This window comes from Elephas maximus, chromosome 25 (genome assembly GCF_024166365.1).
Source record: "Elephas maximus indicus isolate mEleMax1 chromosome 25, mEleMax1 primary haplotype, whole genome shotgun sequence".
Lineage (NCBI taxonomy): Eukaryota > Metazoa > Chordata > Mammalia > Proboscidea > Elephantidae > Elephas > Elephas maximus.
In genome coordinates, this window is record NC_064843.1 from 11,654,049 (window position 1) to 11,720,168 (window position 66,120).

Genomic DNA, 66,120 nt, shown 5'->3' on the forward strand with positions numbered 1-66,120 from the left:
TTTCAGCAAGCAAAGTTGTGTCATCTGCATAACGCAGGTTTCAATGAGTCTTCCTCCAATCCTGACGCCACATTCTTCTTCACATAGTCCAGCTTCTTGAATTATTTGCTCAGCACACAGATCGAATGGGTATGGTGAAAGGATACAAGCTTGAGGCACACCTTTCCTGACTTTAAACCACGCAGTATCCCCTTGTTCTGTTTGAAGAACTGCCTCTTGGTCTGTGTACAGGGTCCACAGGAGCACAATTAAGTGTTCTGGAATTCCCATTCTTCTCAATGTTATCCATAATTTGCCATGATCCACACAGTCGAATACCTTTGCATAGTCAATAAAACACAGGTAAATATCTTTCTGGTATTCTCTGCTTTCAGCCAAGATCCATAAGACATCAGCAATGATATCCCTCATTCCACAGCTTATTCTGGATCTGGCTTGAATTTCTGGCAGTTACCTGTCAATATACTGCTGCAACCATTTTTTAATGATCTTCAGCAAAATTTTACTTCTGTAGAAAATTATTGTTCAATAATTTCTGCATTCTTTTGGATTACCTTTCTTTGGAATGGCACAGATATGGATCTCTTCCAGTCGATTGGCCAGGTAGCTGTCTTCCAAATTTCTTGACATAGATGAGTGAGCACCTCCAGCACTGCATCCGTTTGTTGAAACATCTTCAACTGGTATTCCGTCAGTTCCTGAAGCCTTGTTTTTCACCAGTGTTTTCAGCTCAGCTTGGCGTTCTTCCTTCAATATCATTGGTTCTTGATCATATGCTAACTCCTGAAATGATCGACCAATTCTTTTTGGTACAGTGACTCTGTGTATTCCTTCCATGTTCTTTTGAGGCTTCCTGGATAGTTCAATATTTCCCAGTGGAAGCCTCAACTCGAGGCTTGAATTTTTTCCTCAGTTCTTTCAGCTTGAGAAATGCTGAGTGTGTTCTTCCCTTTTGGTTTTATAACTCCAGGTTTTTGCACATTTCATTATAACACTTTGTTTCTTGAGGTGTCCTTTGAAATCTTCTGTTTAGCTCTTTTACTTCATCCTTTCTTCCATTTGTTTTAGGTACTCTTCTTTCAAGAGTAAGTTTCAGAGTCTCTTCTGACATCTGTATTGGTCTTTTCTTTCTTTCTTGTCTTTTTAATGGCCCTTTGCTTTCTTCATGTGTTATGTTTTTAGCATCATCTTACAACTCGTCTGGTCTTAGGTCATTAGTGTTCAATCTGTCAAATCTATTCTCATAATGGTCTCTAAATTCAGGTGGAATATACTCAAGGACATATTTGGGGCTCTCATGGACTTGTTTTAATTTTCTTCAGCTTCAACTTAAACCTGCATATGAGCAATTGATGGTCTTTTTCAAGTTCGCCCCTGGCCTTGTTCTGACTGATGATACTGGGGTTTTCCATCATCTCTTTCCACAGATGTAGTCGATTTGATCCCATTTGGTGAGGCCCATGTGTACAGTTGTAGTTTATGTCGTTAAAAGAAAAAAGGTATTTGCAATGAAGAAGTTGTTGGTCTTATAAAAGTCTATCATTTGGTCTCCAACGTTATTTCTATTACCAAGGCCGTATTTTCCAACTACAGATTCTTCTTTGTTTCCAACTTTTGCATTCCAATCACTAGGAATTACCAATGCATCTTGATTGCGTATTTGATCAATTTCAGACTGCAGAAGCTGGTAAAAATCTTCAGTTTCCTCATCTTTGGCATTAGTGGTTGGTGAGTAAATTTGAATAATGGTCATATTAACTGGTCTTCCTTGTAGGCGTATGAATATCATCTTATCATTGACAGCGTTGTATTTCAGGATGGATCTTGAAATGTTCTTTTCGATGATGAATGCGATGCCATTCCTCTTCAATTTCTCATTCCCGGCATAGTGGACCATAGGATATTCTGATTCAAAATGGCCAATATCAGTCCATTTCAGCTCACCAGGGCAGGGAATGCCTAGGATATCGATCTTTATGTGTTCCATTTCATTTTTGGCGACTTCCAATTTTCCTAGATTCATAGTCGTCAAAGATTACAGCCAAGGCAACTCTGTGGAGCAGTTTTACTCTGTAACAATGGGGTCGCTGTGAGTAGAAATAGAGTTGACCATAACATGTCTGGGTTTTTTTTGTTTGCTTGACCACTACATGTCTGGGTTTTTTGTTTGTTTGTTTCTAGTGCAATATGACTGGTGCCCGTATACAAAGAGAAGAGACACAGAGACAGAGACACAAAGGGAGGACAGCCATGTGACCATAGAGGCAGAGATTGGAGTGAAGCTGCCACAAGCAGGGAACACAAAGAATTGCCAGGAACCCACCTGACGCTGGAGGAGGAAGGAAGAAGCCTCCAGAGGAAGCATGGCCCTGCCCACGTTGGTTTCAGACCTCTGGCCTCCAGAACTGTGAGAGAATACATTTCTGTTGTTTTACCTGGTTTGTGGCACTTTGTTACAGTGGCCGCAGGAAGCTCATACATGCACTTTATCCCACTTCACCCTCCCAGCAGGCAGGGAGAGGCGAGGAGAGGGTGGGGCCACACTGCTGACTCACTCCCACCCCCATCCCCAACGTGTTCTCTGCAAAATGGGGAGGGGGTCGCAGGCACTTGCTGTTGGACGTCACTGGGTGGGTGTTGAGGCACTCGAGCAGGTACCCACGATCTGCTACAATGCGCAAAGCACAAGGTAAGAGTTTCCATAGCACCAGCCCCTCCTGCTCTTTCTTCCCCAGGGTCTGCCGGGCCTGGGCTCCTGGCCAAGTCTCCTTCTAGGCTGGGTTGCCTCCTGTCCCAGCTGCCCTTTAACAGGCTGGAGTCCCTCCTGGCCAAAAGTCCACACCCCCGGCTCTTCCCAGCCTCACTCCCCCCCTCCCAGGTCTCTAGCCACCTCAGATGGCACTCCTGTCTCTCCCCTTCAGAAGCCGCCCACTTACTCGGTCACTCTTGACCCCATCACCCATTTATTTCCTACTTAGCACAGTGATTAAAACAGTCAGCTGCCAACCAAAAGTTTGGCACTTCGAACCCACCAGCTGCTCTGAGGAAGAAAGATGGGCAGTCTGTTTCCATAAAGCGTACAGCCTTAGAAACCCTATGGGGCAGTTCTACTCTGTCCTATAGGGTTGCTATGAGTCGGATCGGCTCCACGGGAATGGGTTTAGTTTTGGGGTTTGGTTTTAGCATTGTTTGTAATCTTGTGTCTGTTTCCTTGTTTTCTGTCCCACCCCAGGGGTCCAGGAGCCGTACTGTTTACCACCCTGTCCCCAGCCTCTACCAAACATACAGTGGTAGGCATAGAATGAATCAGTGAATAAATAATTGGACTGAGTCAGAGAGGAAGTAGGTTCATCTAAGGAAAAAGCTCATGAGCTGGCTTTGTTGTTGTTGTTAGCTGCTATGAGTCAGCTCTGACTCACCCGACCTTTGTATAACAGCACGAAACTCTGCCCAGCCCTGCACCATCCCCACAATCGTTCTATGTCTGATCTATTATTGCTGCTATTGCGTCAGTCCATCTCATGGAGGATGTCTCTTGTTTTCTCTGATCCTCTCCTTTACCAACCACAATGTCCTTTTCTAGAAATTGGTCCTTCCTGTTGCTGTCCAAAGTAAGTAAGCCGAAGTTTTGCCCTCTCGATTCTAAGGAACATTCTTGTTGTGTCTCTTCTAAGATTGATCCCAGCTCCGTGCCACTCTGAGCCTCAGGGTGCACCTCTCATGTGGGACCACCAACAGTCTCTGACCTCAGGGTGTTGGAGGGATCGGCTGACCATATGAGTGGGAGTTCCTTCTAACTGAGGGGCCCCATGGAACCCTCAATCTGAGAACAACCTGGGCAGAGTTAACACCTGCTTCCTCCTCCAACCTGGGCACTCCAGGATCCTAGAGCATTGATTGGGATTCATTGTGGTGGGTGGAATCGACACCCAGGGTCAGAGTGGCTTAAATAAAACAGAAGACTACTTCACCCCAGGTAACAGAAGATCAGAGGGAGGAAGCCCAGGGAGGTAGTAAGACAACTTTCAGAAGTCACCAAAGACCAGATTCCTTCTACTATGTTGCTTCTCCATCTCCACGGAGCTTCCACCTCATAGCCCAAGATAGCTGCTTGTGCTCCAGCCATCATGTCCCTAGTCCAGCCATGAAGAAAGAGAAAAGGGGGCCAGGGAGGAGCTTGCTCTGTCCCTGTAAGGACACTTCCTGGAAGGCCACACATAAGACTTCCACACTCACATCTCACGGCCAGCACTTGACCACATGCACATCCCTGTGCCAGCTAAAATGTAGTGGTTTCATTACTAAGGCATATGGGGATAATGGATGGGGCAGGGCAGCCGGCAGCTCTGCCTTACTAAGCTTTCAGATGGGTCATTTTATTAGTCTTTGATTCACCCACGATGTAGCAGGCTGTGGGGAAAGAGCAGGGGACACTCTGGGGGGGGGGGGACACAAACAAACAGCAGGTAAGCACACACACAAAAGCAGGATGCTGACTGGGCTAAGTCCTGTGAAGAAAACAGTACTGTCCTGAGAAATAGCACTGAGGAGGGAGAGGACGAGCACCCACCCAGCTAGGGAGGCAGGGAGGGCCTTTCTGAGGAGGTGACATTTGACCCGAGGCTTGAGGGATGAGAAGGAGCCAATGATCATGGCAATGACCAGGGAGTGGCTTGCACACGCCAACCGTGTACCCCAGGTGCACCTGTCTGAGCTGTGGTTTCTGCACCTGTCAAAGGTGCAGAGTGGCCACTCTCACTGGGCTGCAGGGTGGGAGTCTTGCTCATGAGAACTGAGTCTTTGTGAGAAAAAGGAGGCTTAGGGAGGCTGTGAGTCTTGTCCTACACCAATTCTCAACCCGGGCCCATATGCCTCCCAGGAAATATTTGGCATTGTCTGGGGAAATTTTGGGTTGTCACAAACAGGTGGGGGACCTAGTGCCACTGGCATCTAGTGGTCAGAGGCCAGGGATGCTGCTTAACACCGTACAACACACAGGACAGCCCCCACTCCAGAGAATCACTGGTCCCAAATATCAGCAGTGCTGAGGAGACCCCTGCCCTGGCCCACCACCCAGCATCAGAAGTAAACCCAGGGTCCTTTCACCCAAAAGTGCCCCAGAATCCCACCCTAGGGCCTTTATCTTGTGTCTCCAATCTTGGATTGTAGACACCTGCATTTCCAACAAGGCTCCCCCCACCACCACCCCCCCAGGACTCAAACAGTCTCTGAAGTTTGAGGAGAAGCGAACTTGGGTGAGCACGTAGCTGCCACCCCCCCACACCAAAATCCATTACAAGTTTAAAGTACAGCTATTATTTTTACAGCATTGCTTAGAAATGGCTTGCAATCTCTAATTTGCTAAATTGATGTGTATATTGACTAAATAAATATTCGGCACAAAGCCCGAGTCCCCCTCCACACTTATTAATCCCCAGGAAATGGAAACACAAGACACGAAATGAGCTTTTGCTCAGAGCTGCAGACAGGAATACATTATGTTGTTTTTCAGACGCACCGGGACAGCTCACTGCAGCAGAGGCCGCCCAATCACCGGCCGCCGACTTTTCCATGACGCACATGTCTGGCCGGAGACGTGCCTTTGTTGCTAAGGCTCTTTCTTGAACTTGAGAAGTCTAGGAGAAGAAACTTTTGTCTCCACAGGGGGGAAATGGGGGGTCGCTGCCTTTTAGGGAGTTGATTTGAGGCCTTAATGGGTAGCACTGATATTTGTAAATAGAAATCCGGGCTACTGGCAGGACCTGCCAAGAGAGGACCCAGGGAACAGCTCCCTTCCTGCCAGGACTGGGGTCTGTTAGACGATCAGCTCCCAGGAGAGACGCCTGGGGAGGGGGTGGTGTCGGCCATCAACAGCTGACCCAGGGTGGGGTCACACAGGGGTGGAGGTCCTAGGTGGGGTGAGGTTTGCAGTGGCTTCCCACCCTGGGGGGCTGTGGCCTCTGGGATTCTAATGAGCCCCGGGGGCTGGTCTCATGCTAGGATGGAGGGGGCCCAGGTGTGTGGAAACCCAGTGGGGTGGGAGGTCTCTGAGAGGTTGACTTCTACAGGTTCCCACTAAACAGAGTATTTGCCTGTAGGGTCAGCTGATGCCTACAGAACACTACAGCCCAGAATTAGGGAAAAAGCCCATCTTTTGATAGTTGGGAAATGGGGGCATGTTCTCTAGATGAGGACAAGGCCAGAGCGTTCCTTTTGCCCACTGGGAGGGCGGGAACCCCAAAAGGGAGGCACTCCACACAGTCTAGACCGGTCTGCAGACAGCCCAGAGCTTTCCTACCAGGGGTTCAAAGACCCCTCACCAGCTCCTGACCTGGTAAGCCCCAGCTTCCTTGTCTGCAAGATGAAGTCCATGACGATACCAGCCCCAACCTGTAGAAGGCAGGGGCGACACCTCCACCTGGACATGGCTGTGACCAGAGTGGATCTCAGAAAGATGGGGTGGGGGGCCTCTATGATCCTGGCACCTCAGGGTCTCACCTGAGAGAGCCCATGAGACCCTGAGGGAGGGCAGGGGTGAGGGAAGAGGAAGCATATCCTTCTCCACACAGGGCCTCTGGTCTCTCTCACCCCACAGAGCAGCCTCGAAGGGTTCTCCTAAGCTCCATCTCTGGGGAGGCAGAAGAGTCTCAGCCCACAGCCAGGTTGAAGCTTCTGTTAGCTAGAGGCCAGACCAGAGGCCAGAGGCAGTGCCCAGGGTCTTGGGTGACCAGGGCACCTCAGCCCAGGCCCTCTTGCTGTCAGGGCTGTCCCCTCCTAACACATGTTAAGCCCCCGGTGGCAGGGTTGTAGATTGCAGATGGGAGCCTTGCCTTTTCTTCTCTCTCCCCTCCTTCCAATCTCCGAGCGTCATCTTTGCTCTGCCTGTCAGGCCCTGACACTCCCTCCATGCCCTTGCGCCCCCTAGACCACAGCCACAGGGCTCTCGGGGTTTGAAGACAGGTGACCACTCGCCCTGGTCTGTCCCACATCCCAGATGGTTGGCTGCCTTGTTGGAAGGTGAAAGGGCACAGTCTCTGCTCCCTTCAATCTGTGCAGTGGCACACTCCCAAAAGAGGGGTCCTAGCAAGCAGGTTTGGGGGTCTCAGGCCGGGGGCTTTGTTGATCCCACCGATATTGATGTGAACCTACTACGTGCTGGCTCAGTTCTAGACCCTGGGGATGTGGCCACACAAAAGACATCTGAGTCCCGGCTCTCCTGGAGTAGAGGGACAGTGAGAGGGAAAGAATATAGATTGTGACAAGGACCGTGCAGGTCCAGGTAGGGGACCACCTCAGGGAGGGTGCTTTAGATGGGGGGGGGGTCCAGAAAGGTGACATTTGGGCCTAGCCTGCAGATGAGCAGGAGCTGGCCATGCAGAAAGGTGGTGAAGAACACCCTGACACTGGAGCAGCCAGTACAAAGGTCCTGAGGTAAGACCTGGCTTACCAGGCCAGCAGGCTGCAGCAGGGTTAGCAGGAGGGATGGTGGCCTTCCATGAGGCCAGAAAGGCAGCCAGGGTCAAATCGTGAAGGACCTTGCAGCCACGAACAGGAGTATGGATTTCATACTCAGTGCAGGGGACAGCCACGGGAGGGTTTTAAGAAAGGGCATAGCTAAGCCTCAGCCCAGGAACAGGCTTCAGCCCAGTTTGGAGGGATGATCTTAGGGCTCCTAAACTCAGCCAAAAAGACGAACTGCTTTCCCATCTGCTTGTGACATGAGGGAAAAGGCTGACCCCATCCAGGGCCAGCGGAGACTTTGTAAGTTTAAAAAAAAAAAAAAAGGGGGTCTCACGGGGAAGGGCTGCTCAGTGCCCACCAGGATGGGCGTCCTGGAAATGGTAGGCCTGAGGACTTGTTGAGGAACTCTTGCCCCCTGCTGGTGAGCACAGCCACCACTTGGAATCTCTCTGGCAGATTCTCACAAAGTTAAACATACATCCCAAGCAGCTCCACCAGCAGGTATTTACCCAAGACAAAGTACATGAAAAGACCAGCAGAGGAACGCTCACAGCAGCCTTCCTCCACGCAGACAGAGCTGGATACAGCCCAGGTAGCCATTAACAGGGAAGGTCCGAACCCACAGCGCTTTATGTCGCAAGGGCAGACGGCACAGCAGAACCCAAGAGTGAACCACTACTGTGTGCAGCCACGTGGACAGAGCTCACAGACCCTGTCGTTGTTGTGGGTTGCCATGGAGTCAATTCCCACTCATAGCGACCCCGTGTGACAGAGCAGAACTGCCCCATAGGGTTTCCTAAGCTGCAATCTTTATGGGAGCAGATCCCCAGGTCTTTCACCCGAGGAACAGCTGAGGGGTTCTAACTGCAGACTTTTTGGTGAGCAGCCGAGTGCTTAACCGTTGCACCACCAGGGCTCCTTTACACAGACATTATATTGAGCTAAAAAAGCCAAACACCAGAGCATATGGTGTGTGATTGCATGTTTATCGTGGAATTCCCAGTCTACTATGGAGAAGGCAAAGTTTATCTACAGTGATAGAAAGAAGATGAGTGGTTGGCTGGGGCTGGGAGTGGGAATTAATAAGAAAGGGGCTCAAGGGAACTTTCTGGGGTGATGGAATGTTCTAGATCTTGATCCAGGTGGTGGTTTCACACAGGTGTGCACAACTTATCACCCTTCACACACAAAACCTGTGTATGTGACTGCATGTCAGTCAAGCCTCAATACCGAAGCACCCTTAAAAGGGCATCTCTGGGTGGGTTTGGGGTGCAGACCACCGTCCCTATCTTGGGCTACCCGAGTTTGCAGAGCTGGAGCAGAAGTTCTGAGCAGAGGAGGCTGCCTTGGGCCGGCGGGGGCTTCTGAGGCCGCGGCCGCCGCATCAGTCTTGTTATTGCCAGAGCTGGAGGGCTCCTGAGGCAGAATCTTGAATATTCATCTGATTTACTGCCGCTGCCGACAGCTTTATGAATCCGCCCACCAATACCTGCAGCCGGTCATCAATCTTCCCCCGAGATGGTGCCTCTGCCAGTAACTCATGAATTAAAGAGGTCCCCGGCGGCCCCCGCACCCCCCTCCGCGGCGCGTCGTGATGGAGCAGGACCTGACTAGAAGGCAGAAGGCTGTTGTCATCTTGCCGCCGCGGCGGCGGTGGCGGCTTTGGGTGACCTTGGATGACTCTGGCTGTCTGCAGTGAGAGAGAAATGTGACAGGCTTCCGAGCCCCCTGCCCAGCTCTGAGCCTCAGTTTCCCTATTTGTAGATATGGGATCTAGCACCACTTCCTTCTGCTGACCTGGGGATCTTGGGCGACGGGGGCTTGTGATCCTGTGACAGGCAGGACTGCTCCTGTAATCATTACCTGATTTGGGGGTGCTTGAAGGGAGGAGAAAGATGGTGGTGCTGGCAACAAGCCCCTCTTGGTGTTCTCATCAACGAAATAGGAATGCCCTCTGGGAGACTTCTGGTGGGATTTGAGAGGGTCTGTAAGAATGGGAGGAGCCCTTGTGGTGCAGTGGTTAAGCACTCAGGCTGCTATCCGAAAGGTCTGCAGTTTGAATCAGCTACTCCATGGAAAAGAGATGTGGCAGTCTGCTTCCGTAAAGATTACAGCCTTGGAAACCCTATGGGGCAGTTCTTCTCCATACTACAGGGTTGCCATGACTCAGGATTGACTGGACAGCGCTGGGTGGGTGAGTGAGAACAGGAAGAGACCCGGTGGTGCAGTGGTTAAGTGCTTGGGCTGCTAACCGAAAGGTTGGCAGTTCGAACCCACCAGCTGCTCTTCAGGAGAAAGAGGTGGCAGTCTGCTGCTGTAGAGATTTGCAGGACAGCTCTACTCTGTTCTGTGGGATTACTCTGAGTGGAAATGGACTCAAAGGCAAAGGGGTTTGTTTTGGTTTGGTGCTGGGCCCTGGGGAGATAAGTAAGTACAGAACAGTCCCTGCTGCTCAGTGGCTCACTTCACAGTGCTCATTAACCCCTTCAAACCATCATAAGCTCATAACTCCTGTCCCCAGGTCCTACCTGTGAGGGGGCTGTGAAGGACACACCGAGGGGAGTCCACTCCCCAGGTCCGGAAAGCTGCCAGCCCACAGAGTGCCCTTCCAGGTCTAGGAGACAGGGCATAACTGAAGGGTTCGTGGCAGGGCCCTTTTGCCCAACAGACTCCTCCAAGCAGAACTCCTGGGTACAGAGAAGACGATAGTCAGAAAGGGCCACCAAGTACCAAGTGTCTCCGACGTGCTGAGAGTTCCCTATCTTTCTGTGAGGCCTCCCAACCCTGTGAGGCAGCTCCTACTATCCACCTCTGTGCAGAACTGGGAACCGAAGCACAGAGAGTCTGGGTGACCTGCCCAAGACCACGCAGCTCTTTCACCATGCCCTCTGCAGCCAGCTCCAGCTTCTGCTCCCCACATGAAGGATGCCTGCATGTTGGTGTCAGGGTTCAAGATGAGACTCCGCTCCTTAGAAACCAACTGTCCAGCCTGGGAAGCCAGCTTACCTCTCTGAACCTCAGTCTCCTCCTCTGCAAAATGGGAAGAGTGCAACCTGCTCCTCTAGGGATGGAGAGGAACAACTGGGATGGGGCATCCTGAGCCCTGCACAGCCTGGCCGAGGGGAGTGCTGGACAAGCACCCCCCTCTCTCCCCACTTCCCGGGATTCCTGTGCAGGGATGCGGAGATCAAGGAGCAGCAACCACCTGCCCAATTCTGGGAGGTGGAAGAGGGTTAGCAAGGAGGCGAAGGGGGCTGATGGGGAGGGCAGAGACACACAGTGGGGGTGTACCAGCCTGTCCACCAGGCACCCTGGGGAGGGGAAGAGGAAGTAGGTCTAAGTTCTGTGGGGGAAAGGTCCAGGCTTCTGGGAACAGCACAGCACTGTAGGGACTCAACCTCTGTGGTGTCAGAAGGTCTCTGGCCCATGGACTTTTCACTTTGGCCCAGGCTCCCTGACCACGCTGGCAGTGTTTACCCCACAGGAAGGGAAAGAGGCCAGATATGTGCAGGCCAGGGGGTGGGGGAACTGGGGCAGGAGGTCAGAGGCCCCATAACACAACGTGGCTCCCAGAGCCCCCAGGCCCCACAGCCTGGGGTTTGGCCTCCTTCCTAGTACTTACCCATGCCCTCAGGTCCCATCCTCCCCAAGGCCTGCTCTGAGGGCTCAGCACTCTGATGGGGGTGTCCAAGCCCACTGCCCCCTCCTGTGGGGATTTGCACCCAGGGCGTAGACAAGGATTCAAGCCCAAGAGCCTACTCTTGCTAGCTGTAAGAACTCATTTCTCTGTAGTCTCATCTGTAGAATGGGGATAATAATAGCACCCAAGTCACAGTACAGAGGGGAGGAATGAAGGAGATGTGCCTGGAAAGTACTTGGCATACCGTAGGCACTCATGCATGGAAGCTACTGTTATTATGATCATAGGTGCTTGGTAAGTGTTTATTGACTGCATAGGTGGGCAGATGGATGGGTAGTTGGGTGGATGGATGGATGGATGATGGATGGATGGATGGATGGATGGATGGATGGATGGATGGATGGATGGGTGGATGGGTGGATGGGTGGATGGGTGGATGGGTGGATGGGTGGATGGGTGGATGGGTGGATGGGTGGATGGGTGGATGGGTGGATGGGTGGATGGGTGGATGGGTGGATGGGTGATGGATGGATGGATGGATGGATGGATGGATGGATGGATGGATGGATGGATGGGTGATGGATGGGTGATGGATGGATGGGTAGGTGGGTGGATGCCTAGATGGGCAGGCAAATGGAGGTGGATGGATAGATGCACTCAACTATGTGTGTGTGGGGGGGTGGGGGAAGTAGATGGAGAGCTGGACAGGTAATCACATGGATGAATGGGTGGATGAATAAACAGATGAGTGAATGGCTAGCTTGGTAAGTAGATAGATGATGAATGGATGGATTTTGTATGGACAATTAGATATACGAACACATGGACAGACAGACAGATGGACAGATATATTGCTGGATGGCTGGGACCACAAACTGAGTGCTAAGTTGCCTCTATCTGAAGGTGGAAGAGAATTACCCTGGCTCCTGCCCCATAAAAAAAAATAAAAAGTAATTTTTTTTTTTCTGCCCCATACTACATCCCTTAACCCTGCTGCAGGGGGCCAGAACAGCACAGCCTTCACAATCGCTCATTCACTGACTCACACAGCTTTTCACCTATTGGAAAGCATCAGGGTAGCAGCATGACATTTGATTCTCTTTCAGGGATGGCTTGCTTGGCCTTTCACAGAACATGGCACACTGCTGTTTGCTGGTTTGCGTCCTCCTCCAAAGGCGCATTCAAGCTCCTCGCCTGCAGTAATGGGCCCAGGGCTCAGCAGAATGTGTGCCCTAAAGAGTTGGGGGCCCCTTCCCCCTCAGTTGCCTGGCCACATTCTCTCTCTGCAGCAGTGCCACCAATCACCTTAATTATCCTTCCGATAGGGGGCTTAATTTATAACTCGGTGGCAAGCAAGTATTGGAGAAAGAGTTTCCCTGGCAACCAAGTTTTTAAGCACAAGATTCTCCGTGTTTTAAAAAGCCATTTCTCGCCTAATTTTCCCCCTTGAAAATTAGCCTGGAACTTTTCAGATGCTGAATTTTTTAGCATAACAGCAGGCAAGCACTTAAGTCTGAAGCCACAAAAGACTCAGACTTCTCTCCTGCCAGAGGGCAGACCCCAGACCCCAGGAAGTTGTTCTGCCCCGTCCCCCCTACCATCAATTTGTTCTCTGTGGATAAGCAGGGACAGAAGTGGGCAACAGGAACTAACCACAGAGGGAGACTTATTCTGAGCCCCAGTCAGGCAAACTCTGGATCCTGCTGCCAGGTTTCTAGACTTTCAGGTTGTCCAAGTTTCCTGTTGGCTGAAGTTTCGTCCATGAGTTCTTGGAGTAAGAGACCCCTGGGAGATATGGATGGATGGATGGATGGATGGATGGATGGATGGATGGATGGATGGATGGATGGATGGATGGATGGATGGATGGATGGATGGATGGATGGATGGATGGATGGATGGATGATAATATTACTTCCACCCAACAAATGTCATATTTCCTAACCCCCACTTACATTCCAGCCACAGGCTAAGGTGGAATGGAAGGCACCTTTTCCCAGCCTCCCAGGTGAAATTGTGCAGTCTGGGGCAGGGATGGGGACCAGGAGACTGACCACCAGGCAGTTCTGAATGGGGCAGAAAGCGAACCTGCAGATTCTTGCCCACAGGAAATCTTGCTCCTGACATTTTGAGGCTTGACATTTTTTAGTGACCCTGGGAAAGGACAGGGCCTCCTGTGGGACCGATTCATCAGAAGGACAGTCCTGATCAGCTTCTCTAAGCACTCGGGCCGACTCTAAGTGCCAGACAGTCAGAGGGTATTCAATAACTATTCATTGGAAAGTGACGGATTGATCTTGGAGACCAGCCATCCTTGGCTGGGTTGGCCCCTGGGAATGGCACAGGCATTTCACTCATCAGTAAAAACTCAAGCACATACCCTCTTACTCAGCAACAAGAAAGTTGACCCTGCCGTAAGCAGCCGTGGACTTGAGTTCTCCGTAACTGCACCCCACACTTGTGCAGTGACTGAACCCCACAGGTTAGAGGGACCCCAGGAATAATACCTTCTCTGCTAGAACAAATGCCCTTGGTACAAGGAGGCCAACCATCTCTGATCCATCAGGGTTCAGGACGTAATGGGCTTGAGGGTGGATCAAGACTGAGTATCAGGACAGTGTGAGTTATAGCCCAGTTCATGGGAGTCAATTTGTCCACGGAGCCAAGAGTCACGTAAACAGAGGACCGGCCCCACAGGGTTGCTGGGAGGTGTAGGTGACGCAATGCCTCTGATGCGCAAACGCGGGAAGGACAACCCTGCCCCGTCTGCCAGTTGTTGTAGAGTCAGTGCCAACTCACGGCGACCCCATGTGCGCCAGAGTAGGTTTTGCAGTGGCTGATTTTCTGGAAGTCAATCATCAGGGCTTTCTTCTGAGGCACCTCTTGATGAGCTCAAACCTCCAGCCTTTTGGTGAGCAGCCAAGCATGTTAACCATTTGCACCACTTTTGCCCATGTTCCATTGCCATCAAGCCGATTCTGACTCCTAGTGACCCCATAGGTCAGAGTAGAAATGCCCCCATAGAGTTTCCAAGCCTGTAATCTTGTAAAGATTACAAGGAGCAGCTGGTGGGTTAAAACCATCCCCGTCCAGGAAGGATAAAAACCCACTAGAATTTAATGACATACATACTCAGAGGCCAAAGGAAGGTGCAAATGCCATCCCCTTTTCCACCGAGTCCTCATCCCAAACTGTGAGTTTTATTCTGACTTGGAACAGAGTGCAGACTCTCTGTGGGTGGCTGGATGAAGGTGTGCATTGCACACCTGTTGAGGGTGCTCTTCATAGAGACCATGGAAGAACCACACTCGAGGGAGTTGCTGAAGACCTCTGGTCCCCGTGGCGTATCTCAAAGCCAAACAAAACTTTCTGACATGACTCACTGCCTCGTGTTACTGAAATCTCTCTCCTCTTCCATCAAACGTTCCCTCCCCACCAGGAACACCGCAGGGAGGGAACAAATCCACCTCTGCGTTATCTAGAAAGTGTTTAGCCAAGTGTCAGGCACACAGTAAGTGCTCGATAAATAACCGTTATTAAGGGAGGCAACGACGGAGGAAATCAGACGATCAGAATTTCATTCTGCCATGCAGATTGATTGGGCTGCTTCTGCCCGAGGAAAGAGAGGGAGAGAGAATCTCATCCTCCCATCTCGCCCTCTCCTGGGCTGACTTCACTTAGTGTCCTCTCATCCCCTTTGCCTGCAGCCGATGGAAAAAAACAAAAAGAGGATGCCAATCTGGCACGCTCGGCTAAGCCCCTGCCTCGCAGCCCACGGCTCCCTCCGACTCCTGTTTAATTTCCCTGGGTTCGAGAGGAAGCGTTCTGATGATCTGAGTTAATTCAAAATGTAAATTTCATCTCCTCAGGGCTAATGGCTCCTAGCTCCCTTTTATGTAACAGGGAGCAGCTGCCACATGAGTCAGCAGGGCTGGCTCCCTGGTCGCTGCCCTTAATGGGGGTGAAGCCCCTGCTGAGGCTCCAGACAGACACACAGACAGCTGCAGCCATCATGCCCACCAGGGCTGACCGGATTTATCCCCGAGGGCCAAGTGTTCTATTAACCAAGGGGCCATGGGGAGGGGGTCAGTGCCAACCCTGACTAGATCAGGCTGGTCTCAGTGGCCTGGGTGGCCGAGTGCCCACTCACCCAGAACCCAGAGTCTCAGTGTTGTCAGGGAATTTCATAACTGTAGGCTGACATCCCACAGGATGCAGGGCTGTCTTCACCCCGAAGGAGACTTGGACCCTGCAGGATGGTGGATGGCAGCCAAGGGCTCCCAGAGGCTGGCCTCCCTGTGGTCAAGATGGACCACAGAGTGGGTCCTCCCCTCCTCCCCAGGAGGTCTCTGGGTAGCGAGAACTATTCGGACTCGACTACTACCCTAAAGGTTAGTGGTTCAAAAGCACCAAGGAAGAAAGACCTGGAGATCTGCTTCCATTAAGATTATAGCAAGAAAACCCCCCTGGAGCAGTTCTGCTCTGTAACATGTGGGGTTGCCGTGAGTCGGATAGGACTCAATGGCAATAAGTTTGGTTTTGTTTATTTGTTTTCTCTTGAAGACAGCTAACTATTCTGTAGTCTGGGCTAACCAGCGAACTCTACTCCAAAGCTAAAAGAGCCAGCAGCAGGGTAACCCGTCCAGCCTCTCCTCTGGGGCCAGTGGGAGAACCAGGCTTTGGGCCAGGACAGAGGGTCTACGGGGACCTGGTGCCAATGACTTGGAGCCTCCCATTCCAGCATCTGTGACTGTGTTGTCAGCGGGCAGACAGGGGAGCAGGGAGGCGTCACCCCCAATGGCGGGGTTTCAGACAAGAATGAGGTGCGCGTCACTGAAGTCAGCCCCAGCAGAGGACAGGCTCTCTGCCTTGTCACCCTCCATGCCACCTGGACCTGGGCTCACTGATGCCAATTCTAAGGGTCCCACCGAAGACCCCTGTGGCTCCAGCCTCATGGCAAGGGCAAAGTAGAATACTTCATATAGATGGGGAAACCGAGGCTCAGAGAGGAAGTGACTGAACCCAGATGACACGGGGAGTTTAGTGGCTGTAGTGGATAGTTGCTATTTTATAAACCAGCCCTGGTTGCCCAATGGTTAAGTACTTGGTTAATGTTGAATCACCATGAAGGTTGGTGGTTCAAACCCACCAGTGGCTCTGTGGGAGAAAAGATCTGGCCATCTGCTCCCATAAAGATCACAGCCTAGACCACCTTACAGGGCAGTTCTATGCTGTCCCATGGGGTCACTATGAGTAGGAATCGACTCGATGGCACACAACAACAACATGCATCCAGGGAGGGGGTAGGAGGAAGCTGGACCCTCCTGCCATTGTTGGAGGCCCTGGGTCCAGCCACACCTGTTGTTGTCAGCTGCCGGGAAGTTGGCCTCTGACTCATGACACCCCAGAGCACAAAGGAACCAGGCACTGCCATGTCCTGCACCAACAGTTTTGGGTCAGACCGTTGTGATCCACAGGGTTTTCAGGGGCTCATTTTCAGAAGTAGATCGCCAGCCCTTTCTTCCTAGACCATCTCAGTCTGGAAGCTTTGCTGAAATCCACTCAGCATCACAGCAACACACAAGCCTTCACTGATAGACGGTGGCGGCTGTGCGTGTGGTGCATTGGCCGGGAATCGAACCCGGGCCTGCCTAATGCCCCGTTGTGCTGCTGCGATTGCTGTTGTGAGGTGCCGTGGGGTAGATGCTAACTCGAAGCAGGTTCACGTGACAGGGTAGAACTGCCCCGTGGGGCTTCACAGGCTGTAGTCTTTACGGGAGCAGATCGCCAGGTCTTCCTCCTGGGGAGCCGCCGGGTCAGTCTGAACTGCCAACCTTTTGGTTTGCAGCTGAGCGCTTAACCGTTGTGCCACGAGGGCTTCCACTACATGAGCTTGCTTTGGTGTCTAAGCCAGTTGGGGTGGGTTTTCTGATCCCCAGAAGGGCTCGGGTGAGGACCCTGCCCTCCTGGCTCTGGGCTTCTTCCTTCTGTTGAACGAGAGCTGGTTTGGGGCCATGGCCATGGACTCCACGCTGGTAGGTCAGCCTGGAAGTTGAGCTCCCGGAGGTCCTAGCTCTGCCACTGGCTGTCCACGTGACTTTGCCAGATCTCTACCCTGTGGCCTCAGTTTCCCCTCTTTGGTTGGTGAGACAATTTGGGAAGGCACAGGGACCTGGCATAAAATGAGAGGGACTGCACTCCGCTCCAGGAGAGCCTCGTTTTAACGTGATGAACCTAGGGCTCCCCTTGGAGCCCTTGGCAAGTGATGGGTTTCTAACTCACATTAAATAACACTGTTTGGTTTTCGTTGTATTTACTCTTTTTTTTTTTTAACTGCTTTATTGAGATTATTCACATACCATAAAATTCACCCATTTAAAGTATACAATCCAAGCATTTTTAATGCAGTCATAGTGTTGCGCAACTCTTACCACAGTTAACTTTAGGATGTTTTCATCACCCCAGAAAGAACCTCCGGGCCCGTTAGCAAGACCTCCCCTTCCCCCTGCCCAAGCCCCTGGCAGCCACTGCTTTCCGTCTCTATGATTTGTCTCCTCCGGACGTTGCGTATAAATAGAATCATATGCTATGGGTCTTTTGTGACTGGTTTCTTTCACTTAGCATTGTATTTGTTCTTTTTTATTTTTATAATTTGTTTTTGTTGTTGTTGTTGAGACCACACACAGAACATACACCAATTCAACAATTTCTACATGTGACATTGATGACATTCTTCAAGTTGTGCAACCATTCTCGCCCTCCCTTTCTGAATTGTTCCTTCCCCATTAACGTAGACTCACTGCCCCCTAAGGTTCCTGTCTAACCTTTCAAGTCACTGTTGTCAAATGAATCCCGTATAGATAGATCTTAAAAGAGCACAATGCTAAAGGCAGACATTCTCTATAAGCTAACTTATTGTTTGATTTAAAGAAGACTTTAAGGGCTATTTTTTGGGTTAAGTTTTAGGTTTAAAGATTATCTCAGGGGTTCATCCAGCCTCCATAGCTCCAGAAAGCCTGGATTCTATAATAATTTGAAATTCTGTTCTGTATTTTCCCCCTTTTGATCAGGATTCTTCCATAGAATCATAGATCGAAGCGTTCTGTAATGATACCCAGGTGCCATCCAGTTCTTTTGGTCTCATGGCAAAGGAGGCGGTTGTTCGTGGAGGAAATTAGCCACACATTTTATACCCTCCTCTTGTTCCTGACTCTCCTTCTTCCTCTGTTGCTCCAGGTGAATAGAGACCAATTGTTGTACCTTGGATGGCTGCTTGCAAGCTTTTAAGACCCCAAGCACTGTACAACGGAGGTAGAACAGAAGCGCTAAACATGATATTGGGCCAAATGGTTGGGATGTCCCATGAGACTATTATCTTAAACCTCCAAACCAAGGAACCAAATCCCACAAGGTGTTTGGTTGTACATAAGCAGGCACAGCAGCTGCTCTGTTGTTGTTGTTGTTGTTGTTGCATGGTATTTATTCTGATGGTTACCTTAGCAAGGAACACTGGTTTTTAATTTGCAGTTGTGATGCAATGCTTCTTTTCAAAACAAATTTCTTTCAATCTACTAGGATTTTTTCACTTAAGTAATCGATCACTTGCTCAAGTGGCCAGTGTCCACTGTTGTGCCAAAAAGTTGTGAAGCTGATGTGTGTGCGAGAGTGTCTGGAACACCCAAAGCTGACTCCTGTCCGAGGAGCTGGAGTCCCCATGCTGCTGGGACCTTCTCTCTCCTTCCTCTCCTGATAGCGACCCTCTCCCCAAGCTCCTTTCTTTCACCTGCTCAACTGTTCTCCAAGACAGGAGTCAGGGCAAACAAACGTCAGCCCCTCAATCCCACACACTCCGAAGGACAGCTGTGGCCTCAGCCCTGTCTCCGGTCTGTGTCCGGAAGCGGCATCTACAGCAAGTTTAATTATGCAATTAAAGTCATTTTCCCGGGCTGAACAAATATTTACAGTATATCTTGCTGCAAATTGCCTCGCCTGGAGAAGGTTCTGCACTCGGCTGGCACGACAGCATGCCTCGTACATACGCAGACATTTGCATAGCCCATTACATAGGGGCTGCTCACCCGGCCACGTGCCAAGCAGGTGGCACACATGCAAGACCTCAGGATTACACATCAGCCCAAAGACGCTGGCAAGTGTCCAAGAGGCAAATGGGCTCTCGGCTGCCACGGGCGCTCTGTGTGCCCAATTGTGGACCACATGGCATCTGCTGGTGCGCTTCAGCAGCCCCCAGTCCCAGCCCTGCGGTGTGGCGGAAACCCTGGGCCCACTGTTGAAGGATGGGCACAGATGTCAGGGAGAACATTGTGCGTGGGAGCTGTGCTGTCACCGCCAGAATTGAATGGATGGCGTGGCCCTCTCCCTGGGATCCGCACAGCCATGTCAGGGGGCCCCTTAACAAGGATCCTTGTGGTGGCCTCCCCCAGGACCCTGTGTGAGCTTCCTGTGTGAGCTGGGGTGAGGAAACTCAAGGCAAAACTTCGACAGAGCAGAAACGCTTTCTTTTTTCCCTTGGTCTGAACTTTGTCTCCATCTCAAGCCCCCATTTCACTCGTGGGAGAAACTTTACGTTAGTCCGTTGGGGTAAAGGCAGTTGACTCAGGGTTCAATACGGAAGCCCTGGGTGGTGCAAACAGTTAACTTGCTCAGCTGCTAACTGAAAAGCTGGAGGTTGAAGCCCACCCAGGGACACCTTGAAAGAAAGACCTGGAGATCTGCTTCTAGAAGGTCAGCCATTGAAAACCCCGTGGAGTTCTACTCTGATACACATAGGGTCGCCACGAGTCAGTCGACTCAGCAGCAGCTGGTTGGTTTTTCTCAGTTCAGGGAAGTCCCTTTCCCTGCCGAGGGCCCCAGTTTGCAGCAAAGTTCTGGGGGAGCTTGTGTAGCTTCGATGCATTGTGGGGTCGGGGTCGGGGATGGAGCAGGAGTGACATTCAAAATACTTAACAACTGGTGGAGACAATGATCACTCAGAGAAGATTCCAGAGACAGGTTCAGGAGCCCCTCAGCTGTGCGGGAGGACCTGTTTGCCCTGGGGGAGGGCCTGGGATAGGCGGGTAGCAGGGGGCAGTCAGAGGCTGGGCAGTGACTCTTCAGCATCCAGTGGGAGGCTTTCATCTTCTTAACTTCCAGCACCCCCCGTATGAACACCAGCCCTGAGTGTTGGTGTGGGGGGTGCCGTTTCCTGCTGAGTTCTGGTGACCATGTTCAGGTCACCACGTGCTCCCCTCGTTCTCTCTTGCTCAGTGGCTCGGCACCGCTCCTGGAAACAGCACCAATGTCTAGCTCTCTCCAACACCGCTTTGGATTCCAGGAACCTTGATGGGGTCATTGCATGCCTTCTCAGTCTAAACGCATCACACTGCAGTTTCTGCTTTTCCTGGACAGTGCTTGGCAAGGAGGAGGCTCTACAAGGCTTGATGTCGACTGGAACGGGGCCAGACTCGCCATCCCGGCTGGCAAGCCTATCTGCTTCACACAGGGCCCTCTCAAAGATGCACCTGGACACCCCACCTCCCCCTCCTCAGCTCTGGGTTTGCCACCGCTAGTCAGTCCCTAGTGGTACAGATGGTTAACATGCTCGGCTGCTAACTTTAAGGTTGGAGGTTCGAGTCCACCCAGAGGTGCCTTATAAGAAAGGCCTGGCGGTCTGCTTCTGAAATATTGTCCATTGAAAACCCTGTGGATTGCAGTTCTACTCTGACCCAGGAGTCAGGGAGACTGGATGGCAACGGGTGGTGGTACTAGATAGAGTTGAGGAGTGGAGAAGGGGTGGGGGGCTGTGTTCACCCCAGATCTAGTCCTTTCTGGCCAGGGGAACCTGTGAAGCTTGGCGTCTGGCCCAGCTTCCTCTGGTGTAAAGTAGGGGGTGACCTCACCCCCTCACGCTCTCTTAGGAGGACTACCCCGGTGTGACACACGGTAGGCGCTCAGTAAGTTATTGTTGACCTTGACGAGGGTCTGCTCTGCGCCTCTCCAAAACCCCCACCAATTGCCTGAGGCTTCAGAATAGGGCCTGGCTGGGTCACCTGCCTCACCTGGAGGCCTGGCACTGAATGGCCCCTGGGGGTATTTATAGACCCAAACAACTCCGTGACAATACTGACGATGTGGATGCACTCCCACCCGCACCCAGCACAGGTTTCATTTGCCCAGAAGGGTCCATTTCACCGACTGACAGTGGGCAGTCAGGGTGCTCACCCAGCCACAACCCATGCGGCCTCGCCACAGACATTAGGGGCGTGTCTGGTGCCTGAGCAAGGTGGCAGGGAACCATGCGACCATTACAACATGGTCACGTTTATTTTTTTTCCTCCTGCGCAACCAACATACAATCATTGTAGAAACAGTGGGAGACAGAAATAAGCCAAAAGGAGAATTTTTTAAATCACCTATAGGTGGCGCAGTGGGCAAGCTCTTGGCTGCTAACCAAAAGGTTGGCAGTTCGAACCCACCAGCCACTCCTTGAAAACCCTATGGGGCAGTTCTATTCTGTCCTATAGTGTGGCTATGAGCCGGAATCAACTTTACAGCAACAGGTTTGGTTTGGTTTTATATTCCCAGAAATCACCGTGATTACCATGTTATGATATATTTTTCCAGAATTTTTTTCTAGGCAGACTTACAAAATACTCAATACACTTTCATTACCTTCCTTTTTCACATGGCAGTAGGTGGCAAGTATTGCATGTCAATAAATTATCTCTGGTCGAGTCATTTTATAACGGCTGCCAAGTCGGCTGACTCCATTTCTTTAAGCAATTCCCTGCTGTTGAGTATTTGGCTTGGTTCCTGCGTTTGGGCCCTTATGAACAACCCCGCAATGAGAATCCTCGTAGTTAAATCTGTGAGCGCGTCCACGATTTTCCCTCAGGATAAGTTTCTTAGAGTTTGTTGTTGTTGTTCTTGTTAGTTGCTGTTGAGTCTACTTCAACTCATGGTGCCCTTATGTATAGCAGAACAAAACATTGCCCAGTCCTACGCCATCTTCACGATGGTTGGTATGAGCCAGTCCATTGTGGTCACTGTGTATTTTGAATTCCTTCCAACCTAGTGGGCTTATCTTCCAGCACTGTATCAGACAATATTCTGTTGTGATCCATAGGGTTTTCATTGGCTGATTTTGGGAAGTAGATTGCCAGGCCTTTCTTCCTAGTCTGTCTTAGTCTGGAACTCCGCTGAAACCTGTCAAGCATGGGTAACCCTGCTTCTATGTGAAATACCGGTTGCATAGCTTATAGCATCATAGTAACATGCAAGTCACCACAGTACAACAAACTGGTAGATGGATGATGGAAAGTTAGAATTACTGGGTACAAGCTAAAGAGCTTTTTTCTAAGATACTCAAGGAGGGTGAAGGGGCTGCCCCTGGGGAAGGGTCTTGCTCCTCAAGAAGAATGCTCCCAGTCTTTCTGGTTGGCTTCTTTTTCCAGTCCCACCCTTCATCTCTTTTCTTGAAATCAACAGTGGAAGCAGGAGCAGTGGGTGGACACTGCACGGAAGGCAGGCTTCTATGCCTGGGCCAAGCGGCTCATCAGTGGGCTGGCTGCCTTGGAGGGAGTGAGCTCCCTGTCCCGGATGTCATTCCAACACAGCCACACTGAAGACCTGGGGTAAAATAACGATGGTAACAGCTGCCGTGCACCAGCCTCTGTTACAAGCCATGTCCCTTTTTTGCATCATCTCACTTGATCTTTTCAACAACCCCTGGGGAAGCTACGATTATTTATCCCAATTTGCAGTTGAGGAAACTGAGGCTCAGGGTCACGCACTATTAGTAAGAGGTAACCTGTCCGAGATACAACAATTAGTCTCTACTCGCCTGTAGCAACAGAGGAAGAAGGACAGTCAGGAACAGGAGGAAATAATGGAATGTGTGAGTAATTGCCTCCATCAATAACTGCCTCCTTTGCCATGACACCAGAAGAACTGGGTGGTGTCCAGCTACCACTACCAAGCATTTTGATCAAAGATTCTATAGAAAAATCTTAATCAAAAGGGGGAAAATGCAAAACAGGACTTTAAATTCTCGTGGATTCCTGATTTTCTTGAGCCATGGAAACTGGAGGAACCCCTGAAACTATTGCCCCGAGATAATCTTTAAACTTTAAACCAAAAATATTCCCCAAAGTCTTCTTTAAACCAAACAAGTTAGCTTAATTAGTAAAGAATGTCTGCCTTGAGCATTGTGCTCTTTTGAGAAATTTCTATATGGAATCAAAATTGATAACAGCAACTCTAAAGGAACCTTAGGGGCCAGGGAGTTTAGGTGAATGGGCGAGGAATGATTTGGAAAAGGAGGGCGAGAATGGTTTCACAACTTGAGAAATGTAATCAATGTCACTGCATTGTACATGTAGAAATGGTTGAATTGGTATATGTTCTGCTGTGTATATTCTCAATGATAGCAACAAAAAGTTAAAAAAGAAAAGAAAAGAGGCAGGCTGTGACTGTAATCAGACCCTCCTGACTCCACAGTCCATGCTGAGCTGGGTTTTTCATTTCATTCTCATCGTACCCTGCAAGGGGTGTGGTTGTAGCACAGGTTAACACACGTGGCCAGAGGCAGAGGTGGGATTTGATCAAGGTTGCCAGAGTTGACTACCTACCCCCACCCCCTACCCCAGGAAAGCAGGAAGGCAGGAAGGAAGAAGCAGATGCCCAGTCCTTTCCCATAGCTGATGTCACTTGGAGCCCTGTTACTGCAATTGTCAACAATGGTGTCCAAGCAGAGGTCACTGCTCTGGCCCAGAGTCCTTTGGATGGCAGCCAGGTAAGGGGAGCTGCCAGGGCCCTACTCCGGCGTTCCAAGGCCAGCACCTTGCCTTCAGGGAGGAATATGTTGTGGGGGGCCCAGAGGGGCAAGTGAGCAGATCTGGACTCTGGAGTCAGAGTTGACCCCAACAGAGAAGAAGAGAGCTCCTGTCTCCCAAGTGTGCACCACCCACCTACCCTGCCCTTCCCCAGCCCCACCTACCTACAACACTCCCCTGGATGCCTGAGGAGGGCAGGTTTGTTGTCCTGGTTCAATGTTTGTTGTGTACCTACTGTGTTGTGGTCTTTAACCCACACTCCAACCCAACTCCGGGAACACACGGGGCGTCAGGGAGCAGTTCATTTGTTGCATTCCAATAGAAGATGTCAATCTGGTGTTGGTTTGGGTTACGTGGGGCCATGGGGAGGGCTGGCCTAGTGACAGGAGGCTTGGCTGCCATTCCAACTCTAAACCTACCTCCCAGAGTGGTGGGCCAAAAGCAAACATCCATTCTGTTTAAGTCACCTCCTCCAGGCTGCCCCCCAGGCTTCCAGAGCCTGGCAGCCACGTGGTCCTACCCAAGCAAGGCTGCTCAGGAATTTAAGGGGGCTTCCATGAGACAGCCGCACCCCCCCCCCCAAACGGGAATAGCAACCACTAAAGGCTTAGGATGGGACAGTGGGGCACAGGCCCACCTTTGAGCAATGGTGCCCAAGCTGTGTCCCAGTCGCCCTCTTGGGGGTCTGAGGATCGGCCTTGGAGGCCACCGACGACAGATGGAGACATGGCGGCCAGGTGGCTTGGGATGGGACCTGCCCCAGCCTCAGACACAGAGCCTCCTGTCTTCTCTTTCAGACATTCATCTTATGAGTCAGAGCACATTTCAAGAGAGTTCTCTACATGTCTGTGGTCTTAAAAGACTGTGAGCGGCCATCTAGGATACTCCACCGGTCTCACTCATTCGGAGGCAAGGACAAGTAAAGTAAACTAAAGATACAAGGGAAAGATTAGTCCAAAGGACTAATGGACCACATCTATCATGGCCTCCACCAGACTAAGTCCAGTACAACTAGATGGTACCCAGCTACCACCACTGACTGCTCTGATAGGAATCACAATAGAGGGTCCCAGACAGAGCTGGAGAAAAATGTAGAACAAAATTCTAACTCGAAAAGAAAGATAAGGCTCTCTGGCCTGACAGAGACTGGAGAAACCCTGAGAGTATAGCCCCTGGACACCCTTTCAGCTTAGTAATGAAGTTACTCCTCAGGTTCACCCTTCAGCCAAAGATCGAACAGACCCATGGAACAAAACAAGACTAAAGGGGCACGCCAGCCCTGGGGCAGGGACTGGAAGGCAGGAGGGATCAGGAAAGCTGGAAATAGGGAACCCAGGGTTGAGAAGGGAGAATGTCGACATGTCGTGGGGTTGTTAACCAATGTCATAGAACAATGTGTGTACTAACTGTTTGATGAGAAACTAGTTTGTTCTTTAAATCTTTATCTAAAAAAAAAAAAAAAAAGCACAGTTTAAAAAAAGAGAGAGAGAGAGTGCTCTGCAGCCAGAAGCAGTAGCACGTTTGAAAGGTGCTGATTCGAATTAATACAGCAGGGAGCATTTAATTAATTAAATGGCTTTCTCCCCATCAGTACTTTTGATGTTGGGTGCTACAGAGTGGATTTTAGCTCATGGAAACCTGATGTGACTGAGAAGAACTGCTCCATAGGGTTTCTTAGACTGTAATCTCTACAGAACCAGATCACCAGGTCTTTTCTCCCTCGGGGCTGCTGGGTGGGTTCAAATCTCCAACCCTGTGGCTAGCAGCTGAGCGCTTAACCGTTGCACACGAGGGCTTCTGGTTTTGGTGTTAGAATGAGACGCTCTGTGCCTTTAAGGGAAGAAAACTCCAGCTGCTGTTCCTCATTCCTCGGCTCCAATGGCTCTCCTGGCCTCAGTTTCCCCACCTGTCAAGTCAGGGGCTCTTGCTTCACCTTCCACGGGGAGCCATTGTAAGGGACACAGGGCTGTAGGGGAACGGGTGGTTGTGAGTTGTGAAGGTGTGGAAGCCTGAGGTTACCACAGTGGGAACAGCTTGCTTGCTCGGGCGTGGTGCAGGTCAAAGCGCAGTTAACAGCCTGCGTCCAGAAGGAAGGACCAACTGGAGGGCAGTAGCATTTATTTACAGAGTGAATGTGCAACATAAAAGTTTATGGTCTGTTTGGATTGTTCTGGAACACCCCATAAACACATGGAGCAAAGGAGACCAGGTGAGGGCTGTGCCTTCTCACAATAGCCTGCTGAGCTGGGCACCATGCTCAGTATACAGAAAGAGCTCAGTTAGTGCCTATGCAATGGTAGATACCACTGGTCTTTTCTTCTGAAAAACACTTTTCGCCCTTCTCTCCTCCCCTGTGGACGACAAAGTTTTGCTTAAAAAAAAGAGATAACTGGCAAGCCTGTGAAACTCTCCACCATGTAATTGTTGTGGATGGCAGGGCCCCCAGACCCAAATTTCCATATTAAACTCACCCCACTCCGGTTACACAAGGCCCACCATTTTGCGTACTGAACGATGTTAAAGGGGGCACTGGTGACTCAGTGGTAGAATTCTTGCCTCCGTGCAGAAGACCCAGGTTCCATTCCTGGTACAATGCTGAACAGGTTTCAGCAGAGCTTCCAGGTTAAGACAGACTAGGAAGAAAGCCCTGGCCATTTACTTCCAAAAATCAGTCAGTGAAAACCCCATGGATCAGAATGGTCCAGTCTACGACCAATTGTGGGGATGGCACAGGACCAAGCAGCGTTCCATTCCGTTGTTCATGGCGTCGCCAGAAGCCAGGGTCGGACTCAATGGCAGCTAACAAGAAAAACTCCAAATGTGTCTCTAGGGGGCCTCCGTATTCTCATTCTCTCTGCTCAGGCCTTGGCCATTCAACTCACCTCCTCTTCGAGCGTGACCCTAAACACCCCCTGTTTTTGGGGGGTTGGAATTTGGATCATAAGTTGCTTAATCAGAAAGATCTATCTTCTAGGTGGTTTGAAAAAGCAAAGGAAATCCACCTTTTCTATAAAAGTTTATTTTGTGATTTTTACAAGAAGTGGTAAGGGGAAGAAAATTTGAATTATGTAAAGGTAAGGAACAATGGTATATAAAAATAATTTAAACACATGTATTAGTCATAAGGCAACATTTCTTTCTAGCAACAACTAGTAGGTAATCTTTCCCAAGATTTGTCCAAAGATATAAAATATATTTTAGATAACAGTACTTACACACACACACACACACACGCGCGCGCATATATACAGCTCAAGTATTTTTTGTGTGTGTGCATTCCAGCTAACTGAGATAGCTAAAGTGAAAGACAAAAAAAAGCGTAAATGCCTGAGTGTCCTCAGGGTTAAACAGAATGTGCACTGGATAATGGATACTGGAGACATGCTAGGATTCTCCCTCCCAATCACACGGGTTACTAGCTGGTACTCTATGACTCCTATCTGAAAAATTAAAGTGTGCCTTTGGGATCTGCTCATCAGTGTGGTCATTATCATGTTGCTGGTGGGGTCCACTCTGGCCCACCTTCTTTTGCTTCTGTGCATCTTATGGATTGGAAAGGGGATGATTTTGAAGGCTAAGCTCTCAGGTTCTGGTTACATCAGGCTGATCCTTTGCTTCAGGGCTAGGACCTCTCTCTCGATTTCATAGGGGAGGTCGGCATTGACTTGCTCCTCCAGATACTTCTGGATGTCTTCCACCTCCTTCTCCCAGAACTCCTTGGAGATATGGAACAGCTCCTTCACGTTGATGCTGCCCAAGCCTTTCAGATTCAAGGCATCCTCCGCGGGGATGTAGCCAATGGGTGTGAGCTTGGCGCTGTCTTCCCCATTTATCCGCTTGAACATCCACTCCAGGACCCTGGAGTTCTCTCCAAAGCCAGGCCAGAGGAATCTGCCTTCCTTGTCTTTCCGGAACCAGTTGACATGGAAGATCTTGGGCAGCTTGGCTGCTGGACGCTGGGCCATGCTGAGCCAGTGGGCCAGGTATTTGCCGAAATTGTAGCCAAAGAAGGGTCTCATGGCAAAAGGGTCATGCATGATGACTTTGCCTATTAAACAGAGAGGGGGCTCCATTGGTAAATGGCACTCTCAATGGGCAAGACTGGCTACCATTTATCATTGAGATCAGCATGCTTGGTTCTCTCTCGCTTCTTCTCTCTCTCTCTCCATGTACACACACACAGAGCACTAATCACCCTCCTTTGTGTTTTTAAACCTTGACTTTGATTTACCTTTGTGCTCAGCAGCCGCTGTGGCCTCTGACCTCATGGCTGCCCCCACAAATACTCCATGCTGCCAGTTGAGAGCTTCATAGACTAGAGGGACACCTTTAGCAGGAAAATAAAGAAATCTTTCTTAAAGGCTTTGACTCTTGGGCTAAAAATGTCACCTTACAAATTGGAAGCATGCAGCAAAACAGAATCTTTCTAATTTAGCTACTTTTGCATTCACAGAGCTAAAGCACAAAAAACTGCTAACTCGAAATTACACTGCCAGGACCACTCCGGGAAAATAAATTTGGGCAAAGCTACATTAGATCAAAGATCTAGATAGGTTCAAGGTGACCAGGAGCGTTGGTTCTACATTGGAGCTTGGCAATTATCCCGGGATTTTGAAAGGAAGCTCCTGATCTCTGGGACCCTCTGTCAAGGCCATGGAGGCCCTAGGTGGTACAAATGGTTAACGTGCTTGGCTGCTAACTGAAAGGCTGGAGGTTCGAGTTCACCCAGAAGTGCCTCAAAAGAAAGACCTGGCGATCTACCGCCAAACGATCAGCTCTTGGAAACCTGTGCAGCACAGTTCTGCTCCGACACACGTGGGGTCGCCAGGAGTTGCAGTCAACTTGACAGCAAGTGGTTTTAACAAGTCACGGAAAGGGAGAGATTTTACCACGTCCTTCTGCAGCCAGCCCTCTCACAACCCAGCCTGAGTGAAGGGGAGCCTCACCAGTAGGTCTGCGGCCCCCAAAGATGATGCCCGAGATGGGCACGCCTTCCGGAGACTCCCAGGCGGGGTCGATGATGGGGCACTGGCTGGCAGGGGTGCAGAACCTCGAGTTGGGGTGGGCGCAGGGTTCCCCTAGAACATAAGAGAGCAAGAGGCTGCTCAGTGGTTGGCTGAAGAGATGGCGCCCACCTCGGCCAGAAGCACCACGTCCTCCGAGGGGGCTTACCATCCTCCGGGCTCCACTCCTTGTTCTTCCAGGAAGTGAGCGTGACGCCAGGGGCCAAAGGCTCGTCAATACCTTCCCAGTATACACCCCCGTCACTGGTTTCAGCCACGTTGGTGAAGATTGTATTCTTCTGGATAGTCTTGATGGCATTGGGGTTTGTCTTCACAGAGGTCCCAGGAGCAACACCAAAAAAGCCATTTTCTGGGTTGATAGCCCTTAAGTTACCTGGAGAAGTTTAGATCCGAGAAGAAGTGAGTGCTAAAGAAAGTATACCATTTATACTCATATCTTGCTGGGCTAATTTGTGTACCAAGTCCTCAGCTCTTTTTTTTTTTTTTTTCCTTCCTCCCTAGAAAATGCAACCCTGGTGGTGCAGTGGCTAAGAACATAGCTGCTAGCCAAAAGGTCAGCAGTTCGAATCCACCAGCTGCTCCTTGGAAACCCTATGGGGGCAGTTCTACTCTGCATTACAGGGTCACTATGAGTCGGAATCACCTTGATGGTAACAGATTCCTAGAATATGCACTGATCTTTTTCCATCAAAGCATTTTATTAAACTGTGAGGCTTTTACAACTCTTTCTCCTCATTAATTTTCCACCAATACTATTTTAACAAATTTGTGTATGTAAACAAACAGCAACATATGGCTCCATTTCCATCCAGATGTGATATTAAATGAAAGAATGTTTACAGAATATGTATTCCTAAAGCTATGCATAGTCTGAAATAACTGAATTAAAAATCCAAATACTGTGGATTTAGAAGAGTTTGGTGTGCCTTGAAGGTCAAAAATTCACCCAGGTCCAATTTTTACCAATGGTAAAAAACCTGTTGCTGTCGAGTTGATTCTGACTCACAGCAACCCTACAGGACAGGACAGAACTGTCCCACAGGGTTTCCAAGGCTGTAACCTTTACAGGAGCAGACTGCCACATCTTTCTCCCATCGAGCAGCCTCTTGGGTTCGAACCACGAACCTTTTGGTTAGCAGCTGAGCTCTTAACCGCTACATCACCAGAGCTCCTTTTACCAATGGTAGCCAAGTCTAAAAGAGTTACCTTGTTGGTCAAATTTCATCCAGGCGATGTCATCCCCGACACACTCCACTTTCCACCCCGGGAGCGTGGGGTTCATCATGGCCAGGTTGGTCTTCCCGCAGGCACTGGGAAATGCTGCTGCAAAGTACTTCTTCTCACCCTCAGGGTTGGTGATGCCCAGGATCTGTTGGAGATCCAATTCTCAGTAAGATCTTTGCACATTTCTCCCCCAGTGGTTAGGACTTCAGGTGCGAATGTGCCTGACCCAAACCCAAACCAGTTGCCGTAGAGTGGATTCTGAGTCACGGCAACCCCACGGGCCTGGAAGCCCTGAGAACATAGCTTCTCAAATCTTTTTCACCAATCTATACAACTATTTATGGTGTTTTTTTTTTTAACTTTACCATATATCGTGGACCTCTTTCCATATCTATATATATATATGGATCTGTTTAATTCCTGTTATTGACTGCATAGTATTCCATTGTATGAAGGTACCATAATATATTTAATAAAAATCTCCCACTGATGTACAAAACGAAAAAGGTCTACTTCAGGCGTCAGTACCAAGTAACATTTACAAAGTAATGAATTCCAAAGGAATTCCCACTATCTTTGGGGTCCCCCAAGAGGGGGTGGACAAGTGGATTGAACCTATTGATGGAATTTTCCAACCTCTCCTTGAACCTACACACGGAGAGGGCGCATTGGGTCATGCCTGATGAGAACTGTCATGTCATAGGCCTGGGTGCATTTAAGACTCCTCATCCTTGAGCCCAGGTGGTGCAGTGGTTAAGAGCCCAGCTGCTAACCAGAAGGTCAGTAGTTTGAATCCATCATCCACTCCTTGGAAACTCTATGGGTAAGTTCTACTCTGTCCTGTAGGGTTGCCGTGAGTCAGAATCAACTTGATGGCAACAGGTTTTATGCTCTTACCAGCATGTGCTCTGCCAGCCAGCCTTCCTCCTTGGCCAGCCGGCTTGCCATCCTCAGAGCAAAGCACTTCTTCCCCAGGAGCGAGTTCCCGCCATAGCCGCTCCCAAAGGAGATGATCTCTCTGCGGTCGGGCACGTGGGCTATGAGAGTCAGCTCCGGGTTGCAGGCCCAGCTGTTGACCAAAGGCCCTGAAACGAGGACATGTCCCCCATCAGCATACCATGTCCCTGCTTGGGGGTCCCCGGAACATGGACAGCAGGTCCCTGAGCTAAAGGCCACCTTGCTTGGTAACTTGAACTTTCCACTTTGAAATAGAAAGCTTACTTTTCAAAGGCAAAGGGCAGCCGACAGAGTGCAGGCACTTGACAAACTCCCCGTCACCCAGCGCCTCCAGGACTGAGGTGCCCATGCGAGTCATGATCCGCATGCTGGCCACCACGTAGGGCGAGTCCGTCAGCTCGACGCCGATCTTGGACAGAGGCGAGCCCAGCGGCCCCATGCTGAACGGGATGACATACAGCGTGCGACCTGGGGACCGGGTCAGTGGGGACTGGTGAGAAGGGGGACCCAGTTACAGCATCACACCCTGCCTACCACTATCCCCCACATACAGAAGAGTCCACTAGAAAGTGAACAGCATGCAAAAGTGAAAGCGTTTTCATTCACGTACAATGGGCTCCACCACGTTCTTTTAAGTCCATGTGCAAAGACAGTCCATAAAACCAGAACAGATGTGCATTTGAATACATTGCTGATTTCACATACGGAATCTAAAGACACCCGAGGCTACAAGAGTTCTATTACTGTCTAGAGTCACCAGTTGCCATCAGTCACTTCCGACTCATGGCAACCCCATTTGTGTCAGAGTAGAACTGTGCTCCCTAGGGTTTTCAGTGGCTGGTATTTTGGAAATAGCCAGAATTGCCATTTTAAGATAGCCATAACAATGAGAGGTTTGCGGACATTGCCCAATTGAATAATGTTCTGCTCACCTTTCATGCACCCCGGGAACCTGGCGCTGAATGCTTTCTCAAAGTCCTCCTCTGACATCCAGCGGCCCAGCTGGCTCAGGCCAGTTTTGGGGATGGGTACTGTGTCTCTTTGCTCGTGGGTGATGATGACGGTCTTGCTTTCAATCCGGGCCACATCCCTGGGGTCAGTGAGAGCCAGCCAGCTGCAAACATCAAAAACATACGGGTTAGGAAGGAAGGTGAAGGGCTGTCCACCTGCGCTGCGCCTCTGAGCAGGACTCCTTCCACCAAGCATTGTTTGGGAATGGACCAGTCTCACTCATGCTTGTCTTCTTTGCCATGCCTAGCGGCCTGCTGAGCACACTGAAGATGCTCAGTAGGTGTGAGCAGCCAGACCAGCCAGGACATGGCCCATGGACATTTACTTGACTGGGAGTTAGTCTTTTAGGACAAAGATTGCCTTTCTTTCATTGCAATCAGTGATGTAGTCAGCAAAGAGCTTTCGTTTTGTTTCATCTTGTCTTATTGTGCCTGACTGTTATTCCCACACTCAAGACGTGACATACTTTGGTCAATTATTAGGGCCCTGTCTGCAGGAGGGAAGAGGCTCAAAAACACAAGACAAAACATGACAGGGTTATTTTTATTTATTTTTTTTGCAAAGAGCTTTTGCACACGCCATCTCATGTAAGGCTTGGGCTGCCCCACCAACGCCATGAAAGTCAAGCCTCCGGGATTCTGAACCATTGCTTGAAGTTATTCGAGAGTCTACTGCCCACAACCAGGTCTTCAGTCAACTCTCTCCTGATACCGAGGGGATGGTGGGGAAGGCATGAGCCAGCGGCCGGGAGCTGTGCGCACACTTACCAGTTGTCATACTTCTTGAGCCTCTTGATCACGCCCTCCCCCTCCATGCACTCCAGAAGCCGCTGGTTCTCCTCCTCAGAGCCATCACAGATGTGAATGTGGTCTGGCTGGCACAGCGTGGTGCTGCTCTCCACAAACTCTCTCACTGCCGATGGCAGGCTGTCCAGGGTACCCTGGACGACTTTGGCAGAGAAGTTCAGGCCGTTTTGCAGCTGAGGAGGCATTTCTGCAGATGTGGGCTCACAGGCACGAACGCAGAGGTCTCCTGGAACAAAAACACAGGCTCCTGAACCAAACACCCAAAGACACCGTCATGCACACCTCATGTGCTTTGTTTGGGTTCCACAGCACCAGACCGCTCTCGTGCTAAGAAGAGAGAAAAAGAGTTTGTGTCGTCTTTGCAATTTTTAGAAATGTAAATATAAAGGCCCTACTTACTTTTCTCCCCTTGGGATGATCTCAATCAGAGATTCAGGGTTCCTTCTGGGTTCTCCCTGCTGCTGAGGGTGTGTTCCCAGTGGGAAGGCCATGCCTGGCAGCAGGACCTCCTGGCTTTAAATACTATTGAGGAAGAAGGCCCTGCCCCTTGGCTGGGCCCAAGGAGGCTCGCCTCTTACGTCAGGGGGCAGTTCTTTGGATCCCAGCCACTGACGGTCATGCTTTGAATCAAAAAATCTTGGATCAGCTCACCACGATAAATCCCAGGGAGATAATCATTGAACAGAAACTTGTCCATGAATGCAGGTGACCTCTGGCCCCTGGACCTACCAACCTAGTAAGTTCTTACACAACTTTTGATTGACTAAACTTTGGCTCAGTGCGCTGCTGATGCAAAACACAGGACCCTTCCCCCATGGGGTAGGTGGGATCGAGGACCACCCTGGCCCTAGCCCCTTCTGGGCTTCAAGGGTTGTTGTATGTGCCGACAGCTGCTGGTTGACAAAACACCACAGACATGAGGTGTCACCCCACAGCCAAAGGCTCATACGTAGAAGGCACCCTAATGTGGGACAGCGGGTGGCTTATTGGCAAAGATGGGCAGCATCAGGTCCAACTGGGGGCAAATAACTTCATCAAGTGTTTACTGTGGGCAGCAGAGGGACTCAGGCAAGCTGGGCTCTGAGTACCCCATCACACTGCCCCTCATGAGCTACCATTGCCATTTCTGGAACCTTCCATGTGTTCTCCAGTGGTTGGGTCTGGGTGCTGCTTTTCCTGGAGCTAATTAGATACTTTTCACCAGGCTTGCAAGTCTAAGAGTTTGGGGATGGAAGGAGGCTTGTCGGTTTTGCTAGATTACACCTGAACAGTGGGACCTTTATCACAGCCGCAAAGAATCTGCTTTGCAAACCGAGAGAACTTCGGTCTGGTTTAATGAGCTATGGAAGCTGCTCCCTGGAGTTTAGAGAGCACTGGGTGAGAAGTCCGGGGGGAGGACCCAACTCAGCCGCCCACAGCGAGTCAAACAGCTCAGGGGGGCCCTAGGCCTCAGGTGAGGTCAGGTCCGGACTTTCCCTTCTCCCCGTGGGCGTAGGATGGCCAGCTGAGACAGTTCCTAAGGAACCGTGGTAAATGCAAGGTGCTGCGAATGACAGTCTCAGCCCAGGAGCACAGGGAGGACCAGGCGCAGGGCTGTGTTAGCACGCCTGCATCACCAACGTCCACTCAAACCAGCAGCGCATCGCTGTGTGTCACTTACTCAGACTTAACCAACTGGGTCTTCCATTGCAAATACAATATGGGGCACTTTTATTTAGTTTGGAATGATTTCCCGTGGGGGAAAATAAGTTGTTGTCCAGCTGACTCATGGTGATTCCCTGGGTGTCGGAGTAGAACTGTGCTTCAGAGGGTTTTCTTTTATTTTTTTATATTTTATTTTTGTTGTTGTTGAGAATATACACAGCAGAACATGTACCAATTCAATAATTTCTTTTTTTAAATGAAGGTTTACAGAGCAAACAAGTTTCTCATTGAACAGTTAGTACATATATTGTTTTATGACATTGGTTAACAACCCCACGACATGTCAGTGCTCTCCCTTCTCAACTCTGGGTTCCCTATTACCAGCTTTCCTGTCCCCTCCTGCCTTCTAGTCCTTGCCCCTGGTCTAGTGTGCCCTTTTAGTCTTATTTTGTTTTGTGGGCCTGTCCAATCTTTGACTGAAGAGTGAACCTCAGAAGTGACTTCATTACTGAGCTGAAAGCGTGTCCGGGGGCCATACTCTCAAGGTTTCTTCAGTCTCTGTCAGGCCAGCAAGTCTAGTCTTTCTTTTTTGAGTTAGAATTTTGTTTACATTTTTCTCCAGCTCTGTCCAGGACACTCTATCGTGATCCCTGTCAGAGTAGTCAGTGGTGCTAGCCGGGCACCATCTAGTTGTACTGGGCTCAGTCTGCTGGAGGCAGTGGTAGCTGTGGTCCATTAGTCCTTTGGACTAATCTTTCCCTTGTATCTTAGTGTCCTTCATTGTTCTTTGCTCCCAAAGGAGTGAGACCAGTGGAGTATCCTAGATGGCCACTTACAGGCTTTTAAGACCCCAGATACTATTCACCAAAGTAGAATGTAGAACATATTCTTTATAAACTATGTTATGTCAATTGAACTAGATGTTCCCCGAGATCATGGTCCCCACAGCCCTCGGCCCAGCAATTCAGTCCCTCAGGGAGTTTGGATGTGTCTATGGAGCTTCCACCACCTTACCTTGTACAGGTCAATTCAATAATTTCTACCTGTACAATTCAGTGACATTACTTACACTCTTCAAGTTGTGCAATCATTCTCACACTCCTTTTCTGAGTTGTTCGTCCCCTATTAATATAAACTCGCTGACCTCTAAGGTTCCTATTTAACCTTTCAAGTGGCTGTTGTCAATTTGATTCCATATACATAGTTCTTAAAAGAGTACAATGGTCAAGGCAGATGCTCCTCACTAGCTAAGCTAACTTATTGTTTGGTTTAAAGAAGACTTCAGGGAATATTTTTGGTTTGAGGTTTAGGTTTAAAGATTATCTCAGAGCAGTAGTTTCAGGGGTTCCTCCAGCCTCCATGGCTCCAGAAAGTCTGGATTCCATGAAAATTTGAAATTCCATACTGTATTTTCCCCCTTTTGATCAGAATTTTATAAAATCTTTGATCAAAATGTTTAGTAATGGTAGCTGGGCACCATTTAGTTTCTACAGGGTTTTCTATGGCTAATTTTTCCAAAGTAGATTGCCACACCTTTCTTCCAAGGCACCTCTGAGTGGACTTGAACCATCAACTTTTTGAATAGCAGCCGAGCATATTAATCATTTGCACCACCCAGGAACTCCATTTCCCATTTATAATCTATAACCAGTGGCACTGTTATCCATATGTAAGTTTGGGTTTTGTCCAAATCCAACAACTGCGTAAGACCCAGTTGCTAAGGGGCACTTTCTTAGCATCTGACATCAGTGAAACTACCCATTCAGAGGCAACCATAAATATGCAAAACACACATTTATAGCTGTGTGTTTCATCTCTCCAAACTGGGAGAGATTCCATTTTGCTGATAACAGTGTAATGGGTTGATTTCCTGCAAGAGCACACAGATTGAAAACAAGACCTGAGCTTGTCTGCAGTCCTTAATGTTACCTCTCAATTCAAGGCGTTTATATGCTGAATCTTGTGGGAGAGAAACACCTAGGTCAAGTTAAAATATAGCAACAGAGAATCACCATTGTCTTTGTCTCAGGCTGGGTTCTCTATAGAAGAAAAACCAGTGAAGCATATATATATGCATATATCTATTTTTATAGAGACAGATTTGTCTCAAGGAAATGGCTCATGCAGCTGTAGAGGCTGGCAAGTCCCAAGTTGTGAGTCAGGTGTCAGGCTGGAGGCTTCTTCTGACTCACACAGCTGGTGGGGGCTGAAAGCCAAAGATCAGCAGGTCAGACAGCAGGCTGCTGGGTCACCAGCTGCAGAGTCCAACAAATCCCAAGATCAACAAGCAATATGGTAGGCACTGGCTCAAGTCACAAGAACTGGAGGTCAGATGGTGATGAGCTGGATGCAGGATCCAGAGCAAGCAAAACCAGCAAGTTTTGCCAGAACATCCATATATATTGGATGCAGGCCACACCCCTGAGGAAATTCCCCTTACAACTGATTGGCTGATCACATCAGATCACATCAGGACTGATGACTACATCGTTACATAACTGCCAACCAAACCACTGAGAATCATGGCTCAGCTAAACTGACACACAACGTTAACCATCACAGCCCTCCATCCAGCCATCTAACTACTTACACTCCCAGTGCAGAACCATGGCGTTCTTCTTCTGCAACTGTCCCGTGTCAAAAATGCTAAAAAGCAAATATTGCTGCGAATCCACCTGAAAGCACAGAGTTCCCTGGAAAAAGCAAATGATACCAGTGGAAGCTGGGGTCTGGGACACATAGGCAAAAGTATAGCCGAAGCTCCCGTGTCCCTCAGTTAAAATTGCAACCTGAGGCCCCAATTTCCTGTGCCCTGGGAAGCTCCCTGACCCAAACAGGGACTCATTGAGCAACATCTTCAAGGAGCTGAGCCAAGCAGCGTGTCTTCTCCATGGGACCACCAACTTGGTTGACTGTGCTGAACTAGCCAAACTGGCAGCCTACTTGTGAAGTCCCCAGTTGACCCCAGGCAGACCCCTGGTGGGTTTTCTCTGTGCATTGGGTGGGGGGTGGAGCTGGCTATAGCAGCTGGCTTATACAGCCAATACCTTTGTCTTTCCTGGGGCAAATGCCAGAGGGACCCCCCCACACCCCGCCCGTAGCTTTTCAAGAGCTACTTGAGTGTATATTTTCTTAGCTCCAAGAAAGCTCTTCTTTTTTGAAACTTAGAAAAAGTTGAGCCTGGAGGCAACACTGTTTTGGGGAAAGAAGGAGAAAGGAAGACCTGACACTGCAAACATAGTTTCAAACCTAACCCTACCTCCTTCCTGAGGTTCCATACACACGTTGTCGTTGTTGATCTCTTTTATTATTGATCTCTATTATTGAACTCCATTATTGATCTCTATTATTGATCTCTTTTCACTCCTCCTACGTGTGTACCAAGGGGCAGTGGTGGTTCAGTGGTAGAACTCCTGCTTTCCATATGGGAGACCCTGGTTCGATTCCCAGCCAATGCACTTCACGCACAGCCATCACCTGGTTGTCAGTGGACACTTACGTGTTGCTAGGATGCTGAATAGGTTTCATTGGAGCTTCCAGACTAAGGCAAATTAGGAAGAAAGGCCTGGCAATCTACTTCTGAAATTCAGCCAAAAAAAAAACCCTATGGATCACAACGGTGCATGGGGTCACCAGGAATCGGGTGGGGGACCGACTCAACAGCAGCTAACAAAAACAACATGTCTACACCAGCTTTATCCTTCCTTGATATAAGATAATCAAACAGGTTGAAAAAGGGAAGTTTTGAGTACAATTTGCTGAACTCTCACTTTCTCTAGGAATCCTCAGCTTAAACATTTATGAACTGACTACTATGCCTACAAAACTGGAGAAAACAGTATTAATAGTATTGGGCTTTCACTGTGTGCCAGGAATGGCATGCCCGACACGATCTTCTCTGAGGTAAGTACTTCTATTATCTTCCCCATTTTATAGGTCAGGAAACTGAGGCTCAAAGCAAGTATGTTCATTCATTCAACCAGTACTGACCAGTACAGTCGTTTCTCTAGAAAGATTCCAAAATCTGAGCCCCTTGACTTTGACTTTCTTTTTCTCTATATACCCCCAACACCTAGTTATCAAGCACATATTGGGCACCTACTGTATACTCAGCTCAGCCAGCTTCACGGACACTCAAAATGGAACCGCACACTTGGGGTTTAATGCTCTGAAGTCACCATCTTGAAATTCTAAGTAATATTATATTTGAATTTGTGTTTTGTAGGAGTCACCGGGTGGTGCAAACAGTTATGCGCTCAGCTGCTAACCAAAAGGTTGGAGGTTCGCGTCCAACCAGAGGCACCTCAGAAGAAAGGTCATTGAAAACCCTATGGAGCACAGTTCTACTCTGACGCACATGGGGTCACCACAGGTTGAAAAAGACTCCACGGTAACTTTTTTTTTTTTTAAGTTGACGGGATGATGGGTCATGCAACTCAGCTCACTGACGGTCCTGCCTTCTGTCACCTCCCCACCTCCTTGGGATGGGTTCCCGGCTGCCCGCCCCCTTGTCCCCCCACCCCCATCCAGGGACCACTGTAGCTTCCTGCCCCCATGGGGCGTGTGAAGACCATCGGGGTTGGGTTTGATCACCCACACTGAGTCACGGGACTGTGAGAGTCTGCCCTCGCCCCTGAGTACCCCATGCCCAACAGAGTGTGGCATCAACTAGCAAATAAAAAGCACCCTGACAGGTCAGAGCGAGACGTGAAGAGAGGAAATGGTTGTTTCCCACTTTGTGATTAGGGGCCCTGCAGATTACGTAGCCATCTGTACAGCCGAGCACTATGCTCTTCAAAAACAACTTCCTCAAGGACTTCAGGTCAGGCTGGAGAGACAACCCAAATGCCAGAACCTTAGATTTTCCATCAGACCTCCGTGAGGGGTCTAATCAAGGGAGACTAGTGTGTAGTCTGCCACCAAGTCAATAGTCCACGCTCCCTAGGAGGGCAGGCACTGGCAGGCCATGGTCAACGGTGGCATGGACATGGCCCAGAGATCAGCAGGGGTGAGATTCCTCCAGCGATGAGCTCTTACTCTGCCCTCAAAGTGGAGGGCGAACATAGCAGCCCAGGGACCCTAGGGGAGTTCCCGGCCCAGGTCCCCTGTGCCCCCACATCGTGGTCTGTTGGTGCACTCTGTGGATCAGCCACTCGTGGAGAAGAAGCCGCAGGCAGGGGTCAGCCTAGTTGTCCACCTGTGTGGCCCAGGGCCTCAGCTGTTCCACCTATGGGCTATCAGGAAGCACTGGGCAGAAGAGAGACAGTGAGCCTGTGCACAGCTTTGTGAAACCCCGTAAGAGATGGAACAGCCAAGAGGCAGCATGAAAGCAAGGGCGCGGCCTACTGGGATTCAAAAGGTGTGACCAGGTGAGGCTGGGGTGGGATGTGGCCGTGTTCCGGGTGAACCATGGACAACAAAGGTGTGAACTTGGGTGGGGCCACAGAGTAGCATGCTGAGAACAGCTGGACTGCAACGTATCTTTGTGTTTCTTGGTTACCTCGAGGCCAATAAAACAAATTCCAAAGACCAGCCATATTAGTGTTTGAGGTCATCTAGAATCAAGACCAGTCGTTTCCAAATTGTGCTCTGAGGGGCTTTAGGGGATTCCCCTGGGCCCCCTCAAAGAAGGGGACAGGAAAAGGCTGAGAGAGAAGTACTCAAAGCCCTCTTCAATATGTCTGGCTTGACCTGCTGTTCATACTAAACAACCAGCTGCAGTTGAGTCAACTCCAACTCACGGCAGCCCCACGCTTATCACAGCAGAACGGGGCTCCGTGGGGTTTTCAGTGGCTGGGTTTTGGGAAGTAGGTCTCCAGGTCTTTCTTCCAAGGTACCCCTGGATGGACTCAAACCTCCGACCTTTCGATCAGCAGCTGAATGCATTAACTCTTTGTTCAACCCAGGGACTCTCACTGTACATATTAGGCCTCTGTATTGGATTATTTGTACAAGGAATTCACAGCTGGAAAAAGTTGGAAATCCACCAATCTTAAACGATTCTTTCATTACAGAGATGAAACAACTAAAGCTTAAAAAAAAAGCTTACAGAGGGCAAATATGCCATTTTACTAGTGAAGGCCCTTAACTGGGAAACCATGACCTCCGACTGATGGGCTGACAGGAATGGGTTCATTCCACCCAGGGGACTGACTTTGAAAATGCCCCTCCACTCAGGAACTTGAATTCATGGGAAGGCCATGGCCCCTACCTGGTGAGGAGAGGAGCAGTGGTTTTTCAGAAGGTAATAGAAACAAAACACACTGTAAACCCTTAGCCTTGGGGCCAAAGGTTTGTGTGCCAGTCAGCCCCAGGTCTCAACTGCCAAGGCTGCCACTAGATCGACACCCCAGTGGATCCACAGTGAAAGTTTCCAAGAGCAGGACAGCTCTGTCCAACTTGCAATGATCCTGCCCCGTGATCCAGGTCGTCCACCTCAGTTGTGTTTGTTAGGGACAAATATTTAGATGTTCTACATTTATGGGGCGATCGCAATGTCTCTGCAATCTAGAGGGTAATTTTATAGAGTTGAATGAGCCAAGTTTCTATTTTGTTGCCATGGGACAATATAACTGAAAGGGTCTTTAAAAGATCATGTAGTCTATGCAGGTCTAATTGCCTCCATGAACACATGAACAACTGCCTCCTTACATGAGACCAGTGGAACTGGATGGTGCCCAGCTACCTACCATGACTGAATGTTTTGATCAAGGAATCAGTAGGTGAATTCTGATCAAAAGGGGAGAAAAATGTAGCCCAGAATTTCAAATTCTTAAAATCCAGACTTACTGGACCTATGGAGACTGGAAAAAAAAAAAAAAAAAACCTGTTGCCGTCGAGTCGATTCTGACTCCTAGTGACCCTATAACACAGAGTAGAACTGCCCCATAGAGGTTCCGAAGAGCACCTGATGGATTTGAACTGCCGACCCTTTGGTTAACAGCTGAGCTCTTAACCACTACACCACCAGAGTTTCCCTGAGACTGGAGGAACCCCCAAATCTATTGCTCTGAGAAAATCTCCAAACCATGAACCAAAATTATCCCCTGAAACTAAACAGTGCCCGGGTACCACCACTGACTGCTCTGACAGGGATCACAATAGAGGGTTGCAGACAGAGCTGGAGAAAAATGTAAAACAAAATTCGAACTCAAAAAGAAAGACCAGACTTGCTGGCCTGACAGAGACTGGAGAAACCCTAAGAGTATGGCCCCCAGACACCCTATCAGCTCAGTAATGAAGGTTCACCCTTCAGCCAAAGATTGGACAGGCGCATAATACAAAATGAGACTAAAGAGGCACACCAGCCCTGGGGCAAGGACTAGAAGGCAGGAGGGGACAGGAAAGCTGATAATAGGGAACCTAAAGATGAGAAGGGAGAGTGTTGCCATGTTGTGGGGTTGTTAACCAATGTCATAAACAATATGTGTACTAACTGTTTAATGAGAAACTAGTTTGTTCTATAAACCTTCATCTACAGTACAATAAAAAATACTCCAACAAGGCTAGCATTAATCCAAAAAACACAAAATAGTAAATGCTGGAGAGGCTGTGGAGAGACTGGAACACTTACATACAGCTGGTAGGAATGTAAAATGGTACTACCACTTTGGAAATTGATTTGGTTCTTCATTAAAAAGCTGGAAATAGAACTACCATATGATCTAGCAATCCCACTCCTTGGAATATATCCTAGAGAAATAAGAACCTTTACACAAACAGATATATGCACACCCATGTTCATAGCTGCACTGTTTAAAATAGCAAAAAGATGGAGGCAACCAAGATGCCCATCAACGGATGAATGGATAAATACACGATGGTATATTCACACAAAGGAATACTACGTATCAATAAAGAACAGTGACGAATCTGTGAAACATTTCATAACATGGAGGAATCTGGAAGGCATTATGCTGAGTGAAATTAGTCAGTTGCAAAAGGGCAAATATGGCATGAGATCACTATTATAAGAACTCAAGAAATAGTTTAAACACAGAAGAAAATATTCTTTGATGGTTACAAGACGGGGGAGGGAGGGAGGGACGGAGGGAGGGAGAGGGGTATCCACACAGTAGACAAGAACTATTTTAGGGGAAGGGAGAGACAACACATAATACAGGAGAAGTCAGCACAACTGGACTAAGCCAAAAGCAGTTTCCTGAATAAACCGAATGTTTTGAAGGTCAGAGTAGTAGCAGCAGGGGTCTGGGGACCATGGTTTCAGGGGACATCTAAGTCAACTGGCATAACAAAATATATTAAGAAAACATTCTGCATCCCACCGGTGAGTGGCGTCTGGGGTCTTAAACGCTAGCACGCGGCCATCTAAGATGCATCAATTGGTCTCAACCCGCCAGGCGCAAAGAAGAATGAAGAACACCAAAGACACAAGGTAATTATGAGCCCAAGAGACAGAAAGGGCCACATAAATCAGAGACTACATCTGCCTGAGACCAGAAGAACTAGATGGCGCCCAGCTACAACCGATGACTGCCCTGACAGGGAACACAACAGAGAATCCCTGATGGAGCAGGAGAGCAGTAGGATGCAGAATTCAAATTCTCGTAAAAATACCAGACTTAATGGTCTGACTGAGACTAGAAGGACCCCAGAGGCCGTGGTCCCCAGACCTTCTGTTAGCCCAAGACAGGAACCATTCCAAAAGCCAACTCTTCAGACAGGGATTGGACTGGATTATAAGACAGAAAATGATACTGGTGAGGAGTGAGCTTCTTGGCTCAAGCAGACACGTGAGACTATGTGGGCCGCTCCTGTCTGGAGGGACATGAGAAGGCAGAGGGGGACAGGAGCTGACTGAATGGACACCGGGAATTTAGGGTGGAGAGCAGGAGCGTGCTGTCTCATTAGGGAGAGAGCAACTAGGAGTACATAGCAAGGTGTATACAAATTATTGTATGAGACGGACTTGATTTGTAAACTTTCACTTAAAGCATAGTAAAAGAAAAAAAAACTACAATAAAAAAATTAAAAAAAAAAAATTATCCCCTGAAGCCATCGTTAAACAACTGTTTAGCTAAACCAGTAAAGAATGTTCACCATGAGAATTTTATTCTTTTAAAGAACTGTCTGTATGAGATCAAACTGTCAACAGTAACGCTAAAGCACAGATAAGAAGCTCAGGGGGTAAGGAGTCTAAGTCAATGGTTGTGGAACAACATGGGTAGAGAGAGCAAGAATGGTGACCCAATGTGGAGAATGTAGTCCATGTCATTGAACTGTATGGGCAGAAACCGATGAATGGATGTACGTTCTCCCGTGTATGTTTTCACCACAATTAATAATAATTAAAAAAAAAGATTACATAGTCCATTTTTTAGTTTGAAGATGTGGGGTCAACTTATTACATCATTAAGGTGTCTTTCCCCTAGAGGGCTGTGGTTTTGTTTGTTTGCTTATGTTTTCCACAATGAAGAAACTGAAATGGATCTAGAGCTAAACCACTTGCCTGAATACAGTTAATAAAAGATGATTTTAGCTGCAAAGCTTTACACTCAAGACATGGTAAATAAATGCCAATATCCAGGTATTAGAACTTTTCAGAGGCCTAATTACCTCCCGTTTCAACCCTTGCTGACCCATGGGAACAGCGGGGCTATAAAATCTTGTTGATTTTCTCAGGAGGTTTCTTCGCCAGGTTTATGAAGTGGCCTGAGAGAGCCGCGGCCTTGGTGAAACGATGACGTTACAGCATCACACCCACTGTAGGTCCACCTGCTTCTGCCTCTGGGAGTGGCTTCGCCCTTTAGCCTTCACCGCCCTCAAGCTGCTGACAATTAGCTGATACAGAGGAGACTGCAACACAGGGCCAAGGCAGGACAATCGCCCTCAAGTTGGGGCACTCAGATTCTAAAATTGCTCTGCTCGCCTCTGGACAGTGGGAAATTACAGAACTCCTCGTCCGTGAAGCCATTTTTTGTTATTTTATCTTACCGTTGTTGTTGAGAATATACACAACAGAACATACACCAATTCAACAATTTCTACGTGTACAATTCAGTGACACTGATTACATTCTTCAAGTTGTGCAACCATTCTCAACCTCCTTTCCCAAATCGTTCCTCCCCGTTAACATAAACTCACCGTCCCCTAAGCTTCCTATCTAACCTTTCGGGTTGCTATTGTCAGTTTGATCCCACATAGTTCTTTAAAAGAACACAATGCTCAAGGCAGACATTCTTCACCAGTTAAGCTAAACTATTGCATGGTTCAAAGAAGACTCGTTGAAGTCATTTTGAGTCTGGTTGCCCGTTATTTACATCTAGAAGCGTCCTGACTGAGCCAGGCCAACCCAGTCCACACCCAACTAAGACTCAGGAGACCTGGGTTGTTTCTGGTCTCTGCCCCTCTAGAGTCCCTGGGTGATACAACGGTTAATGTGCTCGGCTGCTAACTAGAAGGTTGGGGGTTCGAGTTCACCTTGGAAGAAAGACCAGGTGATCTATTTCAAAAAAATTAGCCACTGAAGACCCTACAGAGCACCTTTCTACTCCGACACATGCGGGGTTGCCAGGGGTTGGAGTCGACTCAACAGCAGTTGGTTTTTGGTTTGTTTTCCTTTTTCTTTTCCTTTTTGCCCCTTCTCAAACCTGTCTGGGTCTCACTTTCCTCACCCGGCAAGGGTGGAAGTGGAAGAGATACACTCGAAGGCCCTGTTGTGAGATGCAATTGGTTCCGACTCACAGCCACCCTATGTACAACAGAACCACCAGCTGAGGTACTTGCTGAGGGTACAGGGAATATGGAACGGGTGATGGAAAAAAGTAGTTCTAAATACCAGTTATAACCATGTGGCCAGTTGCAGAAATAAGGACTGTAATTGGTGAGAGTATTTCTTCCTTGTATGTGCACATCAAATATTTGTTTTCTTCACTCATAAAATATAAGATGTAAACGGGGATGGTGTGTTTTTGATTGTACACGTTAGTTGTATCCTGTTAGGAGCACGTATGACTTTGTAACTGTCTTTATTTAGAGATTGTGTATGGTTAAGGAGATATGTACAAGAAACAAGTTGACAAGGGGTGGACTATGATGGTTAAGGTTGTGGGTCAACTCGGCTGAGCCGTGATTCTCAGTTACATAGTGGCAGTTATGTAATGATATAGTCACCTCCATGATGTGAGCTGATATGATCACCAATCAGTTGTAAGGGGAATTTCCTTGGGGGTGTGGCCTGTATCCAATATATGGATGTTTTGGCAAAGCTCGCTGGCTTTTGCTTACTCTGGATCCTACATCCAGCTCGTCACCATCTGAACTCTGCTCTCGGGACTTGAGCCAGCTTCTTGCTGTATTACCTGCCAATTTTGGGGTTTGTCAACCTCTGCAGCCCGTGAGCCAGCAGCCTGCTATCTGACCTGCCAAACTTGAGTTCGTCAGATTCTCCAGCTACGTGAGTCAGGAGAAGCCTCCAGCCTGATGCCTGACCCATGGACTTGGGACTTACCAGCCTGTGTAACTGCATGAGCCATTTCCCTGAGATTTAAAAAAAAAAATTATACATATACATTTCACTGGTTTTACTTCTGTAGAGAACTAAGCCTAACACATCTGGTATGACAAATGTACCACAGTGCAAGAAACTGACAGACGAGTGGTGATCTAAGGCCTACTCAGCTGTAAAGTCATCTCGCTTCATCACTGTACACATTCACTGCTGTGGATTCCAAAGTCCATGATGGCCTTGATTTTGTTTTGGTTTGGTTTTTGTTTCTTTCCCCTTTTATCTGGTTCGGATGACTCTGACATCGTGTTTGCTGTCTCTGTTCTTGCTGGATGCTTGGGAATTCTTTGTTTGGGTGCCACATGCACAGATTATAACGGGTGGTTGAAGGAACAAGCTAAGTAGTTAGGTCCCCAACTACATTCACCACTCACCTGTCAACCTCTCGCACTGTGGTGGCTTGCAGGTTGCTATGATGCTATATGCCACTGGTATTCCAAATACCAGTAGAGTCACCCACAGGGGACAGGTTTCAGCAGAATTTCCAGACTAAGACAGGCTAAGAAGAAAGGTCCTTCCGAAAATCAGCCAGTGAAGACTTTACGGATCACAACAGAACACTGTCCAACATGATGCTGGAAGATGCAAACACACCAACAATCATGAAGAGGGCACAGGACCAGGCAGTGTTTCATTCGCTTATATACAAGGTCTCCGTGATTCGGTGCCAACTCGATGGCCACCAACAACAATAACAACTACGTAAGGCGAAAAGGACAGTTCATCAGTTAAGACCCAACAAAATTAAAAATTCAGATTTGCTGTAATTTTTTACAACCCTGACTTGGTTCTCTCCTTCATTTTGCACGTTGTAATCACAGCATCCTCAGATTTTTTCCAAAACCGCCCATCTTCCACCATTGCCGTTTATTCTGGGCCTTTGTTTGTATCTGACTTTTTGAGTTGATGGCAGTAGTTGTATGACGTGCTCCATCTGGTCTTGTAAAATGCCCATGCCATCCGCATGGGGCTCTAGACAGATGGACACGCCAATCAGCAGAGGGAGAGATGGGCCCTTGCCAACACTGCTCATCACAGACAGAGCCTTCGGGAGACTTCTTTGTCCTCTCCGGTCTTGGTTTCCTCATCTTTAAACTAACACAACCCTTCCAACTCAAAGCACCACAGTAACAATGTCCACCTTCTGCGAGTTCAACGAACAAAATGAGAACAAATTTGCCACTGAACACTGTTCCAAGCACACACCCTGATAAAAGACAGCAGCACCAGGCGAAACGTCGGCAGGAAGAACTAATTGCATAGTTAACACAAAAACAATCCAACTCACTTATCCTGTGGCGAGAAAATGGATCCACTTTGCAGAACGGTTAACTCTATTGGAAATAATGATAATTGCTTGGAAACTAAGCGAGACCCTTCTCAGTGCTCCCTGGTAACTATGCAAATTGTTCTTCCCACCGTGGTAACAGTGCAGCTCAGAACAAAAACCTCTTTTTTGGTCCATGCTGGGATAATTTCTAAAACTCAGGAAGTCTAACTCATACCTCCTCTTCCGAGGGGGTGGGGGTGGAGGTTCACACTGCCAAGATCTGGGGACAGATCATCAGAGGTGGGGACCCTGCCAGTACATCTTGCCAGAGACTGGGACATCTGACCTAATTGTCGAAACCTGAAATATATTTATGCTGAAATATCGTGAAAACTGAGGCCCTCACCACCGCCGTTCTCACATCCTGACGCAGAAGATGGTCGATCTTCACACACACAGAAAAAAAGCTAATTTTGTAATAAATGACTGCAGAAGCTGAGGGATAAAAGATGCCAACCCAATTTCAAATCTCCTAGAATCTAGACTTTCTGGAGCCATGAAACCTGGATGAACCCCTCAAAACCAATGCCCAGAGATAATCTTCAAACCTTAAGCCAAAAATAGCCCCTCAAATCTTAAAACTGGACAATAGTTTAGCTTAACTAGTAGTAAAAAAGATCTGCCTCAAGCATTGTGCTCTTTTAAGAACTGTCTATATGGAATCAAATTGGCCATAGCAACTCAAAAGTTTGGATAGGAATCCTGCAGGCAGTGAGTTTATGTTAAGGGGGATGAACAACTCAGAAAAGGAGGGTGAGAATGGTTGCACAACTCAGAGAATGTCATCGGTGTCACTGAATTGTACATCTAGAAATTGTTGAGTTGGTGTACGTTTAGCTGTGTAGATTCTCAACAAAAAAAAAAAAAAGATGGCAACCCATAGCCCCCTTTCAAGAACTAGCCTATGTGGTTCTGGAGCTGCAATCCAGAAAGACAAATGGTGAAGTAGGAAAGCAGCTTCCATTCTGGTGTTTGGGATATTTAAAGAAATAGTGAAATTGTTGAGAGGGTAAGAAATTTTCTCTGGCTACATGGAATCACAAACCAGTGCCAATGCAGGGGCTTTAGTTCAGTAAGTTGGTGTTTCCGGCAGGAAAATGATAAGTGGGGTGGTGAGGTCGGGGTGGGGGGACTGTGCCTTCTCACAGGTGATGTCGTTATTGGGTACCGTTGAGTTGAACCCATGTGACAGAGTAGAAGTGCCCCATAGGGTTTTCTTGGCTATAATCTTCACGAAAGCAGATCACCAGTCTTTCTTCTGAAGAGTCACTGGGTGAATTTAAACCACTGACCCTTCACTTAGCAACTGAGCACTTAACCATTGTGTCATCAGGGCTCCTTTCATATGAGGTAGATTCCATAATTCTTTAATTTTCAATTAAATTGGGTTCTATCTTAGTCCTATAGTTCTGCCTACAGTGGCCTGAGGTTTGGTGCCAGGAAGCTGTGATGCATCCCTGAGCTAGCACAGCCAGGCCCTGCCCGCTTTAGGGCATGGTTTCAGGCCTGGACTCCGCTCACAAGCCCTTTGAGGCTCCCTCTCCAATACCAGGCTGACTACTGGGGAGCCGAAAATCAATGAGGGACTTCCAGACTAAGACCGACTAGGAAGAAAGGCCTAGCAATCTGCTTCTGAAAATCAGTGGGTGAGAACCCTATGTTTGGACACCAACTTCTATACAGAGGTCATCAACCTCACCGAGCAGTGGATCCCATCGGCCATGAAGGTCATCAGACATCGGGATGGGCTTGATATTGTTGAGCTGTAGGTGGGGCCCAAGGTGCGTATTAGGGAAGCAATATATAGTAGCAGTCAACAGCATGGATGCTGGAGGCAGGCGCTTCAACTTATATCTTGGCCAAGTAGCTTGGTCAAGCCATAAACTTTGTTTCCTCAGTTTCTTCATCAGTAAAGTGAGAGTAATTATGGTACTTGCTTCATCAGAATTACAAGGATTGGATTTGGCCACCCAAGAAAATGCACTTAAAATAGTGCCTGGCATGTTTGAAGGCGTGGTGTTTCAGTGGTAGAATTCTCACTTTCCATGCAGGAGATCCAGGTTCGATTCCCAGACAACATAACTCATGCACAGCCACCACATGTTAGCAGAGGCTTGTGTGTTGCTGTGATGCTGAACAGGTTGTGATGCTGAACAGGTTGTGACGCTGAACAGGTTTCAGGGGAGCTTTTTTTCCAGACTAAGATGGACTAGGAAGAAACGCCTGGTGATCTACTTCTGCAAAACAACCGATGAGAACCCTATGCAGAGAGTCCTCAAGAGTCAGGAAGGCTGACTTCACAGCACCACAGTTTTTCATGGGTACAAATTTATTTAACAATTGGCTCCCATGGGGGGCTCAGCATGGAGAAGGGCTCAAAGAAGCAAAGCCAGAGTCCCCTGCCATCAAAGTGCCTTCCTCCTCACTCCTTTTAGCACCCTTCTCACTCCTTTTAGCACCCTCCGCACCTGAAATCATGCTTGGCACGTAGTAGATGCTCAGCAAATGCCTGCCAAGCAAACCCAGCTGGGCAGGTCTACAGGCTGCTTATGGCCACGTGCCAAGTGCATTGTGGGGGCAACAAATGCACCCAGTAAATGCACCTGCCCTCTGATAAATCTCCAATCATAGAGGAATGGTGGCATCACCTCAGGTTTCCGCTGAACTTTTTCCATATGCTTTCGCGTCTCCGCTTCTTCCCTCTCATTTCCATGAATTGGATTTATGTTTTGTACCTGACGGAACCACTCGTTTTTCACGCCTGACGCTGCCCTTCCCTTGCTCCACCAGCTCCCTAGTGCACGCACTGCTGGGCTGATCCAAAGCCACCCCAAGCAGGCATCTTTTCAGACCTACGTTGCTCACTTTTCCAAAAGCCCCTCAGTGCATTCCCATAATTGCAAGCATCAAGGGCTACGAGACCCATGCATATTCGATAAAATGGGCACGCTAAATAGCCAGAGTTGTTTTCACAGTCTTGTGAGTTACAGCCGAGCAAGTTCCTATTAGCAGGACGCGTGTTGTGAACGTTGGTAAACGCTGCCGGGGGGTTGGAGGAGCCTCATCTTGACAGCTTTGATAAGTGGCCTGACTCATTGCAATTTCAAGCCACTGAAAATATCTTTTTTTCATTTGCCCTTTGCTAAATGCTGAGCTGCGAACAAAATTCTCTCCTCCCAATCCAGGTACCTAATTTTTATTAATAATATCTTCACTTGATCCATCACTGTTAACTAACGGGAATATTTGAAGACATTAATGTAAACCTGGTGAGAGGTAACATGGCAGTCCATTACTCGATTCCTCCCCGTGGATTCGCAACACCAGCTGCATCGCCAAAAAGCCCTGGTGGTGCAGTGGTAAAGCGCTCAGCTGCTAACCCCAAGGTTAGTGAGAAAGATGTGGCAGTCTGCTTCCGTAAAGATTTCAGCCTTGGAAAACCCTACTGGCCAGTTCTACCTCGTCCTACAGGGTCACTACCAGTTGAAATCAACTCGACAGGAATGGGTTTGGCTGCATTACCAATGTGCTCAGGGCCTCCACCCGTCGGGGCTCAACTTCTCCTGGGCAAGGAGGCTGTGTGAGCGGAGGCTTCCTGACTGTGTCCATACCCTGGGCCAGATTAACCAGTAAGCAAGGTGCGCTCGGGCTTAATTGTGTCCACTTACTAATGTGGATTTCACCACATCTTTGGTGATGTGTGAGGTCAGCTGCCCTGTTGCAGGGTTCCTACTCCTGGCACCGGTCAGGCTCTGCTTCTTGTTAGTTGCCATCGAGTCAGCCCCTACTCATGGCAACCTTCTGTATACCAGAATGAAATGTAACCTGGTCCCTATACCAGCTTAGTCTTGCTTACTTTGGACAGGTTATCAGGAAGGACCAACACCTGGAGAAGGACATGATGCCTGGTAAAGCAGAGGGTCAGCAAAAACAAGGGAGACCCTTAATGAGATGGGCTGACACAGTAGCTGCAACAATGGGCTCAAACATAACTATTATTGTGAGTTGGGCACAGAAGGAGGCAATGTTTCGTTCTGGTATACCTAGGATTGCCATGAGTCAGAACCAGCTCGAGGGCACCTAACACCTAACAACAACAATATTGAGTGCGTGAAGCTCATCCGAGTAGTCTTGGCCTTTGTGTTTTTCCTTTCAGGTGAAAGTTCCAGGTGTCCTTTATGTGAAAACATCTTCACGGTCTCCATCTGTACCAGGAGACAAGGAGAGAGCGATGAACTAACTGCATTCAGTCGGCAGCCACATATAAAGCAGCTCGTGTGAATGATCGATCATAAACTCTTTGGAAAAAAAAACTTTTTGGACTTTTCTTTGTTGTACTTTTAACAATCGAGTGCAGTTCTCATCAGGTGTCTTCTGGCAAGCTGTCACATCATTTCAATCAGAGCAGAGCTGACATCTCCAGGAAGAACCCGGGAGAATGTTTTTTCCAAGGTGGCTTTGATGGACACCGTTCAGGCTTTTCAAAATAGAGGCTTTAAGCACTTTTATTTTGGAGCGACTTGCCAATATGGAGATTTCAAATGTTCTCAATCACTTTGGAGGAGAACAGCGAAAAAGTTTTCTCCTTCTCTACAAACAGACAAGCATTTCACAAAGGCCCTGGTGACATTTGAAAGGCACTGATGGTGGATAATAACTGCTCAAAATACACTTAGAAAGGCTTCGCTCGTCATTGTTCTTTATGTATCTAATTATTCCAGGTATTGTCATGTCAAAAAAAAGTTTCATGTGACATATGTTGTTCCTAAAAAAAAGAAAGAAAAGACAGAGTCAGAGATGAAATCTAACTCTCCATGGGAATGGAGCAGGGCCTGAAAGGGGTATCTCTGTGAATATCTGCAGATAAACCAAAAACCAGTTGCCGTTGAGTCCATTTCGATTCCTGGAGACCCCGTGTGTGCAAAGAACAGCACACCAAAGGGTTTTCAAGGCTGTGACCTTTCCGAAGCAGATCGCCAGCCCTTTTTTCCTAGTTGTCTCTGAGTGGGTCTGAACCGCCAGCCTTGTGGTTAGCAGTCGAGCGCTTAACCTTTTTAGACCCCCAGGAACTCCCCTAGGTGTAGTAGGTATTTGTATATCAACAGAAAGGCATGTATTTGTTGCAGGTCTGCCCAGGGCTATTCTATTCCACTTTCTAGTGCATCTGCGACATTTATTAACACGTTTCAGAGCACAGTTCACCAGGCCGGACAGCATGCTAACTGCTTTGGTGGGTGAGGGGACATAGAGCAAATAGAAGAATCCTGAAAAATGCAGTCCGTTGTTTTTTTAACTTGTTCCATCTGCTAACTGCACCCTCAGGATCCAAATGGGGGTCAGCCCTTGGGGGCTATAAGGATTCCCTTAGAACTTCAAATTAAGAGTCCCTTTTGTGAGTTCAGCTTGGCCACATCCTCGAGCCAAATCCATTCCTACCTCAGGGCCTTTGCACCTGCTATCCTCTCTGCCTGGAGTGTTCTTTCTGGTTTGTGCATGGCTGGACCTTCTCACGATTCATATATGACCTTTTCTCAGTACCCACTGTCATGGAATGAATTGTGTCCCCTCAAAATATGTGTCATCTTGGCTAGGCCATGACTCCCAGTCTGTGTGGTTGTCCTCCATTTTGTGATCTGATGTAATTATCCTCCATTTTTGATGTGTTGTAAATCCTAACCTGTGCCTGTGGTTATCATTCCATTTGTGAATGGGTTGTGTTTGTTATGCTAATGAGGCAGGATTAGGGTATATCTTGAGTCAATCTCTTTTGCAATATTAAAGAGATTAAACAAGCAAGCAAGAGAAGCAGGGATGGGGGGAAAATAGATGCCAAGCCACGTGAAGATCACTCAGGAGCAGAAGCTCAAAGAGACAAGGACCTTCCTCCACAGCTGACAGAGACAGAAAAACTTCCCCTAGACCCAGCACTCCGAATTCAGACTTCTAGCCTCATAAATAGTGAGAAAATAAATCTCTGTTTGTTAAAGCCACCCCCTTGTGATATTTCTGTTATAGCAACACTAGATGACTAAGACATCCACCAACAAACACATCAAGAGTCCCTGCGTGGTGGGCACAGTGAATGTGCTCAGTTGCTAACCAAGAAGTTGGTGATTTGAGTCCACCCAGAAGTCCCCTGGAATAAAGGCCTGGACATCTACTTCTGCTAATCGGCCATTGAAAACCCTGCATAGCGGAGGTCTTCTCTGACACACGTAGGGTCTCTGCCACTGAAAACCCTGCAAAGCGGAGGTCTTCTCTGACACACGTTGGGTCTCCGCCATTGAAAACCCTGAAAAGCGGAGGTTTTCTCTGACACACGTGGGGTCTCCAGGAGTGGGAGCTGACTGGAGGACAACTGGTTTGGCTATTCTGACTTCAGCTATGTGGACACATGGCATCTCTTCTAGAGCCCGGCAGAACCGAACTGTTTGAATGTGCTGTCCCACAGGGCAGAGCCTGCACCACCACCATGGGGCTGCCTTTGGAAATGTGGGGGTTGGCTTCCTTGACTGTCACAGGTATTGGAGAGCACCACTGGCATTTGGAGAGTTAGGGCCAGGGATACTCAGGGTCCTACAAAGTGCTGGACAGAGTCACACACTGTCCTGCCCCAAATGTGCCCTGTTGGGAATCACTGCAGCTGACTGTCATCAAGGAGGGCAAGGGGGGCGGCGGGGTACGCCCTCCAGTGTGGGCTTCCGGCATCCGCCGGCACACGGGGGGCTCAGTGACGCCACTCAAGCACACAGATTCTGCCTGTGCCTGCATCACCTTAGACATAAAAGCACGAAGCAAAGCACATTTCGTATTAGTGATTCAGTGACGTTTTCAAAATTAATCAGACCTTTCACGTGCGTTGCCCTCTTACATAAGCTACCTAATCGATAAAAACTCGGATGAGTCAGAAAGGAGAGCATTGGAGAGGCCTGTGTTCGTCTTTTATCATGAGGTCGTCCGTCATCATTTGCCAAACGCCGGTAACCCAAACACACCCAGTTCTAATGGGACTCTTCTCCGGACACGATGAGTTAATTTATTCATTAAACCTTTCAGGGTGATTTACCATCTGGGAAGACAGACAACGGCAGAAATACAGATTTGGTGCAAAATGCCCACAACCTAAGCCTGAATGAGCCACTTAACTTTAGAAAACATTGAAAAGTGTTTCAATACTGGAAGTATGAAAATTCAGGGATAAAGAGCAAAGTTTCCGTGGCAAATTATAATATGCTAACATATGAGACATGCAATCACATACTCATCACCTGTGGTAGAATGGTTACCACAATGATGCAGTATTATAAAAATGATATGGTTCTTATGGAACAACAGGAGATTTACCTTACTTTTTTTGCATTCAGATATAATAAAATTGTACTTTGAAAATAAATTACGTCTACTATTATCCTCCTGAAACATTAACTGGGCCTGGACGACCAACGAGGAACTTCTGTGGTTTTGGTTCGTGGACCTGGTTATTCTTTCTTTCATGAGGACCAGGGCAGAAATGGCTCGGTCCACAGCAGTTTACTGAGGTCTTGCCTCAGGGTGAACAGAAAAAAGAGTGCTGACCCCAAACGGGATTCTCTGTAAGAGGAAGCTCAGAGCCCACACCTGAGTCAGCTGGCTCAGACACTGACATCAATTTTACAGGAATCTGTCTGTTATGAACTGAATTCCCCACCGCCCCCCCCACCCCATATGTGTTGAATTCTTGGCCCTTGTACCCGAGTGATGTGAACAGTTCATGCTTTGCTGCAAACCTAAAGGTTGGCAATTTGAACCAACCCACTGGCGCCTTGGAAGAAAGTCCTGGCAATCTGCTTCCATAAAGATCAAAGCCAAGAAAACCCTACGGAGCAGTTCCACTCTGTAACACAGCGGGTGGCCGTGAGTTGGAATCCACTCAAGTGCAAACAGGTGTTTGTGGATTTTTTTGGTACCTGTGGACATAATAGTGTTTGCAAAGATGGTTTTCTTTGTTAATTAGATTACACCCAAGTAAGGTGGGCTGTAAATCTAACCACTTCTGAGTTATAAAAAACAGCAGATTAGACACACACACGGGAAAGACTGGTGCGTGTGAGGATGGCACAGGAACCAAGGAACGCCTGGGGCTGCTGCCAAGGAAGGAATTGAGAAGGCCAAGACCATGATCTGGGCTTTTAGCCTCCGGAGCTGTGAGAAAACAGATTTTCATGCCCCTCATTTGTGGTATTTGTGTTACAGAAGCACTAAGTAACTGAAACAGTACTTTCTTTACTTAGTCATGAAATTCAAGAACTGAAGAGAAACTTCCAGAAGGAGGATGACTCCCTCCTCAACTTACAGAGGCCAACTGAGGCCTAGCAGATTACACAAGCCGGTGCAGCCTCAAGGGTGTGCTGGTGGGAGGAGCCCCATCTCTCTGCATGGCTCCAGGGCTAAGCTGCTCTGGGAACTTTAAGCTCCTCTGAGCCTGTACAGGAAACCCTGGTGGCATAGTGGTTAAGTGCTACGGCTGCTAACCAAACGGCTGGGAGTTCAAATCCGCCAGGTGCTCCTTGGAAACTCTATGGGGCAATTCTACTCTGTCCTATAGGGTTGCTATGACTATGAGTTGGAATTGACTCAATGGCACTGGGTTTGGTGGTTTTTTTGAGCCTGTGCAGGTCTCCCAGGCCTGGCCAGGCTGACAGCGTTTGAGTGTGGTGGATTCCTTTGTGAAATTTGTCCCTGAGACATGGAGGCACATGGCTTGATTGGGAAACGCAGCATTTTGACTGAGAGCCTGATGAAGTCGTTGTCAATGCCGGGCAAAAAGGCAGCCCAGGGCCAAAGAGGGCACAGTGTTCAGGGTGGCCCCGTCCACTTCCTTTCGGGGATAGGACAAGTGAAATCATGTCATCTGAGTCCAGGGGGTCCAGATGCCCTCCCTGTAGCTGGAAACTGCCCGGCAGCCCTCACTGAGAGATGCAACCTTAACCAGGGACACAGTGGCTTCAGCAGGCCACCTAGGCAGGGATGCAGTGAGGGTGGGAGCAGGGAATCCCCGCTGTGTGTGTCATCTTGAGCAAGCTACTCGCCTCAGCTTCCTCATCTGAAATACGGGCAAAAGAACAGCGCCTACTTCATCAGGCTGCTGTGGTGTTGTTACTGTTAGCTGCTGTGGAATCAATCCCCAACTCACAATGATGCCACACACAATGGAACAACACACTGCCCGGTCCCGTGCCATCGCCATGATCGGTTGCAGATCAGACCATTGTGATCTATAGAGTTTTCATTGGCTGACTTTCCGAAGTAGCTCGCCAGGCCTTTCTTCCTAGTCTGTCTGAGTCTGGGAAGCTCTGCTGAAACCTGTTCAGCATTACAGCAACACACAAGCCTCCACTGGCAGACAGGTGGTGGCTGCACATGAGGTGCACTGGCCGGGAATCGAGCCTGGGTCTCCCACATGGAAGGGCAGAATGCTCCCACAGAGCCATCACTGCCCCTGGGTAAACACTGACCCACATTAAATGTCAGCTATTTCAAATTGCTATTCTCTTTCAGGACAGGAGGACCAAGGAGATCCAAAAACACCCCAAATGTCACCTGGGCCCTGCACTTCCACACCTGTCAATGTGGGCAAGTTCTGCCTGTCACCCTGTGCAGTCTGAGTATACAACTCACAGGACCCTCCCCCGCCATCTGCGGCCACCCAGGGGTGCCAGGTTCAGACTGTTTTCAAGGGCGAGAGTACTTGTAATTTGTCTGGCTTCTTAATTTCTCCTAAGACAAAGTGACAAACTTCTCTGCTCGCCCCCTCTGTGTTGGCTTTTATGATTTCTCTCTTTATTTCTCCCTCTCACCCACTCTTTTCTGTCACTCAGCCCACCTGCCGCATTCCATTGTCACTTCAGTTTTACCCCACTGTCTGCCAGGCAACCCACTATTATGCACTTATTTTATTACTTGGTTTCCTACCTTGATCTTGTGAGTCATAGCTAACCTTTACCGACTGTCACACAACTCCTTTGCCAGGCTTTCTTCCCTCCTTACTGGCCTCCTTGTCCCCTAACTTGCAGATGTCAGCTCCAGTTAAAACCAGGAGCCATCACTCGAAAGGTTAGATAGGAAACTTAGGGGGTAGGGAGTTTATGTTAACGTGGGAGGAAAAACTCAGAAAAGGAGGGTGAGAATGGATACACAACTCAAAGACTGTGATCAATGTCACTGAGTTGTACACACAGAAACTGTTGAACTGGTGTATGCTTTGCTGTGTATATTCTCAACAACGATAACAATAAAATTAAAAAAGAAAAAACAATATGTTAAAAAAAAAAAAGGATGCTGTCAACTCCCTTTATCAGGGGAGGACTGCAGAACCATCTCAACTTTCACTTCAAGTATACAGCCTTGCTTTTCACTGGGAGGAATCATTTAATGAAATGCAGTGCTGTACAGAGTGTCTTCAAGTTCCTTTGAACCTGGGGATGAGAGAGATAAACAGGAACCAGGAAGGGACCAAAGGTGAAAAATCTAACTCACAGGCAGATACTGGACCCAAGACAAAAGTCAAGACACTCCTCCCTTCCATCTGGCCTGAATGGAAACACAGCCACCAGAAAGGGTACATAAACATGAGTGAATGTTCACAGTTCAGAGAGTCCGCGAGAGGGGTTTCCAGGTATTTTTAGAATCATACTGGGTGGTTTAAGAAGAATTAAGAACTTCTTGTTTTAAGGCTGCCCCGCTCAAAGGAAACCCAATATGTGAAACGCTCAAAGTTACATACAAATGAAGCTCGTTGTTTGTATTACAAAAGGAGTCATGGAAAATCAGCTCTCTTTTTAACAATTTTTGTAATGTCCTTGTTTTAACATTGGTAAGCATAACCAGATTCTAGAAGATACTACCCCTACATATTTTCTTTCTTTTTGTAATTATTTTATTTGTTGTTGTTGAGAATAGATACAGTAGAACTTACACCAACTAAACAATTCCCGCGTGTAGATTCAGTGACGTTGATGACATTCTTTGAGTTGTGCAACCATTCTCACTCTCCTTTGAAAATAAGTTCTCTTCACGTAAGTACTGGCAAGACGATGCCGGGGTGGAATTTTTAAGGGAGACCCTTGTTAAGAGAAATAAGAGGAAGAGAAAGTTGGAATCACAGGGTAGTAAGAGCTGTAAAGGACCCCAGAAATCTTTTCACCTAATTCCCTAATATTTAGATGAGGAAACGGAAGCCCTGGGAGGTTAGGAGACTTGTCCAAGGATTAGAATCCAGGTTTCTTGACTCCTAAACCAAAACTCTTTCCAACAGTCATGTCTAAGTGTGAGGTCTTAATAAACTTTAGGAAATGCAGCGTAACAATTGGTCTCTACTCACCTGGAGCAACAGAGGAAGAAGGAGAGTCAGTAATAGGAGGAAGATATGGAATGTGTGGCTAATTGCCTCCACGAACGACTGCCTCCTTTGCCACGAGACCAAAGAACTGGATGGTGCCCGATTACCACTACTGAACATTTTGATCAAAGATTCTATAGAAGAATCCTGATCAAAAGGGGGGAAAAGGTAGAACAGAATTTCATACTCTCATGGACTCCAGACTTTCTAGAGCCATGGAGGCTGAATGAACCTCTGAAACTAGTTTGTCCTGAGATAATCTTTAAACCTTAAGCCAAAAAATATCCCCTGAAAGTCTTCTTAAAACTAAACAGTTTAACTTACTAGTAAAGATTGTCTGCCTTGAGCACTGTGATCTTTTAAGATCTGTCTATCTGGGATTAAACCGAGAACAGCAACTTGAAAGATCAGATAGGAACCTCAGGGGGCAGTGAGTTTTTGTTAACGGGGGAGGAACAATTCGGAAAAGGAGGATGAGAATTGTTGCACAACTCAAAGAATATAATCAACGTCACTGAATTATACATGTAGAAACCGTTGAATTGGTGTACCTTGTGCTGTATATATTCTCGACAAGAACAAGAAAAACAAAATAAATTATACAAAGTGAAAACAAACAAACTTAAGGGAATGTCTTAGAAAATGCCTGTGCAGGTAAAGCAAAGATGGTGGAGCGTATACTTGGTTAGTCCTGCTCACAGTTGTGCCTCCCAAACCACGGTAATTTTCACAGTCCTCCAATTAGCGACCAAACTAACGTAAAATGCCCAACACATGGGAGGTCTTTAGTACCTGGAAGAGGAATCAATGCTTTAAAAAATCCTAATCTCCTAGTGCACCCGTCTCCCCCTCTCTCCATAGAGCGTCTGGCAACTCTCCAATGCCCCAGGAAGACAGAGAGGGGGCTAGTGTCTTCGAAAACGAATAATAATTCCCTTCTACAATTTTTTTTTTTCTGATTAAAAATCAGCAGGTAAGCCAGAACACAGTTAAAATTGGGCACTCCACTTCAGTACCTGAGGATTCTACAAATATGTGTGAACGTCACACGTCTCAAAAATGGAGAAAGGCCAAACTGAGAGATACAACACAACAGAAGTGGGCTAAGAAAACCATGTCAATCTGGGTGCCTCTAATTATAGTCATTCTGACAGAGACCCGGTTAAAGTTTACCTTTTAAGATCTTTAAAGAAAGGCTTTGCTAAGCAAATTCAGTGTCAACAGGATCTCCCGGACCGTGGAAATTACTTAAGTGCACCAGCTGTTTTCAAACACATTAAGTAAGTAGGGCAGGATTTAAATAGGCACGTATTTCCCCACAGCTATTATCCAAACCCAAAACCAAACCCATTGCCACTGAGTCGACTCTTATCGGCCCTTTAGGGCAGAGTAGAACTGCCCCACAGGAATTCTAAAAAGCAGCTGGTGGATTCGAACTGCTGACTTCTTGGTTAGCAACCTGAGATCTTAACCACTGTGCCACCAAAGCTCCACATCTGTCTTTAAAGTGTGTATTTTACCTTTTATGCATATAAAAACATTTAAGGAACGCTTCCAAACCAGGAAACGTTTTCAAGACTGTCACAAAGTAGTACATGAGTTCATTATTATGAACCACTGTCTGTGTTTAACTCAAAATGTTAATATGATAGGCTTTACGGCAGTCTGTTCGTAAGTACAAGTTGTCCGTTTAAGTCGGGTGTTGGTAACCCAAGGGCCGTCTGCACTCCGACACACACCGGGTCGCCATGAGTTGGGGTCTGCTCAACAGCAACTGCTTTCAACTGCCTTCACCTCCTGGGAGTTTTGTTTTTGTTGCTGTGGTGCCACAGCAGCTATTACTATTTCTGCTACCACAACCACGAATATTCCTGGTAGCAGCGGCAGTGCCCACGCGTCTGGGCCCTTCCCACGTCCCGGCACGCGCTCACCAAGCTAGGTGCTTCCACACAGCGGCAGTGCCCACGCGTCTGGGCCCTTCCCACGTCCCGGCACGCGCTCACCAAGCTAGGTGCTTCCACACAGCGGCAGTGCCCACGCGTCTGGGCCCTTCCCACGTCCCGGCACGCGCTCACCAAGCTAGGTGCTTCCACACAGCGGCAGTGCCCACGCGTCTGGGCCCTTCCCACGTCCCGGCACGCGCTCACCAAGCTAGGTGCTTCCACACAGCGGCAGTGCCCACGCGTCTGGGCCCTTCCCACGTCCCGGCACGCGCTCACCAAGCTAGGTGCTTCCACACAGCGGCAGTGCCCACGCGTCTGGGCCCTTCCCACGTCCCGGCACGCGCTCACCAAGCTAGGTGCTTCCACACAGCGGCAGTGCCCACGCGTCTGGGCCCTTCCCACGTCCCGGCACGCGCTCACCAAGCTAGGTGCTTCCACACAGCGGCAGTGCCCACGCGTCTGGGCCCTTCCCACGTCCCGGCATGCGCTCACCAAGCTAGGTGCTTCCATACAGTACCTTATTCAATTCCCATCACAGCAGCAGCAGCAGCGGCAAGTCTATGAGGGAGACGGCATTCTGATCCCAAGTTAAAAAAAAACAAACCCGTTGACACTGAGTCGACTCTGACTCACAGCGACCCTAGGGGACAGAGCAGAACTGCCCCACAGGGTTTCCAAGGAGTGGCTGGTGGATTAGAACTGCTGATCTTTTGGTTAGTGGTGGAGCTCTTAACCACTGCGCCACCAGGGCTCCAAGTGAGATGACAAAACAGAATCTCCAAAATATTAAGCAGCTTATTAGAGGTCACAAAGCTGGGTCATGAATTCTCACACCGACTCCAAAGTCCATACTCTCAGCTATTTTTTAAAATTATCAAATTATTGAAATGACTGAATACTTATTCTTATACCCAGCAGGTCACATATGCATTCTTGTCTAATCTTCTTAATACCCCTGAGAACAGGGGGCACCTTTGCCATCTCACAAGTGAGGAAATTGAGGTTCAGACAGGCCAGGGACTTGCCCAAGGTCCTTAGGGGAGCTGGGATTTGGTACCAGATCCGTCTTCCCACCCTATCTTGGGTGTCTCTATCCACAGTCGCTGCAGGGAATGGGATGCCCTGGGTGGCAGCTTTGGGGTCTGGCTTCTAGAAAGGTAGAGCTTTTGCTGAACGTTAAGAAATCAGTGTCCTGGTTTATATGCAGGTGCCTTCCGAGTCTGGTGACTTGCACCGTGTGATATGACAGAATCTAGTTTCTGGACCTCCAAGAGGAAAATCAGACCTTGAGCCCAAGATGCAGTTCCAGGGTGACCCCCAGGCCTTCTGTGACATCAACCCCTGACAAAATGCAACAGTAAAAGGAGCAAAATGTCACACAAAAAAGTTGCAGGAAAGATACAAATGCCAACTTATAAATACTGGTCTGTGTAAGTTTGACATTTCTGCACATAGCAACTGTACAGAAAATCTTCTCTTTGCAGATGAAAGCTCCTGTGAAATATGCCCAGTGATCTCTTTAGGCGTTGCGATCTAGAACAGGCGTCGAGAGCTGTTGCATCTTTAGCGTTAGCACTGATTTAGGCCCAGAAGTGTTCCATCCAATTAAGATGAGCATTCTGAGGCCCATAAGAACACACACGTCCTTGAAGCTGGTTCCTCCGGTCAGTTCTGCTAGCTTGACTTCCGCGGCCTGTCCTTGTCTGAACTCCAATCTCAGGCAGCCAAACTGTGCCCAGTACTGTCCCGGCATTACCAAAAGAAGTGGAAAGCTAATTGGTTTCTCAGGCGCTGACTCTCTGCATTCATCATGAAGGCACAACGGCTAACTTCTACTGCAGAGAGGGCCTGTGGGTGCCAAGGCAAGGACTCAGCAGTCTTTTGTCCCTGTTTAGGTGACAACTGTTAGTAATTAGAAAGTTACCTCCAAATTCATCTTCCCAAAACAACCGAAGTCCAGCCTAACTGCTGAAAGATGGCTTAGTCTATGACTTCCTGGGAGATCAGCAGAAAGGGGCCAGGGAACATCCTTAGGGAGAAAGCAGGTATATGATGCCTGAAGGGCATCAGAGCCCTGGTGGTGCAACGGTTAAGCACTCTGCTGCTAACTGAAAGGTTGGCGGTTTGAACCCAACCTAGCAACTCCGAGGGAGAAAGATGGCGATTCACTTCCTTACAGATTACAGCCAAGAAAGCCCTATGGGGCAGTTCTACTGTCACATGGGGTCACTATGGGTTGGAATTAGCTTGACGACACCCAACAACAACATGATAACTTCGGAGCCAGGAGCCCTCCACCTCCACATCCATGCCATGGATGTCCTGGGAGACTCAATGTCATGGAATATTCTAGTCCATCTTCGAGAGCTAAATGCTTGGCAGAGAGGGCTGATGACGGAGAAGACAGAGATCGGTGAGTTATACCCACTATGCTTGCTGTTGTTAAGGTCAAGAGCAACGGCAATGCCCTCACTCCAGTTCAGGATAGGAACTTAAAGACATACACATGGATTTGACACTTGGACTCCTTGAGTTCGTTCAGCAGATGAATTCCAGGCACTGTCCATCTCTCTATGGCACAGGAGGGAACAAGACATTTAGGACCCTTCTCTCCTGCATCCTACATCCCAAAGGGAAAACAATAACCAGTAAACACATAAATAAGAAATAGATGAAAACAGAACAAAACATGGTGCTGTGACAAAAGTCATGCCTTGGGGAGGGGACTCTTTTAGACAGCAGTTATGATGGAGAAAGTACTTTTTTTTAAATCATATTTTATTGTGTTTTTGGTGAAGGTTTACACAGCAGTTTAGGTTCCACTCAATTTTACACAAGTTGCTCAGTGACACTGGTTACATTCTTCACAACGCGTGAACCTTGTCACTGTTTCCTTTCCAGTTGTTCCGCTTCCCTGCCCCCTTACATTCTCATCTGTTTTAAATAATTGTTAACCACTTGGCCTCATATAGGTGACCTTTTTAAAGGCGCACAGACAATACTTACGGATGATATTCATTATTTTTTTAGCCAATTTGTTATTTAGCTACAAGGAGAAAGCACACTGTTGACAAGATGAAGGCCACCTTTACATCTGAAGGACGACCCGCTGACATCAAGAGTATGAAGTTGACCGGGACCAGGGAGGTTGGGTTAGGGGCGTAGGGGAGTGGGGAGGGAGAGGCAGGAGGTGTGAGGTCAGAGAAGCTGCTGGCAGGAGCTGGATCAAACACATTAAAAGCCAGAGCCAATCCAAAAAGAAGGAGCCAAAATCCTGGCCTTCTAGATCCAGTTTTCGAGGTTAACAAACCAAAGGCTATTTCATTACTCTTCAGTCCAGGCTATTAAAAAGCAATAAAGACTAAACAGGTCCCGGGTGATCACCTCCATTAGCAATAACCCGATAAGAAAAACCTATCTGATGGATGTGCCATTCGGTGGAGACAGACGATAAGCCCAGTCGTGCCTGGGATTTTGCTGGCTACAAGAAAACAAGGATCGCTTCCTTGAAACTGGGAGACACAGAGGACAGTTTGCCTCCCCTACCTCGTCATGGTCTGGCGCAGCGAGCAGTGGACAGGACTCTGCATTATCAGCCCACTCTCTTCGCTGGAAATGGAAAGTCGACAAACATTCCAAAGAGCAAATACTATGACTACAGTCACTAAGTCAAAAATGTCACCCTAGGTAGCCTAGGGGTTACAGAGAACCACAAGACGGGGCATAAGAAAATAAGTTTCTAAAACACAGATTGGTTTATACCACTCCCCAGCTTAAGCCCCTCCAGTGGCTTCCTAAAACCAAACCTGTTGCTGTCAACTCTGACTCATGGCGACCCCAAGTGTTACAAAGTAGAACTGCACTCCATAGTGTTTTCTTGGATGTAATCTTTACGGAAGCAGCTCACCAGGCTCTTCTCCCGCAGAGCCGATGAGTGGGTTCGTACCGCCAACCTTTAGGTTAACAACCGATCACAAACCACCTGCACCACCCAGGCTCCTGCAATGGCTTCCTATCAAACCAGAAATAAGCCCACACTCTTTCCCGTGGCCGACAAGGCCCTACAGGAACTGGTCCCTGCCTCTCCCCAACCTGAGAAGGGCTCTGAGAACAGGGAGGACGGGGAGGAGGTTTCAAGAGGCATCCTGTGTGGCCCATGCAGACACAGAAGGGAGATTTGATGGAGTCTTCAAGGATGCGATGTGTGTTCTGTGTATGTTGGGCACAGATGGCGACAAGGTGTGTTTGGGAGTGATAAGTAAAACTCCCTATAAGAGAGAGAAGGGGGAGTCTTGTCCTATCGATTTAGGAAATAATATTGGAATCATTATTCCCTGTCCTTAAGCATAGAAAATGTGACCCAATTGGAGCTGGGCTCGCAAGGGCTCACAAGGACTCACAAGGACACATCAACTGGGCTCTGAGATAAAGACAATAGATAGGACCATCTTGGAAATTACCTTTTAGGTAAGAAAATATTTTTTAGGGAAGCTTTCACATAAACCAATCAAACGGAACACAAAAAACTTTCCACTCGTATCTTTTTCTATTAGCATTTAGTGAATAGAATATTTGTTAGACCAATGAAGACCCTCCTGACTATCCTTACTGAAACCTGTACCAATGAGTGTTGAGAGGGACAATTCAAAATGAAGGATCACAGTTTATAGCCAATTTGTGAAAAGGTGAAGCTTTCAATGGTTTTGCCCATTTGTAACGTTAATACATACTGATGACTCTGTAAGGTTCCTTGGACTCACGCAGACGTGGCTCTGGCAGCATGGTTGTTTCCTACTTTTGCCTTTTTGAATATATGCCAAATAAAACTTTCTTTTTGCTTTACTAAACTTTATGATGTTTCTTCCCTACAACACTATGTGGGGGTTAGGCTCTGATCACAGTTTAAATTGCACGTAAATTCCCCATCAAAGTCCCTCAAGAAGACGCACTATCCTCTCAACTTTGACAATAGGTCCAGCCTGGCCAGCAACTCCCCTATGTTGGGAAAGAGCACTATCCCTTTGGTCGGCCACCAGAGGTAGTTGTCTTGCATTTGGCGGCCCTGGCAGGAGCCCTTTGGTGCCCCACCCTGATCTTGTGTGCACCTGTGGCAGGCAGCTGGTGTGTACTCAGACTCCCAGGTGTGGCAGGGAGCTCAGAGGGTCTTCTCTTCCTGCTAAGAACCTCCCGCAAAGTTGGGAGCCTCCAGTGCCCGTGTACGAGCACAATCGTGAAGTGGAGGGGCGCCTCCCCAGGAGCAACCCTCACCTATGAATGAAGGGAACTGTCGGGGGAACACCACTTCTATGGTCCTTCAGGTGGACAATCTGGAGGCATTCTGGAAGC

At 48.3% G+C, this 66,120-nt stretch overlaps 1 protein-coding gene across 3 annotated transcripts; it reads right to left on the reverse strand.

Annotated features, from left to right (window-relative positions):
* Positions 1 to 27,137: 27,137 nt before the first annotated feature.
* Positions 27,138 to 46,581, reverse strand: PCK1 (phosphoenolpyruvate carboxykinase 1). Of its 3 annotated transcripts, none has more exons than XM_049869619.1 (10): positions 46,499 to 46,581; positions 32,915 to 33,179; positions 32,069 to 32,250; positions 31,401 to 31,604; positions 31,077 to 31,264; positions 30,162 to 30,324; positions 29,104 to 29,328; positions 28,878 to 29,009; positions 28,163 to 28,258; positions 27,138 to 27,979 (listed from the first exon to the last, which is right to left on the reverse strand). In XM_049869619.1, the coding sequence occupies exons 2-10, from the start codon at positions 33,136 to 33,138 to the stop codon at positions 27,525 to 27,527; spliced, it is 1,869 nt and encodes a 622-aa protein (XP_049725576.1). In that variant the 5' UTR covers positions 33,139 to 33,179; positions 46,499 to 46,581; the 3' UTR covers positions 27,138 to 27,524. The 3 variants fall into 3 exon arrangements, with proteins under 3 accessions (XP_049725576.1, XP_049725575.1, XP_049725578.1); XM_049869618.1 differs by lacking the exon at positions 46,499 to 46,581 and adding an exon at positions 33,353 to 33,432; XM_049869621.1 differs by lacking the exons at positions 31,401 to 31,604; positions 46,499 to 46,581 and adding an exon at positions 33,353 to 33,432.
* Between the last annotated feature and the right edge of the window lie 19,539 nt (positions 46,582 to 66,120).

Bases quoted from the DNA above. Each gene is read 5' to 3' on its own strand.
- PCK1 (XM_049869619.1), bottom strand. From the start codon at position 33,138: ATGCCTCCTCAGCTGCAAAACGGCCTGAACTTCTCTGCCAAAGTCGTC. The intron at 29,329-30,161 runs GTAACTCTTTTA...AAACTTCTCCAG, and splicing joins GATGAAATTTGACCAACAAG to GTAACTTAAGGGCTATCAAC. The intron at 29,010-29,103 runs GTAAGCCCCCTC...CTTATGTTCTAG, and splicing joins GGAGTGGAGCCCGGAGGATG to GGGAACCCTGCGCCCACCCC.